Below are 72089 nucleotides of genomic sequence, written 5' to 3' on the forward strand. Positions count from 1 at the left end.
GGCTACAATAAGGTACTTAGGGTCTTAAACGTAAAAATACAATACTGAGATACATTAAAAAAAACAGGCATCGTATCAAAATTGACAGACTTAACAAATGAGAGACATTAAATAATAATAGACTTAGCCTTACAATTAAACACAAGCACAATGACAGAAATAAACGGATCAGATATAAAATAATACTAAAGCAAGCATGTTGAAAAGGTCACATAAATAAATTATTTTGAGACGTAAAAATTGCACATCATACACATCTCAGTGCTATGTTGGGTAGCTAAGGGTATATGCTCATCCTCTAATTTGGCATAATGAATCTTGCATGTATCGCAATGCCTTCCCCCAGCAGTGGATGTAAACAGGGCAGCACTGCCGGCTGCTGGCGGCCTGCAGCTCCTGCAGCGGGAGGAAATGTTTCGGAAGTACAGGCCGGAGAAGGAATCGAAGGAAAAGGGCGGAGGAGAGGCAGCTACCGGGGCATTGAGTAAATGATAAACCACCGTGACTTTTAGCGGAAGCACCATTTAGACCAAAAATAAAGTCAGTATTGCAGGCTTGTCAGGCCATTTGAATCTCTCCGGTGAACGTCATATGGCCATAAGGTAAGCCCGCTTGGTCTGCAGCACAGAAAACAACAGACGACGTACTGTAACGTTAGCTAGCTGCCAGCGTTAGCTAACCTACAGCAAGGTGTGCATAAGCTTGCTAAGCAGCTAGCATTGTCTTCATATATGTGATTGTTTATTGCAGATATGGTGACACAAAAATGCACCGGAACTATCCTCGTAGAAAGCATCTCAGTGGAGCCATGTTTGAGAGGTTGTAGGTGCTTGTGTGTAGTCAGTTTGGGCAACCGTTTCCTCTCTGGTGTTAAACAGGGCAGTGAATGATGAAAGAGCGACTGTGAGAGGAGATTGCCTGCGTGGCCAAACCTGTTTTGGCAGAGCTGTGTCAACACCAGCGAAACTGGAATTTACTATTTAGAGTCCATTAATGGCCAGTGGTGTAAAGTAACTGAGTACATTTACTCCAGTACTGTACTCAAGCACAATTTCGTGGTGCTTGTACTTTACCAGAGAATTTCCATTTTGAGCTACTTTGTACTTCTTCACCACTACAAACCAGAAGTTAAAAGTGTACTTTTACTCAATTACATGTACACCTAAAAAGGACTTTAGTTACACCTGGAGTAAATCCCCAAGCTACACTGCAGTATACAAAGTCATTACAGTTAGCTACTTCTTTACCAGCTTTGATAAACACATTAATGCATCAATAATTATAATCCAAACATAAAATATATTATTCTGATATGGGCCGATTTGCATAATAAGTACTTGAAGTATATTTTGATGCTAATACTTTTTTGTACTTTTACTTGAGTAACATTTTGATTGCAGGACTTTTACTTGTAACAGAGTATTCCTATTCACCCACAAGATCTTAGTACTTCTCCCACTTCTGTTAATGGTTCACTTGGTGTTGTTCTGTCACAGTTAAGATAGTATTAACCTGTGTTTGTTGGTGTTAATTAACCACAGCAGAGTTGGTTACCTGCCAGTTAAATGTGGCAGTTGTAGTAGTTTAACTGCCTGAAGGAAAGCTCACAATATGCAAAGCAGACATGTTTCAGCAGGTGAATCCAACATGAGGCTTTCTAACTAGATGAACATGACTTGGGTTAATTTTTGTTTTGGCAATGTTAGACCATCAAGCCAGAGGGGCTGTGCTGGGACCACCACCTGCACCACAGCACTACCTGTCCATCATCTGCTCCCTAGAAACAGGCAGGGTCTACAGAGAGACAGAGTTCCTCCTTCTTCCAAATCCAGTGTTATAGAGGGAGGGATGATATGAAGGTTTGAGTGCTGTAAATGTTGCCCCACAGCTGGTAAACAGCCCAGGTGATAACAACGCGTTCAGTTTACAGCCAAAGTACACTTTTCTGTTAATTATGCACACAGTTCAAGTTTTGCACACTCCGAGCAGACTGTGTAGTCCTGATGTAGTTACATATCCTGGACAGGCTTCAGCTGTGCTGCAGTACTGGGTTATCATCTGCCCGGAGGGGAAACAAGCAAGATCAATCGGTTCTCTCTGCACATTATTGACAGTACATTTTTTATCTCCCTCTGTTCCCTTTCCTAGCTCTCCTCTGTCTCCACTGCCTTAACTTTGTCTCGTTCTCTCCCTCCAGGTGCCCGTTTGCTCAGATTCTACAAGAGAACAGCAGCTCCTGTCCTTCAGAAGAGTCCCTCTGACGTCACAGGCTTGGCGGCGAATTGGAGTTACAGGGGACATGCATCAGGGGTGAGGAGGCTTCGCTGCGGGGGACACACACAGCGTCGGGTGAGGAGATGAAGCTCAAACAGCGCGTGGTGGTGCTGTGTGCCGTGCTCCTCCTGCTGGGCCTGGCCAAGATCTTCCTGCTGGATGGAGGCGAGGGATCTGTGGCCAGCCGACGAGACCTGAGAGCGTTTCGCAAGGTCAGAGTGCCAGTCAGCTGTTTTCCTTTTCAGCGTAGTTTAAAACATCTATTCAAAACATCAGGGCTGTCATTTAGGAGAAAAATTAAATACGATGCACATGATAGTTATAGACTAAGGCTAGTAACCATACTCAACAGTGCTTATGAGCATTTGGCAGACATATACATATCAGTATTGTAGCGACAAAACTTTTGCAATATTACATTACATTTAATTTGTCTGATGCTTTTATCCAAAGCGACTTACAGTTAGTGCAAAAACCATAAAGATTCAAACTCCGAACGACAAATAAATCAGAATCAGAAACAGGTTTATTACCAGGTAGGTTTACACATACGAGGAATTTGACTTGACGTCATGGTGCGTACATAAAAATAAAACATGAATTAAAACACAGGTAGGGAACTAGAAAAAATATAACAGTATTTACATTGCAATGGAATGAAAAAAGGAATAAAATATGAATAAAAATGGGCAGTAATAAAAAAACAAGACAACAGATATAGTGAACATATGCATATATATATATTCACTTCTACTACACATATTGTACATAAAGTGTTATTATCACCCACCCTTAACAGATGGAAGCTGGCCTCACGCTGTCTCGGGCGGCCCGCCTCACCCACACCCTCCAGTCTCCGTGGGAGATAGCGAGCCAGTGGGTGGGCCCCAGAGAGGTTTACCCCGAGGAGACCCCGGAGCTGGCTGCTGTGCTCATGGCCCTCAGCAGTGCCAGGGTAGAGCGAGCAGACGTGGGCTATAAGGGCACGCAGCTCAAAGCCCTGCTGGTGCTGGACGGGGGGCAGAAAGTGGTCTTCAAGCCCAAGAGGTCAGATTTATTGATAACAGAATAACACACTAATATTTTATGTTTAAAGAAATGTAAAAGGACCATTTGGATGTCACCTGCTCACCTTGAATTATTGATGAAAACTTGTTGTTTTGCATGCCTCCATGAGAAATAAATAATTTAAATACAGAAAGTGAAGAGGAATTGAATCAAATAGGGGTTGCATTTAAGAACAGCAAAAGGTTACATCAAAAACATACATTTACAAACTCTCAGTATAAGAAGTGGAAAATGTATAATAATATATGTGTCATAGATCCAATTGAATGATCACTATTCTCAATACATGCATTTTCACCGAAACCTTACCATAAACACACTCCTACATAAACAGTACTCACACGGACAAGTAGCAGGCCTTTGCACACTTAAGATGTGTGGAGAGATTTAAAACAGAAGTTTAGGTGAAAACGGCCACCTTTTACTAAAACTCTTCAAGAATATTCCTAGTTTTAAAATGATTTCTTCACTGTGGATGCTTGTGAAAAAAACAAGCTTTCTTCAAGAAATTCAGCACAAAACAGAGTCAGCAAGTATCAAACAAACAACCATTAAGGTAAAGTATTCCTTTCTAAGTGTGATAGAGCTTTCTTATTTGTGTCCTTTCTACCATTCCATAGATATACCAGAGACTACGTGGTGGAAGGCGAGCCATACGCAGGGTATGACCGACACAACGCAGAGGTGGCTGCTTTTCACTTGGACAGGTGTGTCAAGAATAATTATCAGTGACATCTTTGTTGATCTATCATTAGAGCTGCTGTGTAATAATGTTCCGTTACATCCGTCCTCTCTGCAGGATCCTGGGCTTCAGGAGAGCTCCTCTAGTGGTTGGGAGATACGTCAACTTGCGAACAGAGATTAAGCCGGTTGCCACGGACCAGCTGCTGAGCACCTTCCTCATGCAGGGTGAGCACCTGTCCACCTTTTCTACTCCCCTCAACTTTATAGTTGATAAGTCACTGTTTTCAGAAGTTCCAAAGTGAGGTAGGTGTGTTATTGTAGGGGTCATTTCCTTTTCTTTTGACTCATCTCTCCACTTTCCCACACAATCTGATTTCAGTTTTCTCTCTGTCCACTTCACTTTTCTCAGCAAATTAAACCAGGACTAATTGGCCTAATCCTGTTTAGTGAGGGTTTTGCATCATACAGTTGATATTGAGTATAAAACCATAACTGATCCTTTCAAAGATACATGGATAACATGTGTTTCAAGCTAATACTTCAGTAAATGCTACATTTGTTAAAGGGGAACTCCAGCAATGTTACACACAAAAAGCAGTTCAAGGTGTGAGAAGACAACCCTGATGATGTCATTTGGGTTATTTTGTATACATGTTGATGTTTTTCTATCATGTCGATGTCATGGTAACTGCTGTTGAATATCTCTGGGTGTATTTGGCTATTATCAGCAAGGTAAATCAACAGTAGCAGCACTAACACTTGAATATTGGATTTTATCTATAAAAAGTTTCTCAATTCATTGTCCAGAAAAGGTACTATGTCATGAAACCAATTTATATTTGAATATAAAATTACCTTTACCCTGATTCTATCCATATTGCTGCCTACTTAGAGCTTTCATTATCTCATTATGAGTAGTCGTATACAAGAATTAAAAAATCTCTGCATTAAAACCAGACATCAATCAATGTTTATTTATATAGCCCAATATCACAAATGTTACATTTGTCTCAGTGGTCTTCACAGTTTGTACAGAATATCAGTATGACAATACGACACCCTCTGTCCTTAGACCCTCACATCGTACAAGGAAACACTTCCGGAGAAAACCCACAGTTTAAAGGAAAAAATGGGAGAAACCTCAGGGAGAGCAACAGAGGAGGGATCTCTCTCCCAGGACGGACAGACGTGCAATAGATGCAGTGTGTAAATTGAAAAGATAATACATTTACAAGACATAGTATTTTTTTATTCCATGTATTGTTAATTCTTGTCAAAATCTGCTGCCTACAATACCCACAATGCAGCTTGACCAGTTGGTGGGTCAGGTGATATTCTAATAGAAATAAATGAGAAACAGGCCACAGAGGTCTGGTATGCTCACCTGTGTCTAACTCAACACCGGCAAACAGACATTAATGTGTTAAACACAGACCACCGGATCTCAACCAGCTCACTAGAAGAGTGTCTGCTACAGTCTCGACATATAGTCTACTGTTTTTGATGATTTCAAATGTCAGCGTTGTTGTAACTTAGTCAGCAGCTCATGTTCTGCATTGTGGGTTTTAACACAACGTATACAAAGTGTTCCCAGACTGGTTGACTAGCCACATCCACATGTTTTATATTCTCTCCTTTTACAGTTACCGTCAATAAGTGTTGACCTTCACATGACTCACCGCTGTAACAACCTTTTCGGTTGTGGTAGCAGGGGGACAGAACACCACCTACCCTCACAGGGCACAGGCAGCTACACAAATGTGTCAATATGTCCACAGCACAAGTGATTAATAAAGAGTAAGTTCACAGTTAACAAACTGCTACCGGCATCAAATCATGCGGGAAAAAAATATTGGTTTTATCCGACCAGGTTATAATTATATGACGCTAAGATGTTTAAAACACAATGCAAGATAGATTGATCTGCTCACAATGTTGAAACCCCCAATCTCTCTTTAGACTATCACACCCTTTACCACAGTTTCCATTCAATTCATTTTCTACTGTATAAACCATTGAGTGCTCATTCAAAGAAAAAATGGAACTCTGTATATAAATACTTATTTCACCACAGCTTTAGGTGAATCCTAAATCCTCCCAAAGTGGGGAAATGTATTTTGTTACTGCAAAGGAAGAGTCCTGATAAAAAGGCTACAATAACATGAGTATAAAATGTATCAAATAAGGATATAGTGCTTGAAAATGGACCTTGGAAATGTTCTTGATGTAGAACAAAACGTGAAAGGCGACTTTCCGTTAAGCTGAAGTGTTTATTTCAATAATGAAATCCTTCTTCACTTTGTTATTGACCTCTGAAAGAACCTCCTTATCTAGACATGTTGCACCTCTTTCATATTTGATCATTGAGATTGTCAAGGTTGTCGTCGGGGTCAAGTGGATTTATTTGTACCGTTTGTCTCTCTCTCTCCAGGTAATAACACATGTTTCTATGGAAAGTGTTACTACTGTCGGGAAAGCGAGCCAGCGTGTGCAGAGGGGGAGACCATGGAGGGGTCTTTAACCCTTTGGCTGCCGGACGTCTGGCCGCTGCAGAAACACAGACACCCCTGGGGACGCACGTACCGAGAGGGGAAACTGGCCAGGTACGAGTCCAAAAATGAGTTTTGGTCAGCGAAAATCCTATGACTATTTTTGTTAATGTTTATCTGGAGGAAATGGAAATGTTGTTGTGCTGCTCAGCGTGAATACGTTCTCCACAGTGGTGGTTTTTAGGGTATGGGGTGATAAAGAGACTGACCTGTACTTTCCTGATCTATTAAACAATGTCACTCCTACACTTTTATTCTGAGAAAAGCTTTGAGGGGGGTTGGGTATGTTGTCATCAATTATGTTATCATTTGATGAGTGGTTAGAGATGTCCATCATACCATGTTGTGGTTTCAGTGTGGGCTGCAGAGAGATTATGGCTGTGAACGACTTCCAACTCGTATGTGTGAACATTAATATCACTATTTTTAGCCTTGAACCTTTTAACTTTAAAAAACATTTATCTGATTCCATTGGGTTTTAATCTCTCTCTTTCCAGTGGGTAATTTCACGTCATCCATTTCGTCACACTTCCTGAAACTATTTACGTTTCTATTTACAACAACACAAGTTTGACCATGTGAATAAGAAACTAGAACTGACAACTAGTTGTTACTGCTGACAAATAGCGATTCACCACTAGGTTAAGCTAGCAGAGCAGGATTGCAACTGTAGTTGTGGATGCCAATGTGTCATTTTACAGGGAATGGATCGGCCGCTGTTTGGAATTGTGTGGTTATTGTGCTCATCTGGCATGTAGATGCTATGGGACTACACAGCATAAATGTGTCTGCGTCAGGTTGTCTCTGATATAATGTATTACTGTATTCCTTCAGGCAAGGAGACGCCGTCTTCTTCTGGTTATAAAAAATTCAAACTGGCCTTTTTCTGGACATCATTTCCATATAGGATCTCATTATCAGAATACAATTGTGAATGACAGCTAAAGGGGCTATTCTGCTTAGAGATGCTTGAATTTAGGTATCACATCGTTATATGGATATCACAGACGATTCAAACGCACTCAGTGGTCAATGAGTATTAAGCAGAAGCTGAACCTTGATTAATCAATAAATGTGGTTAGGCTTTGTGCCGACTGGTGCATTGCAATACAGTTTACTCACAATGACAAGGAATTTATTATTCTAAATATGTATACACCTTGTGAATGTCATCAGAATGAGGATGAATATCTAAATAGGCTTGCTTTCATTCATTCCTTTATTCAAAGCAATACTTCTTCTTGTGTGTATGTCATTGGGGATATGAATGCAGATATCTCAGACAGGAACTCATTATTTGCCAAGCATATGGCTCAGTTCTGTCACGATAACAATTTTATATTGTCAAGCAAGGTGCTTTTGCCTGCAGATAGTTATACCTACATTAGCGAGGCCTGGCATACTACGACATGGCTTGGTCATTGTATTTGTACAGCTGATGGGCATGCTTCACTTGAGTGTATGAGCATTCTGTATGGGACAGCAACGACTGATCATATACCTGTTGCTATGTCAATAAATGTCGAACATCTACCTGGGCTAACCAGAAATGTAAATAGTGCTCAAACAGAAAAACTAGACTGGTCAACCCTCACAAAGGAAGACATTACATCCTATTATGCTCAGACGGATACATCCTTAACTAATATTCATCTACCTAGAGATGCAATTATGTGTAGTGATGCTAATTGTAAGGATGCAAAGCATAGGGGTGATATCTGCTCCATGTACAATGATATAGTAAGTGCTCTGTATGAAGGCAGTAAGCCTTACTAAAAATGTAACAATAAGACACATAACATCAGGCCTGGCTGGAATGTAGCTGAGTATCATGCTGAAGCCTGTGAAGCCACTAAATCATGGGCTATGGCAGGCAGACCCAGACAAGGGTCTGCATTTGAGTACAAGAAGCTTACTAATGCAGATACAAGTATGCTATTCGCTTCATCTGTAAAAATGAGCAAGCTATGGGGGCCGATTCCATGGCTAAGAAGCTGCTAAGTAACAATGTTATGGATTTTTGGAAAGAAGTGAGGGTTATTAATAACGGCAAAATCTCTCTACCATGCACTGTTGACGGAACATCTGGAACAGACAATATTGCGGAGTTATGGCGACAGCATTATAGTACAGTGCTTCTCAAAGTGTGGTCAGCGGACCACTGGTGGTCCGTGAGCGCCCCCTAGTGGTCCGTGAGTATATTGGTCAAATTTCACATTTGAAATAAATTAATTTAAGTTTTCCACACTCTCGCGGGAATATGTCCACAATGGAGCGAGCTTAAGTTTCACTTTCGATTGCATGATATAGCCCAGCGCAACACCTTAATCACACATGTTGCCACTTGTTTGTACCATTTGCATGCGATTTGTAATCTGTTCTAGAAAAACGATGTGTCTTTGGATATTTTTAGAGTTAGGTGGTCCGCGAGTGTTTTTTTATTGGTTAAGTGGTCCTTGGTATGAAAAAGTTTGAGAAACACTGTTATAGTACCTTATTCAACTGTGTCCAAAGTGAACTGTATAGGGTAGATGATCTTGATAGCAATGAGTCAATGGTGATAATGCCACATGAGGTGTGCCAAGCTTTAAACAAGCTGTCTGATAATAACAAAGCAAGTGGTGTAGATCATATTTCTGCTGAACATCTTAAATATGCCAGTGTAAAGATAGCTCCTCTTCTTTCTATCTGCTTTACTGCCTTTATGAGTCATGGCTTGTTACCAGACTCAATGTTGTCTGTTCTGTTAGTGCCAGCTATTAAGGACAAAGCCGGTAAAGTGGGAAGCCTAGATAACTAGGTCCATAGCATTAGCCAGCATATTGTCAAAAGTCCTAGAAAGCATTCTGCTGGACAGATTAGATGACTTTATTAACACAGCAGATAACCAGTTTGGCTTTAAGGCTAAACATGGCACTGACTTGTGTATATACGCCTTAAAGGAAATTGTCAACAAATATAGAGGTAATAAGTAATAACTCATCAGTTCTTATGTGTTTCATTGATGCTTCTAAAGCCTTTGATCGTGTTAATCATAGGAAGTTATTTGTTAAACTGAGTCAAAGAGGGGAGCCCAAATACATTGTGAGAATTCTGGTCTACTGGTATGGCCACCAGACTATGCAAGTCAAATGGGGCAATAGGGTCTCAGCCCCATTTGGGGTTAGCAATGGTGTCCGACAAGGTGGAATTATGTCCCCAGTTCTTTTTAACCTTTATATTGATGATCTGTCCAAGCGACTGAAAGCCTTTAATACTGGATTGGTAGTACTCTAGTGAACCATATTGTATGCAGATGATCTTGTTGTGCTGAGTCCATCTAGCGCTGGTCTTCAGCAGCTTCTTGCTGTTTGTTCTGTGTATGGTGTGGATCATGACATCAAATACAACGCCAGTAAGAGTGCTGTCATGATCTTTAGAATCAAAGAGGATAAATGTCTTAAATGTCCTGATTTTAAATTGTTTGATATTAATCTTAGTGTCTGTAATAAGTTAAAATATCTTGGACACTTTATTACAGAACAAATGACAGATGATGAAGATATTTATAGGCAATGCCGCATGATGTATGCACAAGCAAACATTCTCCTATGTAAGTTTAGTGCATGTACAGATGGAGTGAAGATGTCTCTGTTCAGAGCATATTGCACACCACTCTATACTGCACATTTGTGTATACCTGGTAGGTATGTTATATATACAGTCTATGTTACTACCCCAGTTCCTAAACTGTAATGGAAATGCGCCATAAAGTGAGCCAGTCCTAACAAGGCCTAACGAGGCCTAGCCATACCGAGCGAGGCCGAGTAGTGGAAATGCGCCATAACAGGGCTGGAATAGAGGGATATGAGGGATGTCTAAAATACATGATCTGTTTGGTATTGCGAGCAAAACACATCATAGAATTGTTTTTATATATTTTTATATATCTGAGACCCATAATTTATGCCTAAAAATAGCATAATACGAAACCTTTAAAACAGACAAAATATATTGAATATGTATGTGAGTGGCAATCGCTCAGCGTTGTGCGTGTGCATGGATGTCATACCATTAATTATAAAACAAGATTTGTATGGATTTGTGTGTAATCATTCAGGTGGGAGTACGATGAGAGTTACTGCGAGGCGGTGAAGAAGATGCCTCCATACGATGCGGGGCCCAGGCTGCTGGACGTCATCGACACGGCCATCTTTGATTACCTGATCGGGAACGCTGACCGGCATCACTACGAGAGTTTCCAGGACGACGGCGGCGGCAGCATGCTCATCCTGCTCGACAATGCAAAGAGGCGAGTCATAATGTCAGAGCACGCAACTTTCATTCATGGTCAGCACGTATCATTTGCAGAGTTGCTTGATAAATTAATCCAAAAATTGAGAAAAACTTTAGTGAAAAAAAGAAAACCCTTAAAATTGAAATTGTTAACCATGAGATCTAAAACTGTATATATTATATATTTTAGGGCTGTCAAACGATTACAAATTTTAATCAGATTAATCACAGCTTAAAAATTAATTAATCATGATTAATCACCATTCGAACTATGTCCAAAATATGCCATTTATTTATGTATATTGTTGTGGGAATGGAAAGATAAATGAAAGAAGGCGGATATATCCATTTAACATACGTTTATAACATTTTTCTGCGTGTCAAAATGAAAGACAGCCCACACACCTATCAATCATCAAACCGTGGGGTCTTAATTCATTACGTGTTGATTTCTATCAACGGGGGAGTACTTCAGGAAAGTCGACCGGGTGGGGGGCTAGTGGAGTACTTCGTGACCACAGAGTGTGAACGTTGTGATCAGCTGTTTTAGCGCAGTTCTCCAGTGAAGGGGGGGAGTCTCCCTCCGCAGCCGGTTGGCGTAGTTTTGGCACAATTCCGTTGTACAGACCGACGTTAACAGCAGCGCTGTCTGTGCACACGGAGACCGACTCTGTCGTCCGGTGATCTAACCGCCTTCTGGAAAAGCTTCACAAGTACGTCGGTACGCAAATGCGCTTTGTGACACAAGTGACGGTACGCATTTCAGATTACGCACATAACCTGCGTACCAGTTATGTGTTACCTGTACTACAGCAAAAGTATTCTCCGTCGGGACTTCCTGCAACAACACCACGCCGTTATCTTGATTCTGATTGGCCAGAAGACATTATCAAAGATGTTCTATTGAGAAGACGATCACTATGTGACAAAAGTTTTCAAAACCGTTTCTGGTCTTCGGTATTTCCAGACAAGTGGCTGCTGAAATCAATCTTACAAACTGCTGTCTGTGCAATTTACTCCGCGAGTTGGCGGACTTTATTTTGCTTACTTTAACATCATTTTTCATGGTGGGGCTAAGCCATTTCTTGGTATGGGTATAGCCTACCCCAGCCATACCCTGGCGCTGCCACTGGTGGGATGTATGGGGCGGGCCATTCTGCACATGCGTTAAATATTTTAACGCAATTAATTCAAAAAATTAATTACCGCCGTTAACGGGATAATTTTGACAGCATTAATATATATATATAACTGTATTCTCATTAAATAAAGACTTTAGAGTTAGATATGCCTACAGCTTTACCTGAAATCAGTTAACTGACTAGAAAAGAATGCTCTTAATTCAATCAACATGTCTGGCCTTTTATAGAGTCTCAATTTTCTTGCGAAGAATACATTTTCTGACATGCCCATAGGCCGGGAATGTGCTTCACACTACTGATTTGAATTGCAGGCTGTTTTTAATATTATTCAGACTCTTCTTTTAAATGTTGATAAAACTAAGGTAATTTTCAAAAGACACCAGAGACCACTTTGGATATTGTTACTGTGCAAGGAAAAGTACTTGAAGTGGGTGCCTGTTATAAATACCTTGGTATCTGGCTTGATGATTGTCTCTCTTTTAAACTTCAGGTCAATAATCTGCTTAGAAAGCTGAGGGCTAGGTTTCTTTTTCAGAAACAAGTCCTGTTTCTCACGTGAGGACAGGAAAAGTCTATTCTCTGTGACCTTTTTACCTGTGCTGGACTATGGTGATCTGATTTATATGAATGCACCTGCCCATTACCTGAACAAGTTAGATGCCACCTATCACAGTGCACTGAGATTTGTGACAAACTGTAAAGTATTAACCCGTCACTGTACCCTGTATGCAAGGGCTGGTTTGCCTTCACTAACTGTACGGAGGCTCAGTCATTGGTACTTGTTCATATATAAAGCCATGTTGGGTAAACTCCCATCGTACATCTGCTCTCTGATTACACAGAGAGTTGCAGCTAGCTATTGCCTGAGATCACATGATGTGGTCTTGTTACATGTGCCAAGTGCAAGGACTGACTTGGGTACGAAAGCTTTTATGTGCGCAGCTCTTCTTGCTTGGAACAGACTTCAAAAATAATTGAAACTGAGCTATTTGGTTCCACTGCATGTTTTTAAAGCTCTGATAGGTGAAATGCTCTTTGATACTGTTGGTACTTGTAGATGTCTATAGGTATGTAAATGTAGCCCTGTAAATATGATGTATGATGTCCTTTATTGTTTTATGTTGTTTTATGTTTCATGTGTAACCTACTTGCTGCAGGTCTCCCATGAAAAAGAGATCAATGATCTCAATGGGACCTACCAGGTTAAATAAAGGTTTGAAATGAAGCAATAAATCGAGCAATAAAATGAAAACAAAAATGTACTTAGATACTAACTAAGCACTTATATACTAACAAAGGACTGGCTTATCTAAAGCTAGTTGAGTAGCACTTGAAATGGTTTGGTTCTATGAAACCTGATATATATATATATGTACTTATATGATTCTGTTTTCTTTGTATCTTCTTGGTCGAATGCACTTATTGTAAGTCGCTTTGGATAAAAGCGTCAGCTAAATGAAATGTAATGTAAAAGGATACCGGTTTATAACTGACTCATGGTTAACCGTTATTTCTCAGAATTGAGGACATCAAGACGATAATCCGTCTTTGAATTTATTTTGCTTTGGTTTCTGAAACTGTGGAAAACCTTCTATTTCACAGCTTGACATCTTTTTCAAGAAATGAATCACAGTTGGCAGGATGTTAAAATGAAAACTGACCATAATTTCTTCTATTGCTCTGAGTAATCTCAGTGGGTTCAGGAAATGTATATTTGGTGACATGTCTGTGTTTTGCCTTTACATTTTTTTTTTTTTTTTTTTAATGGTTTATTTGAACCGGGACCATACTTGCTAACCTTGAGACCTCAGAAATCGGGAGGGGGGGGAGCTGGAGCTGTTAGATTAACATTAACATGCTTATTGTAGTTGTAAGTGCACTGCCTTGCGGCCTGTAGAACCATCCTTGATGGAGCATATGTGTGTGACCTTTATTTTACAGGAAAGGAGTGAGCAGAGGTTCGAGTTGTCGATTCTTGTTCTGTTTTCTGTGACTATCTGCCTCACCCTCTTTAGACTTTCAGTTGCGCTCGCTACTAAAGAGACGCGCTACCATGGTAACCAAACAATGGTGTAGCTGTATTAAAGTCCGAGTGGAAACTGTCGTGAGTAAATCTGATTTTGTCAGAAATCGGGAGAAATGCGGGAGAAATATGACCACGGGAGGAAACCGGGAGAGGGCTATGAAATCGGGAGTCTCCCGCGAAAATCGGGAGGGTTGGCAAGTATGACCGGGACAATGCACAAAATAATGCTGTCAAATGTAAATGACCAGATTTGAGCTTTGAGCTCATTTCCATCCGTAGTCCCGTCACATACAACATTTATGAACATGACAGTTATATACATAGCAAAAATAAATACATGATATGCAGAAAGAGCAAGAGCAGCATACAAGCATTTACCACATGGCAGTACAATGTAGCAGCTACGATTATATAAAGTGCAAGAGAAGATACCCGTGTGTTAAAGTGCATTTAGCGGTGATTGCACGTCTGTTTGTTTCTCAACCATTCTTTGAGTTGACCTTTAAAACTATTGAGAGTGGGACAATCCCGTATCTCAGTTGGGAGGCTATTCCACAATGAGCTGCCTTTAATGGAGTGGATTTGTATTGATTCAGACCAGATCCAAGTTATCTTTTTAATGATCTCTATTCGGTCTGTTTTTAGCTTGTCCCAAAATCAATTTCAAAAGTTGTTGACAGGTTTATTTAAATGCTGTTTACAAACCACATATTTGTCATCTTACCTGAGGACTCCCAGCAGCCATAACAACTCTCTCTTGTGGTTGGCTCTGCTCAGTGGAGGGTGTTTAAGAGACGTTGCATTTCAGAGCGGTTTCAGAGTAGGTGTGCGGTCCTCCTCAGCGCCGACGGCCAGTCGGGTGTAGCTAATGCGTCTGAAGGTTCCTCCTTACCGCAGTGCAGACCGGCCTCTGGCTTCAGTCGACTTACTTTCTTTTTTATGTTGTTTTCTCTCCTGCAGCTTTGGGAACCCAGCTTTGGATGAGCGAAGCATCCTTGCTCCTCTCTATCAGTGCTGCATGTGAGTACTCATCAAATGATCAAACCTCTATTGTTGATTTTGTGATAATAACTATCCTTGGTTAACTTGACTTATAACACCAACACTGGACATTTCATATTTAATAGAATATTCCATTCCATGCACACTTGATGTAAATAATATCCTGCTTATATTGAGTATATTGTGTTAACAGAAAATTGGCCCATCAATAGTGTTTTTATTTTTCAGACAGTTTATAGATTTTTTTATCTTCACGGTCATCTATATATTTTTCTTTGTCTCTAATGCTGGTTTATTTCTATTTCTATTTGGAGATGTTTATATTTTAGAATTGTTTATTTCTACTCTTAATTTGTTATTATGTGCAATGCCTTGTTTTGTTTTATGCTGCTGCAACAAAAAAGTCTCCCAAATTAGGATTAATAAAGTCAATCTTATCTTTATCACTATATCTCTCTGCGTCAGGGTCCGTGTTTCGACGTGGAACAGGCTGAACCTGCTGAGGAGTGGAGCTCTGAGCTCAGCGATGCGCCAGGCGCTGGCCTTCGACCCCATCACGCCCATCCTGGCTGAGCCCCACCTCGCCGCCCTGGACAGGCGTCTGTCGGGCATCATAGCAACCGTCAAGCAGTGTATGGAGACGCAGGGCCCCGACAACACTCTGATAGAGGACCAGATTATCCTCCCACACCCCTAGACACAAGGGACAGGAGAACACAGCAGGACAGGAGCAGCCAGGAGCCTCAGAGTGAAGGAGCTGGTGGTTTCAGAGGCAGAGAGTGAAGGATCCTCAGGGCACAACAGAGCCTCTTCTCTCTGGTCCTTTCCATGTTTTTCACTTTGATTCGACTGGAGAGGCTCTCTAAAAGGAATCACTGGACTCAAAGTGGTGTCACCTTAGCTATAGAAAGTTTTTCTCAGGACTGTTGAACACCATAGGAGGGTATCCGCTGTGAGAACGCCTTCCTCTGCTACTCCTGCCTCGTGCCAAATTCTGCCTCCAAGTCCGGCTTCTTTTGCAGGAGTGAACGAAGGAGGGAGCATGAAACTCAGAGAGATGGAGACACTAAAAGGAGCAGGATGGAATCTGAAAATGAGCCACCAAAGTCTCGATGAAACAAACTGTTCAGCCGTGTTGCAGACTGTTAGAAGTTTACAGTCCAAGAAACTGAAAATTAACTTCCTGTTGAATTAACAGGAAATGTTAGAACTGAAAATGTTTTTATTGGTTTTTTTCCTCAAATTGAAACTTTGATTGGAAGGAACGGAGGATTCAACCTTCCCCCATCATTGTGTACATATTTAACTAAGTAGTGACATAGAATTATGAGACAATACATTTGGGAATTATAATATTAAATGAACTGAGGGTGGGTGTGAGTTTGCGAGCGTGTATGTGTGTATGGAAGAGCGCCATATTGTGCCGTAAATTAAAAAAAGCTACTGATATGACAGACTTGAAGAGAGGGGACATGGAGGGCTGGGTGTGGGTTCATCTTCAACATTAAACTATGATCTATTTATTATTGGTTCTCTCTGTCATCTTTTTTGCCAGTTGTTTCACACAAAGTCTGTTTCAAAATATGCATTAGGCCTCTACTATAAGGACATTAGTTTTCAGAAATGTTGTTCGGGATTCAAATATTTTTATTTCAGTAAGATTTATTCTGGGATGTGTCCTCATTTAATTGCACCCTAAATTAAGCTCAAATGTAAAGTGTCAGCTCACCTCCTTTAATAACATATTAGTCTGATTTAGCTATGATTACAAACTGCAGTGTTTCCATTACCTTATGGAAACTTATGTTTGTTATAGTGACTCATTGTCTGATTTTGACCCTCAATTTTGATCAGAAGTTGGGTTCAATTCTGTGTTTGGGAGATTCAAACCTATATAACAGCTGACAGCCTGTGCTAATGTGGTTTACACATAGACATTGATGATGTTTGAAGTGGGGAGGTGTTTTTTAGTTGTGGTTTGCACACCTGTGATGAAGTCTACAACATCCAGCTGTCTTACGTTCTGATCTTATAATGTGCACACTTTGTACAGCTGGTGTAGAAGCGAAATCAAACTAAACATTTACTCAAAATAAAGTTCCTGCTGAGGCAAAAGCTAGCAAATCTCACGCAGGGAAAAGATCCAAAGACCAGCCAAGAATGTAGTTTTTGTGAAGTTAATTCCAATGATCCAACAGTACAATGACAATGCTTTACCTATCTTTTTGCCTTTTCCTGTGGCCTCCTTGTGTCTTACCCTAGTTACAAAATAACATGTCTGGTGCGCTAATCCCACCTTCACCTGTCTCCAATGAAAACCTAATCATCTAGGGCCCAAAGCTTCCTTCAAGACAAAAGCATGAAGAATAACACTAAATAATGATACATTTACTATCAACAAAAACAGCAAGAAAATACATGTTTAACTAGTAAATAATATAAATCAATAATTGTAAGAATGCCCAAAAGGTCTGAATAGTTTAGCAAACGTTTAACCTCGTTTGGATTTTTACTTTCACCTCATGTTTGACTGTGAAAGGATGTGTGGGCTGCTGATTATTAGTCAGATAACTCTTCCTCAAACTCAATCTTTACTCTCAACCTCATCCCCTTAGAATCTGATATATCTGCCTTCCTTGAATTGATATGTGAGGTCTGGCACAGATCTCGGTGTTGTCTGCTGCTGATGGATTTCCCCATTCAAGTGAGTGCTTCTGTTACAGGTCATCTTTCACCACAGGGTTTTATCACTATCACTCGACATGTTCTTCATGTTAGCGGTGTTATCAGGGATACAAAGTTTTACCTTCAACCACAGAAGGGAAACTTAATTGTGAAACCAAGAGCCCCCCCCCCCCCTCCTTCCCACATTCAGATGTTCACTCTCAGCTGCCTCTCCAGCTTTGTTTATGTGGTCAATAAGCCGGATGATGTGGGGCACCTGTTTCGTTTAGACTAAGCAGGTGTTTAACATGAGACACATCTACCAAAACATTGATTCAAACCACAGTTTTCATCGTGTCGAAGCATGCCGGGCCATGTCAGTCAAGGTGCCTCTGCACAGGGACAGCACTGAGTACCCTTATTAATTCATTTTGTTTTGACACTCAGATCTAGTATTGTGTTTGTCTGCCATTATACCAAACTAAATCTGCTCACACATCTATAATCTGTAAATACATGTTTTGCTACTTATCTTTAATCAATGTATGCACCTCTGGGACCGGGAAGCAGTCCGCTAAGTGGGCTAAAAATAATCCCACACATTCATTTGATTTCAAAGTGCTACGGATAATATATTTCTTTTTGGAATAATGTATATAGCATCTGGGATGGACAAAGTAAGCACCAAACATTCATTGTAAACTCGACACTGAATATAATAGACAGATCAAAAAGTCCCTCCACCTGCAGTCTCAGAAGTAGAACAATCTGATGTGAAGTCAGTCTTTCTTTAAAGTAAACTAATGAGACTAATCTCTCCAAATAAGAAAGCTATACCACTACTAGGAATTTGTTTAACACGTTTAGGTAAGGCAAGGCAAGTTTATATAGCACCTCTCAGCATACGGCAATGCAAAGTGCTTTACAAAATAAAATAAAAGGCATACACAGAAAATCCCATGCACTATCTGCACTTTTTAATATACCACCAGTGCAGTAGATCCTGGACCATTTTGTGAATTGCATTTACTATGTATGACATCACTAGAAAAAAAGCCTGTTTTAACTTAACAAGACATATAAGTCAATAAAAGTAGCCTTCATTATTCCTGCACTACAGTTGTCTGCTTTAAGACTGCCTCTGTAAGTGTCCTCTGTCAGGTTCTTTTTGTTCAACTTGATCTATTACAGGGAGATGAAGGTCTTGTGTCTTTGTTTTTTAGAAACAAGTCGCTTCATCCCTACACTGATGAATATTATGGGAACATGATTGAAGTACAAATGGGAGGTTAGTGTGTCAGTATCACAGAGAGCCCGTGCTGCTAACCAATCAGCTCCCTGTGCGCTGGTTTCACCCCTGCCTCTTGATTTATGTCTGTGCCCGTGTAGCCTTAGTGTGTGTGTGTGTGTGCGCGCGCGCGCACACAGGCTCGATGCATCCCCCCACCCACACACACAAACACACACAAACGCACAGGAAAAAACTTTTAATTGTCGTCGGCCAGCGGTTTCTTTCCAGTCACTCCCTCCTCTCACTTTGCCCACTCTCGTTTAAAAGCCGCTTGAAGTCATGCGTGAACTCACAGAGCAGATCGACGCGAGGAAGAGGATGCAGGCTGACAGGGGCCGCGCGCTCCATCGGGACAAGCGCACGAGGTATCTCGCGGTGATCGTGGTGCAGAACGTGCTGGTGACCGCGTGCCTGGTGGTCACGCTCTACCTGTTCTGGGTCTTTCAGGTGAGTCAGCCGTGAGTGGACTGTAGATGATGCTGTTGGTGGTTTATTATTATAAACATATATAAGATATTCCTTCAGTTTAATGATATTACCTAAGTACGGAAGTATCTCAAAAACTTTTAAAAATTAAAGTCAGAACTCTGAGGAAAAAGTCTAAAGTCTGACTTTAATCTCAGAATTCTGACTTGTTCTAACAATTCTGAGATTAATGTCAGAACTAAATTTATTTTTTAAACTTTTGATCACATCCCAACATGTATTCTCACGTGAATTATCATATTCTTCTGTATCTAAACCCTATATGAATTTAAACCACCTATACATAAATGCTGCTGGAAGTTTAACTCTTCATTTGATAATTTTCACAAATCCAGACCATCTTCATCTATTTGTGCACATATTTTTTAAAACATGCAATTAAACCAATCTTACTGATTGTCTTAAATCCATTGCCTTTGTGCATTTAATACATGGACTTTTAATGTGAGACATGAACGTTTTTCCCCATACTTTATCACACAGTATATGGAAACTTCCACAGTGTGGCTCTCTTTAATTTATATTATGAGTAACAGCAGGTTGTGCAGGAGTCTTGTTAATACAAGTCATTGTTAAATAAGACTACATGGCCACAAGTGTGATGATATGGGTGGGGCATGAGTCTATTATAATGGTAGGAAACAACTATGATCACAACGAATGTCCTGAATTTCGGCAGAGTGAAAAGTAGAACACAGGCTTACTTTTGTACATTTTAAAATTACATATTGATAACAGCGCTGAAAATGTATTGTAAATTAAGTAGTTTCTTCTTCTTGTGTTTGTCCTTTATTGAGAGCAGTCATTCTACTTTCACTAAGGTAGATTTTGTATAGAACTTACTTGATTTTTATCCGAAAGCTCTTTTCTCTGTCAAAGGCAAGGCAAGGCAAGTTTATTTATATAGAACCTTTCAACACAAGGCAATTCAAGGTGCTTTACAAAAATCAAAGACATTCAGTCAAAGACCTTCCTACAACAGAAACACGGTTGTTTGTCTAGGGAGCATCACTATTTTGGAGATAGACTGGTGCAGTAAAGTAGGCTGAGACAGGATGCCACATTGGTCATTTTGCCATGATCATATGAAACTAAAACTGTCTTCATAAATGCTACCTACACTAGTCGGTTTCACTTTGAATCTTAAGACTAAAGTCAAATTGTAATCCATAATAGAGGTGCTTCTGATTAAACAGAGCAACAGAAATGTCACTATTTAAAAGTCAAAAGGAACAGGAGTTTCTCCAGATATGACCTGGATGACTGATCATCTGTATGAACATATATGCAGTGTAACTGTATCATGACTGTGCCATTTGTTCTACATTTAGTCACTGGTGTCTATTGCAGCTTTCACTACAGTTATTAATCATCCGAGACTTTCCCTAGTTTCTGTCAGCCTTCTGTTTTTCACATCACCTAACCACCGAATCAAACCATCAGTATTTTGTGTTTTCCAGAATCAAGAGGCTTCTGAAGATAATGTACACATACAATTTAACCCAATAACAGGTGAGAAATATAACGTTTTCCTCTGACATTTATCTTTTTATTCAACACTCATATTGGAAAATGTGTACTTTTCATTTTCTCAAAAAGCTAAACTAGACTTAACCTTTTTCTCCTTTTCTATCATCCCCTTCTCTATCTCACACCCCTCAGTCATTTCAGGAAATAGGACAGCGCAGTTTGGTAAAGTTAAAAGCAGCAACACGATGAGCCTCGCTGATGGGAAGAATGATGCGATCTACATCAAATGCACTGGACCCTATGTTTTGTATATGAAAGTGTGTTACAAGAGCATGGATGGAACGGACACCGGGGGGGTCATGGAGCTGCAGGTGTTGGGGAAAGCTGTCAGCTCTTTCTCCCTGCATACTTCAGATAAGGACTGCAGGGGGCTCCACAGTACAGCCTACCTCAACGAAAAGGATGAAGCCAGTCTGCACTTGTACCCCAAGGAGGGGTTCAGGTTTGAGAGAATGACTGTGGGACTGAGCTATCTGCTGGGGAGCCGGTGTGAATACTGAAGAGCACAGATGAACAACAAAGACATAAAGATTGAAAATGAACCGGGACAATGAAGGGAGCTCTGCACATGTTTATCTGCTGCTGTGAGAACGGACACACTCAGCAGGACTCACACTGAGGGCATCCCTTTAGCTGTGTGAACTCCTCCAGCGATGCAGTTTGATTGTCAGCAAGAAATAAACAAACAAGTTGGGATTTGTTATTCTCATATAAAACTCAACTTAGCAAATAGCTACCACTTTTTTTTGTCCAACATTGGGCCACTGATCTTGAATCATTTGTATTTATTTATTTATTTCTATATAAATATAGATTATTATCACATAATAGTGAGATCAATTGTGTCAATATACTCAGGTAACTTACTATAATGTAAGATATGGTATAACATATGTTTTAACAGGTGGAACCATTCATTGTATGTCTGATGAAGGACTTATACTGTATGCTCATCATTTATCAAAATACTTGCTTATACTTCTGATAACTGATTCAAGTGTTTTTTTAAGGAAGCTCCTTGAAGTTTGCTTTTAAAAGGCACTAAGCCACATGTACAGAAGCACCTTTTTATGTGTTGAGTGATATGTTAAAGTGTTTTGTACAGAGAAAAATGTTTAAAAAAAAGCAATTTTGCAGTTGCCATAGTTTTAATAGCGTATATACAGTATATTTATTGTTAAAATATGTATTGTTTGTAATTTATTTGCAATTTGTGCATTTATTCTCATGTGAAGCCCCAATCTCATAAAGTTGTGGGGCTCCAAACAGTTTTTACTTCTCCTGGATTTCCCCACTAGACAGTCCCACTGATATTTGTTTATTTGGATGGAGAAGGGCTGGTGCTCCTCGGTAGTTAAACACATGTCAAGCAGGTTTTAAAAGCTGTAATAACCTCAGGGTAAAGACCAAAGAGGAGGCGTGAAGAGGGAACTATCTCTCTTTTGATTGTATCTGCAGAGGGCTCTCTGTGATGTTTAAAATGTTCCGTATACTGTATTAGTGATGCTATGTTATTTTAAATAAAAAAGCCATATTGTAATAATGATGTATGATATTTTTGAAGTACGCTTTAACATTGCACTGTAGTCTTCAAACCATAATGTAGATCATCTGTTCAATCACATTTTGAATATCAGTGATGGTTCAATTGGTTACGGTCTGTATTGGTATGAAAGTGAGTGGATGATTTGATATGAGAATGCTACTGCACAGTATAATAATCCAGTGGATAAACTATGTAGCTACCTCATTAGGCTTTGGCACTGATAACCTGTTGGATTGAAACTTTAATAAAATGGAGTTTCCCCTTGGCAATAATCTCTCTTTGTAATCACCTCCCTGTTGGCTCACTCTCTGTCAGCAGTTTCATCATCATTACCCGGCGTGTGTACATTTTACAGTGAAAGTGAATTGAAGGAGTCCTCTGGCGCCACACGATTTTCATCATCTGGGTTTGAAGATCTGAATCAGACAGTTGGCTTTTTTTTAGGCTGGCTCCTGTCGTTTCTAATAATAGAACAACAGCAATATTTCCATTGAAAGCCTGTTTGGGCTCAGCAAGCTTCACAACATCGGTGGAAAATACCTTCAAGAGTACACGCTGTGACAGTTGTGATGGTATTAGCAAGAAGGATGGGTTAGGAGGAAATGTGTATCTTTAGCACCAACAACTTGTAGGTACATGTTTGCACAAACAAGTCTTTACTAAAAAATAAAACCAGTTAAGTATCCATGAAATGCATTGGAGTTGTGATTATCAGGCCTTATTACACAACTTTGTATCTATCTATCTATCAAAAATCAGTATCTATTTGTTCAATTTGAAGAAAATCTAACTCCAAATATCCAATTGCAAGTGAGAGAGAGTATTTGCAAGCTTAACTGCAGAAGATCAACATATCTTATCATCTCAACAAAGGCATTAAAGGATGCAGGCCTATATTAGTATGACACAGCATGTCTGGGTTTACACACTTTCAGCCACAAGATCCACATCATTAACTCTCACTCAGTCCAAGTATTACAACAAGCTCAAAGGTCAGCTCCAACAGGCACGTGGGAACAAGCGTGCATGCGATGGAAATATAATGGAAGGGAACTTTGACCCGCAGAGAGGCACGAAGAAATGATAGTATAGTATCATTGACATATGTGATAATCGTAATATTAAAACACCATGCTACATCTGATTTACAAACCACAATAGGTGACAATATTCACGACAATTGTAACTGTCAGTTTTTATTTTCATCCATAACTTTAGCTTGCATCCATTAGCTCTGGTGGTGGAAAGCGCTGTGTCACTGACTATTGTCGAATTTTAAGATTTCATATTTGTATTTTGTGCCTCTCTACTGGGACATGTTTACATGCTTTAATGTTCCAAAAGTGCTTTACTTTTCTCATACTGCCTGTGCTGCTGCACCTCCTTTCACCCTCTGTCTAAAACCAGAACCCAGTCAGCTCTGTTGAGATTGGTGAGACAGATGAGACTTGATTTGTAGAGTCTTTGCTTCTCTCTGTACCTTTATGGTGATACTGCTCTTGTAAAAATGTTGCTTGCTACTCTTAATAGTTGTTTATTACAATGTTACCTCAGAAAGTGCAAAGGGCAGGACATGAAAGTTAAAAATAAATGGTGGATGCTACCTTGTTTAAAAAAAAAAAAACACCAACAATAAGGCTATTTTGAGGCAACTGAGACTATTTCTTTGTTTTTGTGTTTTTTTTTTGCTTTTACTATTATTATTTTCCTCCCTATCCAAGGAAGAGACTAAATTGAATGGGCACATGAGGGCCACATTTTGGGTCGGCTTGCTACTCTCCATAATATGGACCTATGTATCAGCTTAAGGTACTCTATCACTAAGAGGAAGAGACTTTCCCTCCACACTCCAACACTCCAAGGCCCAATATGAGGCCTTACATCTGGAAGTCAACGATACTTATGATTTTGGATATTATTTTGTTATACATTTTTCGGTTATAGTTTTGGATTTTATTAATGTTATATATACAACAGGGGATGTAAGAAATTATTTAAATGCAGGATTTCATGGATTTAAAATAAAGGCAATAGTCACCATGCAAAGTAAAGGGTCAATTAAAACGGTCAATTAAAGTAATTACTCTATTTTGATGTTTTTATAATTATTCTATTTGGGCTCGTACATTCAATTCCCACAAACCTAAAAAAAAAAACAATCATTTGGAATTCTTACTGTTGCAGCAAAAAAAGCAATAACTAGAAAATGGCTCAAAGCGGACATCCCTTCCCTTGACAACTGGTACGACAAAATCCATGAAATGTATGTTATGGAAATAATTACTTTCTCAATGAGGCTTCAGGAAAACACATTTGAGGAAATATGGAAAAAGTGGAGAATTGACATATCCCAAAGACGACCATCTCTTGTTTGACTGTGTTTATACACCGATTGAATGTATATAGCTGTGTATGTATGTGCACAATGCACATGTATGTGTGTATGTATATGTGTGTATATATGTATGTTGATACGTATGCATATATAGTTGTATGTATATGTGTGTGAATGTCTGTGTAGATATATATGTATATATATGTATATTTGTGTATATGTGTATGTATGTATGTCGGTGTGCCTGTATATGGGTATATGTATAGCCTACTATGTATATGTATAATATACATATATATATATGTACGTGAGTGTGTTTAAGTAGATGCATGAGTACATGTGTAGATATTTGACATTTCAAACAACCCGTGTACTTTTTCGTTTTTATTTCATTTGTTTGGTATTTCATTTGTCATTTTCGGGTCTCTAAAAATATATGATTTGCAAAACTGTACTCTTAATATAATGTGACCCCAAATAAATAAGTGGTCAAGACAGGTGGTTGGTTGTGGTTTTGTCCTGGTGAGAAGTATTGCAATACCAAGTGATAGTCCCAATCCTGAAAACATTTAAATAAGCTTAATTTATTTAATAATTGTTGCAGGCCTTTTGTAGTAAGTTGCTCAAAATGAAAATTACCCCCACAGATGTAGTCTTGCAAAAATAAAAATCAATGCAAACTGATTTATTCCCATGACTTGTTTTTAACTTTTGTAAGATGATTAAAAAGTCTGAAGAACAGGTTTCTTTCAGTTATTTAAACAGGGTTGGATGGTGCTTTAGGGAATTTTGTGGTGGCATTGATGGCTCGCCCCAATCTTTTCCTGACTTGGAAATCACCTTTTCGTTCAGACATTCATGGTTCCCAGAGGATGAATCCTACTTTGATAAAACGATGATTCTCTATTTCTTCAAGTGGCATGGCTGTGGACTCAGTGTTTTTGTGTGCAGCCGCCAACCATCCCGAGGCAGCATGACCCACCTGAAGCAGCTACATGAGGACAGTAATGCTTATACTCAGAGTGAGAATGAGGAATGTGAAAAGTGTCCAACACATCAACAGTGTCCCTCATCTCTTCAACTGTCTTTTATACCTTCTTAAAAGCTTGAACGTTGAACCGTTTACAATAAAAGTGAAGATCCATGCGGAGATGTCTCCTGAACTCATGAAGGCTCCTCACAGATCTGTTATTGTGGTCAAAGTGGGAACTCAGTGAGAATTCAGGGTAAATCCCTGTGTTTTTCATGAATAACTCAACTGTGGTTTCAGGTTTACAGCAGTTTCACGACAACAGGTTTCTCTACAGGTAGCAAAATGATGAAATACGAACATACCAACCTTTAGTGGGCGACATCTCTGTTCTGATATCTTCATTACGTATTCGTGCTGGTGATTGTCGTTAACTATACCCTGGTTATTTTAATGGGTAATGGTTTTTAAAGCTATTTTAAAAATAGTAATCTTTCTTTACATTATCTCAGAATGACTCAGTACTGCAATAATATTCTTCGCGAAATTAGAAAGTCATTTTCAGTGTCTATTTGCTTTAGTTTCTTGTAACAAATTACTTATCAATCGCAGTCACCTGGTTATAACCTTTGTACATTTTTTAGCAGATGAAGAAAATTGTAATGAAATAATTGCCCAGGAAATATGTACTGTATTGATATAGCGCTTCATTCAGTCTTTACGAGTCCTCACACTTCTGCAAGTCATCATTCACCCACACTGAACAAATTAAACATTGACTTTAATTAAGTGCATTATGTCAACAGGTTCCACATAATTGTATTAGGTTAGTTAAAAGCAATAGTATTAAGTTGAACCTATTCTTTTTTTATTGAAACATAATATTATTGCTTTCAACTAACCTAATACAATTATGTGAAATCTGTTGACATAATACATTTAAAGTCAGCGTTTCAGTTTTATCAGTGAACAGAGCAATGTGCTATTTGCTCAAGGACTAAGATCCCACGCCGTTAAGTTGCCAAAGGACATATCGACATGTTGACTGAAAGGGCTGGGATCAGTCACCCTTCCGATAAGAAGTCGACCGCAGTCCCTCACATCCACAGTCGCCTAATACTAATAATAATAATATTTAAGAAGCTTTTTATTTCTTGTGCACAAATATTAGATGTGTTTCAATGCACAATTTTGTTGCATTTTATTGGAAATACTATAGGTCTTAATAGACAGTTTTAGGACAGAACCAACCGTGGGGTTTTGGGTATATGTTTTTCAGAAAATGCACTGAGGCCTTAAGCAGTAGCAATTGGTTTGTTAAACCAAGCATTGTTCCACGTCTGAAATGTTCTACCCTCAATATTAAAGCACAAAACATAAGGTGAAGGAGGGGTGTGGTTAAATCAGCTTATTTTTTTATTTATTGCCTATGCCCCAGGCTACAACAACAAGTTTGGTGCTGAAAGTTGAGCACATCGCCAGCCTTGTCTTTTAATCGTTTCCTGTCGTTCAAAAAACAGTTAGCAAGTTTCCTAACATGTATGCCACGCCCTGATATATTTTCCATGGTGAAGATGTTACTATAATTGAGGCCAGCTTCTTGAAGAAACCTACATTCTACTTTTAAAACCTGTAGGACTAATTATTTAACTTTATTTTAATGTCCTAAAAAGGGATCAACAGCATTAATTTTAGGCTGATTTTCTTCAACTCTCCCTTAAATAGACTGAGAAACTACATACCAATCCTCACTCTGTAGATGATTAAACTGAAAACCCTAACCAACGATAATAAATATCCTAGATCAGACTGTGCAAAGAGGCAGACAGATAAGCAGTTTTACATTGCTGTGAGTTTTTTCCAGGTCAAGTGTAGAACGTGTCGTCACGCCTGTACTCCATAGGACCGAAGCCAAGACGCCGGATATACCGAAACGACAATGATGCAAGAGTTGTCCGTGTGTGGGAGGGACAATAACAGTGATGTAACAACAGCCAGTTTCTCTCAAGGAAAAGTTTCCAACTTAATAGGTAAACGAGTAGGCTGACACACAGAGAAGGAACTAGGAGATTGTTTAAAATGCCTCTCGGTTTTGCCACCCCTGCATTTTAGTGAAACATGTTGCACAAAAGAAAGAAAGAAGGGAATGTTGCACCATATGCATCATGTGCTAGCCAAGTCTTGTGAAAATATACAATACAGCCGTATACCTATATGCTGTCATGTTTATAGTAGGCTACTGCTGTTTAATGCACCTGAAAAGACATTTTCTTTATGTGACAAAGCTGCAATTGATAATATAACAAACACAGAGAGATACCTTGGCAGTGGCTTCAGTTGTTCATTCATGCTCGATCATTTCTCTGTTTTAACGGAAACTAAAGTATTTATTCGACGAAATATGCGATCTTGCTCCATGATCAGAAAGTGTGCCTGCCTGTGCAAGTAGAGCTGACAGGTCGAGGCGATCGCACTCGGACGCGTGTGAAAATGGATGTAGGCGTATAAGGGGGGATAATGAATGATTGAGTAATGAATCCTGTGGAGTGTGTATGAATGGAGGAGCGAAGCCAAAAACAAACAACGATAGTTTAGACTAGTGTTAATGAAAATACGGCAAATCCGTTTTAAATAGGAACAAACCGTCTTTAAACAAAACCTGCTTTTGCGCTTTATAGTCCAGCTCCACAGGATATAGATTAGATGTTTTTCAGTTAAGCTCTGGTAAATCATTAAATAAAGCTACATAAAAGGCCATATAATATCCCTGTGTCATTTTTAAACCAGTATTGCTGTGTGGGTGTGTGAGGGATTCCCTCTTGTATTCCTGTAAGCTTTTTCTTGAACAGGGGCGGAGTTAAGCTCGGGATTCCCACTTTCTCTTCTTGTGAGTGGGAAGATAGGGCCTATATTAATGAGCAAAGAAGCAATCTCCTCAACTAGTATCACAGTCTTTCTGCATGATGGGGAGAGACCAAACAGGACAGGAGGAAGCACTGGTGGAGGTCAGGGTGACAATTGAGCATTTGGAAGCTGAACATCAAACCAGAGGTTCACTTGCTGACCGCCGAAGCTGCTTCAAATGTGCCTTTGTTCTGGCATCGGTGATGGGATTGGTCACTTTGGTTCTGGTGGGGGGCTTCTTCCTGCATTTCTTCCTGTCACACAGCCAGGTGAGAAATACCTCATAGCATTTATTAAAAGTTCTTTATGCAAGGATGATATTTCCTGTACTGTCTCTATGTATGCATGTCTGTTGATCATTCATCTGTCTTTCTACAGGAAACCCAAACATGTGGGGATACAACAACAATACACGTTAACCCTGAACTAAGGAGTAAGCATCACTTATATAAGTAAATTGCTTTTAATATTATTATTCAGAGTTTTATTCCTCAGTGTTCTGATGGAAAATACTTCCCTTTCCTCCATAGATGGACAGGGAAGATATGACTTCTTTGAGGTTAAAAAACCTGCAACCTACCTAATCTACGTATGGCTGAGGTTCTCAGATGTCACCGAAGATGACGTCACTCTCATGCACAAGCTGGACAACGATGAAATAACCCTGCAAAAGAAGAAAATCATCGAGGGAGAGGTCTTCTTTTTAGAAAGGGCCAAACTGACCGATGGCAGTTTAAGCATTAACATCAGGTCTAACTACACTAACAGCTCGTTCCTTGTCTATAAACTGTTAACATAGTGTGGATGAGCGCTGACTGAGAAACTACTCTGTTGTAGCAGAAAGGCCATGTTAATGATAGCTGAATCGAAGCAGAAGCTGATAAGGTGAAGCCTCTCTCTGATTGACTTCTGTCGCCTGGAAGGAGGACCAACCCGGTACATGTTTCATTTCCAAATCACCGTTTGTCATATTAAAGCTTGTAAAATTGACACAGATGGAAGGAGTTAACCCACAGGTACAAATCACTATAAACGACAATTTGCTTACTGAAAATAATGCTGGCTTTGTATTAAATGTGATTTTGTTGTGAGTTTACTGGCAGCTAGATTTTAACACACTTTCATTCTGAGTATAGGCATGCCATATTGGTATTAGTCCAGAATGGTATGGTATCCAAAAGCAGCAGTAACAGTAATGCCCTCTGGAATCAATTTGTGGTTTTCTTATGCATGTTCTTATAATAAAGTTGACTTTACTATAAGCTTGTTATGCCTTTGGTTCTCTGTTTTTTTTCCTCTCAAATGTTGTATGATTTTATTTGGAATTTAAAAGAAAAGTTGACATACCTTCAAGTTTGTTTTTACTACAATACCTGCAACTCCTATCTAGATTTAAAGAGTAATTGATTGGTGCTATGGTTTCTGCTGTCCAAACTGGATGCTAAATGCTTCTGTCCTCAAGTTAAAAAAACTCTATGTTCCTTATCTGAAATATATCTTATGGTGTAAAACGTCTATAAATAAAACAAAAAAAACTTGAGAGCTGTAACCAAGACAACTGTAACAACATGAGTAGAGAGCCACCAAGGTTTTTCAAGTCCCTCTCTTACTCCATTTTGCCAACCCAAACTTCCAGGTACATGACGGGACACCTTGCTTGTTTTTGTTGTTTGCGCTCCTCTGGCAGGTGGAGGGCAGTGATCCCTTCCCTTCTTCCCTCAATCTTTGAGACTAATGTAAGTAGAAGACATGGCACTGTAAATGTTCGAACATTTAAAATATTATACCACTTAAAAATAAGAAATATTACTTTTGTTACTAAGAGTTCATACTTATTATACCTGTGTCACCTTTCACACTATCGCTGTGATCATGAGCTATGGGCTTTGTAGATACAGGTCCCGGGGTGAATCGTGGTGCAGGGGCCCTTCTCTTTTTGACCACAGGGCGATGCACGAAGATGGTGGGTATAGCCTCTGCTCTCAGCCTAGTCTTGCCCTTTTTTGTCTTGACAAACTGGTCTGCATCAAAATGTGCCTGCGGAGTGACTTGAGGTTACTTCACACACAGAACAACTCAGTTTTGTCTGCCCACATACATATTCCATAGTGGTTGAATACACAGTATTAGGAAACACTTTATACTTACTGGACATGTTATACTCATTACATACTGTATATACAATATGACCAAGAATGTGAGACAACTTTATAGAAATTCATATCACATATGTTACTGATGCCATTTGTCATACTTTGTTAAACTCACAAATAATAAAGTTCCATAACTTCAGTTGGGAACAAAGACCACACCTTATCTCCCCAAGGCAATTTCCCATCCAATAGGTGCGCTATATAGGTGTGTATAACCCTTTCTCCTGTCTGTTTATCCCTCTTTCAGCACAAGAACCAGAGGGGGATTCAATGGAGCCTGAATACCTGCACTGAGACCCTCACCCTGCACCCTGAGTCTCAACTCTCAGTGTTTTTCAAGCCTTTCCCTGTTTTTTGTATTAAACAAAACATTAAGCTTTCCCAATGGTGTGGTTTTCGTTTTGTGAAAAAGTGCAAATGCAGTGTTTGTATATAAATCACATATTTTTTTGCTGTTGGTCGTGAAATTGCTCCTGCTTCCTCCGCTCTGTGTCAGTGGGGAAGCTGTACATTCGTACTCCTTTCTCTGAGCGATTGGAGCATCCCCAGGCAGCACAGCAAACCATGGTGGCGACTAGGAGGCAGCACAGCAAACCAGGACAACAAGGAGGAAAAGGCACAGACAAACTGCATGATATGCTATTCAATGTTTATTGAATTCCATGTATTTGCAATGGATGTTCCTAAAACAACACATTTAACATCATCATCATCATCATGCTGCTGCTGCTAGTCCTTTGATAGTCACCTGTCGGTCTCCTGTCCTTTCTGAAAGCCATAAAGAAGACATTAGTCATTTAGATAACTTGTGTCCTCAATTACCATGGTTACTGAAACTACCATGACTTTAAGAAAATGGTAGACATGAATCTAATCTGAATTTTAAAGCATTACTTTAGATCCCCTCCCTCTAAATATATCAATAAACATTAGAAAGTGATGCTCCTGACTACCATACAAGTTTAAGAAGATAATATTGGTTTTAAAGAATTCAAAGCTATAAATAAACAGCAACAGGCTCTTTAACCAAGGCACTGTTAGCCTAACATGTAAACTAGTTGTTCACACTAATCCTAATATTATCACTTAATATTAGCAAATTCTATTTTATTTTTTAAAACATATTGATGTAAATACATACACATATCGATTTGTTGTATAAATATTGCAAATCAAAACCTTTATTCACTAATAATTACCAAAAATCGTAGTTCTATCTCCTGTTATCAATGCATTCACATTGCCCGCCATGAACTTCCGGGGAACGATCCTCGTCTACATGAACCACGTGACGATAACCGTTTTTGGACTTCCGTTGTCATAACTCTTCTATTATATGGCTCTGGGTGGGGGGCTTCTTCCTGACAAACAGCCAGGTGAGAAATACCTCATAGCATTTATTAAAAGTTCTTTATGCAAGGATGATATCTCCTGTACCGTCTATTTATGCATGTCTGTTGATCATTCATCTGTCTCTCTACAGGAAACCCAAACATGTCGGGATACAACAAAAATAAACGTTAACCCTGAACTAAGAAGTAAGCATAACTTAAGTAAATAGCTCTTAATATTATAATTCAGAGTTTTATTCCTCAGTGTTCTGATTGAAAATACTTCCCTTTCCTCCATAGATGGACAAGGAAGACGTGCATGCCAACCTTTCCAAATCCAAAAGAGGTAGGTTTGCGCACGGCAAATGTGCACGCCCAAATGAGGTAATCAGAAGAAATGGAACCCCAGTAATTACATGTATAAACCATGTATTTAATTGCATCATTTTATGCAATTTTCAGAAAAAGTGGTAGTTTGGTAAACAGTGACATCAACGACATGTCTGGTCTGTAAAATGCACGAAAAGTAAATGAATGGGAGATAAATATCCCAAAGTCTCCACATTTTATTATATTTTTAATGTGCTTCTGGTCCTCTTTCAGTTGAGACAGTGTAGATCAGGGGTGCCCAACCTTTTTTGAACCGAGAGCTGCTTTTAAAATTGCCAGTCTGCCGAGATCTACCAGTCCAAATAGAGAGGCGTAGCCATTAATGACAGCCAGGTAAATACACACTTCTACTTGTATAAAACTGACCTTTGTACGATTAATACTCCATCAAATACTGCAGATCCTTTATCTTACCTCTTTCTAATCTACACACATACAAGTATTTAACTGAAGTTACACAGCAGTGTTGTTGATACAGGGTTGGTGTTTATTCACACGTTACTACAGTGGGTAATGTTTTCAAGAAACATTGAACAGTGCTGCCACATATGACACAGGAACAAAAGAAAAGACTGAACCCTTTCTGCCATTATATACAAATAGTGTTGCTACAAAAGTATAAATTAGGCTTACTAATAAGACAACTCAGATCTGAAGCTACACAGGAATCTGCTGCCAAAGTGCAATAAAAAAGACAAAATTAATAGAATCAAACCCTTTTTTTGTTGCATTTTAGTAGAGTATAAAAAGAAATGCCTTTAAAATAGGATGCAAGCAACACTAGTTTCTTAACCTGAACTGATAATAGACTATAATCAATTTAAACAGAACAGATCTGAATGTTTGCATTCTTATACCATTTTGTACAATAATTATAATGAATAAGTTCAAACAAACTAAAACTTACAGCTGATTAATAACGGTATCTAACTTGAGTTTTTATTATTTCCAAAAGCTGTTGAAATGCTACCGTTATTTTTACTGTCCCCAAAAAGCGCGTCGGCAGCCTCCAGGAAAGCTTCTTTCACAACTTCGCCGTCTTTGAAAGACTTCATGTGTTTCGCAAGAACGTGACTGACACGATAAGATGCAATGGTAGCAGTCTTGCTCTTGTTGTTGGGCCTGGTGAAAATGGACTGCTGTGCATTTAGCTGTCCTTTCAGGCCCCTCCCCTTTTGGGAGCGTAGGGCAGAATTAGGAGGGAATTCCGTCTCGTAGCCTTTGTGCACTGTTTTGAAATGTCGCTCCTAAATTACCCTTCTTCGATAAAGCCACGCTCGCATTGCAGATGAGACAGATGGACTTTGAATTGGAATAGATACAAAAATAATCATCCTCCCGCTCGGAGTGAAAATTATATATTTTGGACTTTTTTTTTTGACACGGACACAGTGCTGGAATTGGGCCGGTACTCACCGGTACGCAGTACCGGCACTTCTGGTTCTGACCCATGGAGTACCAGCACTTCTTGCTCAGTACCGGTGTTGTGTCACATTATGCCTCCCCGTCATGAAATGCCCCCCTTGTCACGGGAACGCGCATTTCTAAATGACACGTTTACACCTCTAAATGACACGTTAACACCATAGGTTTACACCTTAAAACGATGTTTAAAACGAAAAGTAAACGTTCAGGGTTTTTATTAATGGTAATTTTCAGACTGTGAGTTGTTTAGTGGTAGCTCATAGTCTTGATTCTTCTGGTTTAACTTTTCGCTCCGTATTTGAGGTGTCGAAATTCGTTCGTCACTTCCTTTTCAGTTTGTTTTTTTAAATGTTTTTTTTATCATTATTGTTACGTCCTGTCTGTATAAACGTGCTTTAAAATGTATTGTTTAATTTTACATAGTTGTCATCTAATAATCAAAATATGTTTACAAATGTTACATAGTCTTTGTCAGCATATATGCTATGCGTACAAAATAAAAGTGTGACATTCATGAAACTTGCTCCATTTATTGGTATCAGTCCTAGAACCATACCCTGAAAAATGCTTGAGGGTGGGATTCATAGAAACCTCTTTTGGTGGGGGGGGCATTATATGACAGGCCTGGCCATCACAATATGCCCCCCCTTGCTATCTTACAAAATAAAAGTGTCACATTCATGAAACTTGCTCCATTTATTGGTACCAGTCCTAGAACCATACCCTGAAAAATGCTTGAGGGTGGGATTCATAGAAACCTCTTTTTTTGGGGGGGGGGGCATTTTATGACAGGCCTAGCCATCACAATATTCCCCCCCCTTGCTATCTTACAAAATAAAAGTGTCACATTCATGAAACTTGCTCCATTTATTGGTACCAGTCCTAGAACCATACCCTGAAAAATGCTTGAGGGTGGGATTCATAAAAACCTCTTTTGGTGGGGGGGGGGGGGGCATTTTATGACAGGCCTGGCCATCACAATATGCCCCCCCTTGCTATCTTACAAAATAAAAGTGTCACATTCATGAAACTTGCTCCATTTATTGGTACCAGTCCTAGAACCATACCCTGAAAAATGCTTGAGGGTGGGATTCATAGAAACCTCTTTTGGTGGGGGGGGCATTATATGACAGGCCTGGCCATCACAATATGCCCCCCCTTGCTATCTTACAAAATAAAAGTGTCACATTCATGAAACTTGCTCCATTTATTGGTACCAGTCCTAGAACCATACCCAGAAAAATCAACCAGCGCAATGACGGTCAAGCAGCTGTTATTGACAGCTACGCTATGACCGCCATCTGGAAACACACATTTGGAAGAATCCGGGTATGTACATGATTGGAATAACTTTGCTTTTGTAAATGTTGCAAATGTGCATTTTTCAACAGGAATGTAATACTTGTGCAACTACTCTCAGGTTGATCCAATGGCACACAGTCATCGTGGGAATTGTGAACGAGAACCATCATTGGATGTTGGTGGTGAGAATAGGAGCATATTTTAAGCTCCAATCTGTATCTATAGTGCTGTATACACCATATATAATTAGTGATTTGCAAGATAACCGGGCCACACATACATGCTGTCACTTATTATTGATCAAATCTAAACAATACCCTACATCGTACCTGCGTAATGTATGGTTCCTGCCTAATGCATGTTGTGTTTCCATGTGAATAATAAAAGGTAATGTACCCCCATGAGAAGAAAACCCTCTTCTTGGATCCACTTGGAGAAGGGAAAGGCAAAACGAAGGTGTGCCTGCAGTCTACAAGGTACATTTGATACAGTGTACTAGTTCCGGTGTTTTATGAGTATTTTGACAATGATGTGCTGCATCTTGACACATGTACTATATACATACTGTAGAGCCTTTATGAGGATGAAAGGCTGCAAGGTGTCAAGATGGACATGCAGCACCCTCCCCCATAATCGCCAACAAGACAGCACATCCTGTGGTGTCCTGGCCTTAAAAGTGAGTGTGAAATGCATTTAGCCAAACATTACTCTCAAACTCAAATTCAGTAGCAATTAGACTGAATATCTTGACTTGCTTTTATACATCTTGATCAAAGATGTATTGAATTGTGTCAAACTACACATATACAACATGTCATTCTTTAAATCTGTTGGGTAATTTGTCTGTATTCCATTTGAGGGTAAAATCATAGACCATGCAGTCCATATACTAATCAAGGTTCTCTTCAGTTTGCAGAGAAGATTTTACTGGGGGAGTCAATTGAGTTTGAAAGCTCACAGAAGGCAGTGCACGAGCTGAGGCTGGACATTGCTACTTCTCTCCTCAGAGAATCTGGTTTGTTACCTTTTCTCAACATTGTCAATGACTTCATGTAGTTACTTTTATTAATTGTATCTCATAAGTATGCATCAATAACCTAGTATATTAATAATGTGCCATGCAAATTGTTGTATTGTATCACTGCTTGGACCATTGGTACTGTTGACCAGGGACATTATCAGGGTTTTAAAAGCAACACAGTGGCTTAAGTATAGATTAGGGTAAATAGTCACTACATACAGTATATTGTGTATCTCAACTCCAAACAGATAACATATGAAGCATCGCAGGCAGGCATCTTCAACTGCAATTTCATATAGGCTACACACGTCACACTCTAACACACCCTTTCAATTCTGCGGTTTATTTAAGATGTGAGATTTCCCCATCTTCCTCCTTTCAATGTGCTCATTGGTGTGTATTACTTTTAACTGATATCCTCAGTTAATTTTTACCTTGAATTTATTATAATCTAAGCTGTAAAGCTAATGTGATGAACAACAAAAGAACCATGAGAACCAAACTTAAATTGATGCGTACAGTGCGAAAGAAGTTTTTGGATGTTTTGTAATGACATTGTGCAGGTTCCCATTCTAAAGAGGGTAAGGAGAGAGTGAAAGAAGGAGCAGATGGCTCCTCTGTGCTCAGATTTAATCATTTAGAAAATCTATGTGTTTGTGTGTGTTTTGCCTTTTCTTCACACAAAATAATAAAAGACCACAACAAATGTGTCCTTATATAATTGACCTTTTAGTCAAAAATTGGAATGGGTCACCTTGACCCCAAATCTGTAATGTGGTTTATCTGAAGATATTGATTACGTTTTGTCTCAACAGATGATCTAAGCAGGCTTTGCTTTTACTGCGGGATGGAGGAGCAGGATGAAGAACATTGGGTAATTTCCTATTGCACATTACAAATAAAGAAAATTAGCAGAAATATGTTTCCAGACTTTATCAACATAACATTTGCGTTGGTAATTGCTACTATATTTGGCATCTTCAGCATTAACTGATAAAGGATTAATGTTTTGCTTGTTTTTCCATACATTTTTGTTGAAAATGTATTTCTTTCTCATAACACAACATTTATGTTTTTGAAAGATTTCGATTATTGAAGGAATGGTTAGAATGTTAGTGGGAAATACATTAGAGATATTCTATTATCATAACAAAATCCCATAATGCATACCTTACATAACAAGTATTTATTGTTTTCTCAGATTTGCTGTGACATTTGTCAGCAGTGGTACCACCACCAATGTGTACAAAGGCCGCCAGTTGATCAACCGTACTTGTGCCCTGGATGCACATAATGCCCCGAAGGAACCATCATTAACTGTCCACTGTCATTTCAACCAATGCAACTATTGTTTGGCCTGTCATAAAATGCACCCCACCCCAAAAGAGGTTTCTATGAATCCCACCGTCAAGCATTTTTCAGGGTATGGTTCTAGGACTGGTACCAATAAATGGAGCAAGTTTCATGAATGTGACACTTTTATGTTGTAAGATAGCAAGGGGGGGCATATTGTGATGGCCAGGCCTGTCATAAAATTCCCCCCCACCAAAAGAGGTTTCTATGAATCCCACCCTCAAGCATTTTTCAGGGTATGGTTCTAGGACTGGTACCAATAAATGGAGCAAGTTTCATGAATGTGACACTTTTATGTTGTAAGATAGCAAGGGGGGGGCATATTGTGATGGCCAGGCCTGTCATATAATGCCCCCCCCCACCAAAAGAGGTTTCTATGAATCCCACCCTCAAGCATTTTTCAGGGTATGGTTCTAGGACTGGTACCAATAAATGGAGCAAGTTTCATGAATGTCACACTTTTATTTTGTACGCATAGCATATATGCTGACAAAGACTATGTAACATTTGTAAACATATTTTGATTATTAGATGACAACTATGTAAAATTAAACAATACATTTTAAAGCACGTTTATACAGACAGGACGTAACAATAATGATAAAAAAAAACATTTAAAAAAACAAACTGAAAAGGAAGTGACGAACGAATTTCGACACCTCAAATACGGAGCGAAAAGTTAAACCAGAAGAATCAAGACTATGAGCTACCACTAAACAACTCACAGTCTGAAAATTACCATTAATAAAAACCCTGAACGTTTACTTTTCGTTTTAAACATCGTTTTAAGGTGTAAACCTATGGTGTTAACGTGTCATTTAGAGGTGAAACGTGTCATTTAGAAATGCGCGTTCCCGTGACAAGGGGGGCATTTCATGACGGGGAGGCATAATGTGACACAACACCGGCATGCTGGCGGTACTCCGGTACTCATGCACCGTGCCAGTACTCAACACTCTCCCGCCGTTCTTATTATACATCCATATATATATATACAGCCGCCCGGTACTCAGTAGATGCGTCATGAGGTGCCGAACGGACATTCTCATCGCTATAACCGCTGGAGTTTCACAGCGGCTGTCAGCTGTTTACTCCTGTCATTCAAACAGAACGTGCTGGAGAGGGGGCGGGGCTTATCTTCTCCATGTAAATACTGTGGTGGAAACGACTATGTCAAAATTAACCTATTTGACCGTGATTTAATAGTAATACACGTTTCAAAATAATAATAATAATGCCGAAGTAACAACATACTGAAAACTGTTAGTAAAACCATGTTTTAATGCTTTACAATTTACATACCTAGATGCACGTGTGTTGTGTTTATGCAGTGCAACTCCCACCCAGTGGGTGGCTATGTAGAGTGATAGAACAGAGCAGGCACGCCCCCTAGAGAAGGAAAGCAAGTCACGTCACAAATTAGCATTTCTAAAATGTTAGCGTGGATTAATAAAAGTGCAAAAAGACAGCGGTTGTCGCCGGAAGAAACTTCAAATACAGAGAATGCTGTGCCTGTGTTGGAAATTGTGTCTGATGGGGAGCTTTCTTTGGTTGATCCTCCTGCTCCAAGTTCTAGTGCATTAGCATTAGCACTAGCTCCGCCGCCTCCTCCAGAGCCTCTAAAGTTAGCTGCTGCTGGCTCAACTGCCACCACCAACACCGGGCAAAGCGATGCACCTGACTGCTGGACAACGGACCAGGTACAATATTTTTGCAAGACCAATGCATGGCTCCTTCTTAAAGATAAGAAGCTAGGATGTCGGATATGCAGAGATGTCAAATCTTTGGGAATACACACTGGACAAGGACTGAAACTGTCAACTGAATGGGGTGAGTGTGCAGTGTCTCATTTCGGTGTTGACAAGGGCAAACAACAAGCTAGCCTGAGAAAAAAAATCAAAGAACATAAAGAATCACAAGCCCATGTAAAAGCTGCTGACATCCTTACATCTGCTTCACGTGAAACTATTCAACATCAAGTGCAGTCTATGCATACATCTGAATTAGACACCACTATCAGAGTTTTTCGAACGGCATATACAATTGGCAAACATAGCCGGCCATTCACAGACATGCCAATTGATTTGAATGTACAGAAACGGAATGGGCTGAACGTGGGCAGGGTTTTGCACTCCAATAAAACCTGTGGCGAAATCATCGACCACATAGCTCATGAGCTGAAGAAAAAAATGGCAAAAGACATTACAGAAAACCAAAGAAAACTCTGTGTTTTGGTCGATGAATATACCACTATTAGTGGTAAAACGGTGCTTGTTGTGTGTCTACGCTCAGCATTAGCTGATGCTGAGCCCGAAACGTTTTTTTGGGAGCTGATCGAGTTGGATGGAACAACGGCTGATGACATCACAAAGGCGTTAATGGAGTGTCTTGGAAGAGATTTTAACGAGGACTTTTTAGGTCAGTGTTTCGTTTCTTTTGCATGTGATGGGGCTTCAGTCATGCTAGGGAAGAGAACAGGCGTTGCTACCCAGTTGTGTAGTAAATTCCAAAGCCTGTTTGTGTGGCACTGCTCCAATCATCGTCTAGAGCTGGCAGTTGGGGATGTGGTCAAGGAGGTCTCAGGGCTCAATCATTTCCAGATCTTTTTTGACAAACTCTATTCCTTGTTCCATGCCTCCCCCAAAAATCAGAGGCAGTTAGCGCAGTGTGCGCAAGCAGTCGGACAGCGTCTCCTGGTGATAGGGCGTGTTTTGTCCATCCGCTGGGTGGCTTCAAGTGAAAGGAGCGTCAGAGCAGTCTGGGAAAACTACCGAGTGCTTCATGATCACTTCACAAATGCTGCAAACGACACGAGCAGGGATTCCAGAGACAGAGCAAAGTACAAGGGCCTGGATGATGTGCTCACATCTGCAACGTTTGTCAGCAATCTGGGACTGATGTACGATGCGCTCACAGAGCTCAGCGACCTCTCTCGGCAACTCCAAAAAAGAGAGATGACACTGCCTACAGCAGATAGGCTCTTAACTCGAGAAATACGAGTTTTTGAATCCATGGTCACCATGCCTGGCCCACACATGACTACAGTTCATACAGCTCTAGCTGAGAAGTCCTTCAAGGGTGTTGCCCTGCGTGAGAATGGCAGGCTTGTACAGATTCATGCAGGTCAGTTTTTCCGCAGTATGGTAGAGAATCTGAGACACAGAATGACTTCCACAACCTCCTCTCATGTCAGCACAAGAGAAATCCCATTACATGGCCGGGAGGCCCGGGACAATCAGCTAATCCAGGACATGAAAGTTATCCATCCTGGAAGTTGGCCTGAAGAGGAGTTAGACGTACAGTATGGGGACGTAGAGGTGCTACGTTTGTGCGAAGTGCTGAAAGTGGACAGAAGAGAGACTGTTCAGGGCTTTCGCGAATACAAGGAAACCAGGGCATCCCGTACACCTGCTGCCATGGAGCCTCTACTGAAAGCAGTCCGAACCATCGCTGTCTCCACTAGTGAGTGTGAGCGGGCATTCAGCTGCATGAACGATATCCTTACTGCAAAAAGGAATGCTCTCTCTGTCAGCCGACTGTCCAGCCTGGTTTTCATTAAATGTAATGGACCATCACTAGGACAGTTCAATCCGGAACAGTATGTGAGGTCCTGGCTGGCAAAGGGAAGGAGAAGTGCTGATGAAAGAGCCTGTCCAGCTCCAGCCCCTGATACTGATGTCCCCAAGGCCTTCTGGAGCCTTTTCTAACAATGTGAAGTATATTGCAAAGCAGCTCACCCAGTGAGAAGACTTTTGGCATAATGTGCCGATTTGTACAGATCCTGGAGATAGAAGGACTTCAGACCAACCAGGGAGTTATCTGATCAGCTTGGTGTTCAATGTAACTCTTTACCATGGCTCAGACTTTGTTACTTGCAGTTACAGTTTCTCATTTTAGATTGTGCACATTTTGCATTTGTTTTTACATGTTCTTTGTTCATGCTCTTTATCATTTTTCTGAGTTGGAAAGTTAGATTGCATCATAGTTTACTTTATACATATTTGTATTCTTCAGTGGTGAAGTATATTGCAAAGCAGCTCAGCCATGTGAGAAGACTTTTGGCACTTTTTCGTTTTTCGTTTTCTGAGTTGGAAAGTTAGATTGCATTCAAAATGTACAGAAATACTTAATTTTGTTAAAGCTTTTTATAAAAAATGCTTCTGACCAGAGCTTTGTTTCCTTGTCATTAATGTTGAACACCACCAGAGGGGCTCTCACCTGAAAGGTCTTTGCTTCATGTGTCTTCAGCAGAAGATCTAGACTTTGATTGCTATATTTTCAGTTAATATTGACCTTACTGAGCTTTAGCCATATCCGCTGCCTATCATAAAAAATGTTAAGTACAGTGAACCTTTCTAAAATATACAGTAGTAAAGAGACAAACCCACCAGCATTATAGTAGCCAAATTCTTGTTTGTGGGCTGTATATATAAAATTGACTTGAAAAAGTTGCTGATTTTAGAGTACTGGCACCTTTTTCATTCCAATTCAAGCACTGCACGGACAACATCAGCGCCCACTGCCCACCAGCCACGCCCCGACACATGGGGTCACGCCGGCCAATCACAACGCTTTGATGCGTTCAAGTGCATTATTCTGGTACAGGAAGTTTATGTTATAGGACATTCATTTCTATTTTTAGACACATCTCGCGATCGACTGGGAATCTCCCCGCGATCGACCGATCGGGCACCCCTGGTAGATGAAGGATGTGTCAGGATGTAGAACTCTTGTGTGAACATTGGATAAAGCCAGGTTCATATTCTTATTTCATGTTGTTGACATATTAGAGTCAAAGGTTTGCACAGAGCGAAATATCTTTGTTTTGCGCCATGAATCAGAAAATACTGCATTAAAAAAGTCATTTCCTGCATTTTTCTACTGATAAAGTTTGATGTAAATAATGTACAGTCTTTCAGATTGCTGTAGTTCACTAAACAGAGACATTAACGACATGTTTGGTGTTGAAAATGTCAGAAAAAGTGAAAGAATGGGAGATAAATATCCCCAAATCTCAAAATTGTATTATATTTTGTGTGTGTTGGTGGTCCTCTTTCAGATGAGACACTGTAGGATGCTTCCGGAAAAACACTGGATGTCTTTCAGTCGCCAACATGTGTTTTCGAGACACTGATATTAACGGGGAAATCCTGCAGGACTCAAATGCCTCGTCTCTGTTCCCTCACTCATTTGGGAGTGATTACTAGGGGTGGGCGATACCACAAAATCTGGATTCGATCCGATACCAAGTATTTCAGGGCCAGTATCGCCGATACCGATACCGATACTTTTTTTTAATGAAAAGCGTCTTATGTACTTTCATATAGGGGAGAGCTGCATGACATGATTTTTGAGCTGACTAAATCTGAATTCATTTTCATGAATAAAGACAGGACAGTTTTTATAGACAAATACACGTTTTACTTTTGCTAATTTAAAATGCAAACATGAAAAATAACAATACAAAGTGGCCAAAGTAGCGAACTGTCTTCTTGCACACATCACAGTTCGCTAAGTTTTAATTGCCAGTTGTGAAATTGCTCCACACAACGCTGCTCTTTCTCTCAGCCATCATGCGCGTGTGTGTGTTGCACTCGCGAGTCGCTGGCTGCTGCTGACTGCCCTGCTGGCTGCTGTCAGTCAGCTTGATAATCGGCGTTCAGGCAGGGAGCCTCGAGGAGAAGAGGACAGCAGTGGAGAGAGAAGAAAAGAGCATACTTGTGTTCGTCTGCACATCGTTTTTTGAAGAAATTGACGAGTAGAGGAGACGAGAAAAAAAGTATAACAGTATCGATCCTATTGGCTCTAGTATCGATATTTTGAAACGTAACGTAATATCGGAAGTATCGATATTTTGGGATCGATCCGCCCACCCCTAGTGATTACCCATCAGACCCGGGGATGCAGAGGAAAGGCAGCGTTACCCCCGGTCTGCACGTTGTTTATCGTTCAGAAACACAGAGGACTGTTTGTATGATGCGATCACAGACACGCTGCAAACAGTGTCCGCCAAAAGTCAAGTCCAGTGTCTATGTAGTAGTGTCATTCTTATTTGTTATAGTTTGGGAAGATTGAAAATCGGTAGGGAAAGCCAGCTAAATCGGTAGGCGGTAGAAACATGTCAAAAGCGGTAGACTACCGCCCAAATCGGTAGGGTTGGCAGGTATGGGAAGATAGAACTTCGTTGTGATTCAAAAATGTACAACCTACCCAATCTACGTGTGGCTGAAGTTTTCAGATGTCACAGAGGAAGAGGTCACTCTCATGCACAAGCTGGACAACGATGACAGAACCCTGCAAAATAAGGAAATCAGCGAGGGAGAGGTCTTCTTTTTAGAAAGGGCCATACTGACTGCTGGCAGTTTAAGCATTAACATCAGGTCTAACTACTACTCTAACAGCTTGTTCCTTGTCTATAAACTCTGACCAGGCTGAAATCAGACTTTCCGCATGTGAGTGACACAAACTGCTGTCAGGGCTCCATATTTTCATGTGGCATTACCCTGTATATAGTGTCTCAATGCTCTAGATCAGGGGTAGGCAAGTAAGTTTGGCCTTGGGCCAATTTTTTGCTGAGCCACAAGATGGCGGGCCAGAACATAATCAAAGTCTAATTCAAGGAATTGATTTTGGTAAGAGGGTAAGAGCCCCTGTTCCCCGGTTCAGAAAGAACGCTGATATCGCTGATAACCGTCCCCATCAACACTCTGATGCGCAGTCAGATCCGCTGATTGGTTCAATAGGCGCCCAATCCAGAGCCTCTGGCTAGACCCGCCCAAAGGGAGTATCGTCCTCTCTAGCCCAATTTCAGTACCAAAGCCAGGGCTACTATCTGTATTTTAACAGACTTATCTTTTAAATTGAGGTGTAGTTATTGTTCTCTTCAAAGTTTATTTTTCTCTGACATTTTAGGGAGGATGGTCCTCCCTTTCCTCAATGGACGAGCCTCCACTGAGTAAAGTAGAGTTATTAACTAGGTAGCAGTGTTATTTAACATATTCTGATAAATATTGTCAAGTTCTCTGGGTTGTTGGCATTTATTTGAGTGTTTGCCCACATTTGAGAGGCTTGAGGGGCAACAGAGAATCCTTTTTCCTTTTCTTTATTTCAACTTTTCAAGGACACATTAGGATTCTTTCAGGTTGAAAACCTTTAAAAAATATCAAAGGACAAAATAAATCAATTACAGCATGTTTTGCTTTGCAATTTAATATATTATAACCTAAATTAATCAGTAACCAAGTATTTTACTCAAACTCAATGTATTTAATAGTTAAATAAGTACTTTAATTGACCTGGTTCCCCCCAACCACACATTTGCCATATGTGACCCGCTCTATCGAAATCAGTCGGAAGTCGCAACGGCTCATTTCAAAATAAACGTGGATTTGCGTAAAAAAAGTTTTTCGGGATTCGGGTGTTTTGTTTGATTTTAAATAAACAAAGTATTGGCTTTCAGAATATGAAACTTTTATTTCTAAAATCACACGATAAATACATGTTTGAAGCTTGTAAAGGGAAGATGACAGCTCTCCCTTGCCACTCTGCTCTTCCACAGCGCCGCTTCCCCTCCCTCCGCTGACATTATGAATGTAAGCGGATATGTCGGGACATAATTTATTTTACCGGACAAATTTGAAATTTACCGGTCATGTTTCAATAATAATAAGAATTGTGTAGCAAAGTTTCCGTTAGCAGGTAATCACCGGACTATGACTGGATATGCTGATGTTTAAAACTCAGTTAATGGGAGTAATTTGTATATTGCTTCAGTTTATAATCGTTACAGATTAACCGCCGAATCAGATTCATTTTTCAATAAATGATTCCACAAACAACAAACAACATAATTATTACATTCAAACAAACTACTTGTAGTAGATGAAGTACATTATTCAAAAGTTTACATTAACTTTGGATAATAACACGGGAGAAACGGTTCCTCTCTTTTCCCCTCTCCCTCTCTCTCTCTCCTGACAGCCCGTCAGTTTCTCATGCAGCGCACTAAACAGTGGGCAGGGCTTCAGGTGATTATGCAGCAGGCAGCAGCTGATCTGATCTCTCTCTCGGGTCCGGTTATACTTCACTCGTGTTTATGTCCATATCGATCAGATCCAGCTCTCCTGATCGGCCTTTATAGAGAGCACCGATCAAACTATTAAGAGTGAATATCGGCTGATAATGACCGGCGGCCGATCGATCGGAGCATCCCTAATTTTGACCAGCAGGTTTTGAATTTACCGGTTTTTAATGAATTTTACCAGATAAAAACCGGTAATTGCCGGCTAACGGAAACCCTGATGTGCGACTCTCTGGTCCTATGTTGTAAAAAAAAAAAAGAAATTCAAAATAATATTTTATTTTTGATTCTCAAAATTACGGGCCAAATATTATTGCTGGCGGGCCAACAATGGCCCGCGGGCAACCTGTTGCCGACCCATGCTCTAGATCAGGGGTCGGCAACAGGCGGAACGCGGTCCGGATCTGGACCCAGACGCCGACCTATACGGACCCGGAGCTATAATCAATACATTAATAGGGGATTTTTCGGTGCCTCCCGCTTTTTTAACGCTGATTTGGGTGACTTGTGTAATTCGTGGAGAACCGAAGAGTTTTCGTTTTGGGGGTGGGGGGAGTCCGTCCGTCCGTCAGTCCGACTGACGGACAACATCTCACTTCAAAAAAGAAGAAGAAATCTAGACCGCAAAACAAGCGAGTACCTGTTTTTCCTGTTTGGCCAAGGACAGGTTCCTTGAACACAACACGTGGTATATGTCTCGTCTGAAAGGAGTGCTCAGAGAGCACCGGAACGCCGCTCCAGCCCTTCAAATATTGCAGTACCCATAAGGAGCCGTACACATGCCGCAGTGTTTGCGTGGCTGTGTCTTTAGTTGTAAGCACAGTGGCGATCTGTTGTTATTAGCATCTGGTTAGCTAGCTATGCTAACGAATTTAAAGAGCTTTTCTACAACCAGGTGCAGGTGGAAGAGAGCTCTCTCCTGAGAGGCTCAAATAACCTTAGCTTAGGTTAAGGCACACCTTGATATGATCATTATAGTTATTAATGAGACTAAATGAAAAACAGGTATAAAATACTATATGACAGTAACAAAAAAGTTGTTAAAAACAACAAGAATATAGTTTAAAAGGGGAATGATTTGTAAAATATCCAAAAAGAAAAATATGCTTACAGTTCTGTTTCATATGGGTGTTGAGAGATGTATCCATAGATCTCTTAATGTTGCTCTCAAAGTGTACCAGATTGATGCTTTTAACTTCAATATTTAAAAAATAATCTTCCCTGGGGAGCATGCCCCCGGACCCCCCTAGAGGAGGTTAGGTCCCCCCTATAGGAGGTTAGGTTCCCCCCCACTTAAATCATGTTCACATGGATAGGATACTAAATACATATGCACACATCTTGTGTCCATATCTTTCTGTTTTGGTGATCATGCCACACCGTGCACGTGCATGCGCGAGTCATGGTGAGATATCTGGATTGGTTGCTTTTTCTGTGCACAGCATGAAAGAAAGGCGAAATGAATGGGCTGTGATTTTAGTTTTTTTAAGCAGAGGTTGAGTTCAATCATTTGTCCGACCCTCGGAGGATGTTGTAAATATTGAAAGGAAAAAGGTTCCCCACTCCTGCTGTAAATAATAATAAAAACCCTTGATGTATAACTTAACATCTCTGTCTCCTATTGATCTCTGAGTATATTATAAAGAATAGCCAGTTAATTGAAGCATTATAGCACAGGCCTTTGTCAGATGGTATATTACTCTGTTTTTTCTCTGCTTCGAATAGTTCTCTCTTTTTTCACCATACCTGTGTTTGCATCACTGAAACCAATGAGCACCTGCATGTGTATATGAGAACGGCCCTGACACCATTTCAGCCCAGATTTAAACTCCTGACAGGACAAGCTCCAGCTCTATTCTCACACTGAATTTTAAAAAAGTGAGAGAGGGACTGCAATATAAGAGGGAAAGAAAGAGAAACTTTAAAACTGTTCAATTGTTATGATGTGTAAAGACTGATATTGTTCTATAATCGGCTGAAACTGTTAAGTCATGATGTGAAACGGTTAACAAAGAAAAAGGGAAACTCAAGCTGCTGCTACACTTTATTTTATTTATGTAAATTAAGCACTTTTAAGATGCACATATTTTCAAAAGCTATTTTATTTATTTTCTCTATTTTATTTGTAAATGCAGCCCGAGAGGAACATTACACATATCCACAGTATTTAAGTAATGTTAATTGACAATAAATATTGTTGTTTTTGAATTGTACTTTCTTTATTTGATTGGCAGTCAGTTGTTGATTACATGCAGACGTTGATAAAGCTGCAGCTACTTCAATATATATCACACTAATTCATGAAGCAAGTTAGACATTGTGATGTTCCGGACCTTTGCATGGGGAGATTTTCTCTAACTGGACCTCGTTGAATTTTAGTTGAAGACCCCTGCTCTAGATGTTATGCAATTTCTCCAGATCCACGTGTGCACTTATCAGGAGTTAGTTTCATGAAAAGTGAAGTTGTTTCACGGCTGTGTTTGCTGTGGAGAGAGTGGGTGTGTTTGCTCTGATTTCTCAAGACTCACAAGGTGGGATGTGATTTTCTTCCGGAGGTGAGCTGCAAACAAAAGGTGCGGCCACAGGTGTTAACATATAGTGTGGATGAGCGCTGACTGAGAAACTACTCTGTTGTAGCAGAAAGGCCATGTTAATGAAAGCTGAATCGAAGCAGAAGCTGATAAGGTGAAGCTGATCATTGAATTTGAAATATATAACTATGTTGAGAAGAAATTCAACATGGAAAGATGTCTCATAACGGTAATGTTAACTCATAATGTGCTGTACTGTTTTCGCATCCATTCAAGTGTTAATCACACTCTGACAAGATAAAGTTCCTTGTTAGTCATTTTCATCTCTCTGATTGACTTCTGTCGCCTGGAAGGAGGACCAAACCGGTACATGTTTCATTTCCAAATCACCGTTTGTCATATTAAAGCTTGTAAAATTGACACAGATGGAAGGAGTTAACCCACAGGTACAAATCACTATAAACGACAATTTGCTTACTGAAAATAATGCTGGCTTTGTATTAAATGTGATTTTGTTGTGAGTTTACTGGCAGCTAGATTTTAACACACTTTCATTCTGAGTATAGGCATGCCATATTGGTATTAGTCCAGAATGGTATGGTATCCAAAAGCAGCAGTAACAGTAATGCCCTCTGGAATCAATTTGTGGTTTTCTTATGCATGTTCTTATAATAAAGTTGACTTTACTATAAGCTTGTTATGCCTTTGGTTCTCTGTTTTTTTTCCTCTCAAATGTTGTATGATTTTATTTGGAATTTAAAAGAAAAGTTGACATACCTTCAAGTTTGTTTTTACTACAATAGCTGCAACTCCTATCTAGATTTAAAGAGTAATTGATTGGTGCTATGGTTTCTGCTGTCCAAACTGGATGCTAAATGCTTCTGTCCTCAAGTTAAAAAAACTCTATGTTCCTTATCTGAAATATATCTTATGGTGTAAAACGTCTATAAATAAGCCAGACAGCCATTTAAAAAGGCTGATAACAAATATAATACGATTGCAATAGCAATTTAGCTGAGAAGCTGACTTACTCGATATTACGATATTAAGCAGTTCCCTTCGGCATCATGACGCCCACATATCTATTATCTTGGTTATTGTGAGCTGTAAATCTCTCTTGCCTAAAGAGGAAGTAAGAGTTATCATCATGATGCAATGTTTGAAGTCTACACTGCCTACCTCAAGCATCCGCCCAGCACACAAGAGTAGCACTGCTTCTATCAAAAACCAAACACAAATCCCAATGTTTATTTTACCCTCAAGGGATTTATAATCACTTGCACAGGTTCAGACTGGAAGTAAAAAATGTACATCAGGAAATAGATCGTAATAGGTTCATGAATAAAGATGATTTAATATAATTGTAGGAGCCAATTAACACTGTGGGTATAAAGGTAGGAACCTATGTTTGTGGTTAGAGGTTCCGCCGGAAGGCCATACCGTTTTTGACCACACACAGAGAACCCGGGAGAACCACACACGGAGAACACACACACGGAGAACACACACACGGGGTGTTTCTCAATCGCGAGTAAAGCTGCTGCAGAGCCTCTATTTCAAGCATATACGTCATTGAGTGCCGCCGAAGTACTGTTCCAATGTCCAGCATACCTGGAATTCTACCGAGCCCGGCGTACTTCGTTTTGGAGAAATGTTGAGTCTGCACATGTGTAGACTCCGCAGTCTTAAAATCCCCACAATGCTTTGCGCATGGACCAATTTCCCCAAATCTGTGGCGGAAATTGTAAGGCGGAGCCTCTCATATGACGCACACCTGCACACTTGCTCGCCTGTTCCACTCTTTGTTTTCCGAATGCCAGGAAGTATTCTTGCCTCGCTTCTGAAGCAAGACGCTCGGAAGACATGTCCTACCAAGCAAGCGTACTTGCGTAATTGAGAAACACCCACGGGGGGTGTTTCTCAATCGCGAGTAAAGCTGCTGCAGAGCCACTATTTCAAGCATACTACGTCCTCAAGTGCCGCCGAAGTACTGTTCCAATCTCCAGCATAGCCTACTTGGAATACCGAGTCCGCCGTACTTCGTTAGGAGAAATTTCGAGGCTGCACACGTGGGTTTGCTGTCCTGGCTCCAAGATGGTGGAATGAGCTCCCCATTGACATCAGGACGGCAGATAGCTTGCACATCTTCCGGCGCAAACTGAAAACTCATCTCTTTCGACTCCACTTCGAGCGTTAGAACTATTAACAAAGCACTTTTATACTAATAAAGGGCTGGCTTACCTAAAGCCAGTTGAGTAGCACTTGAAATGTTTGGCTCTATGAAACCTGATGTACTTATATGATTCTGTTTTCTTCAAGGTTGTGTCTTCCTGGTCGAATGTACTTATTGTAAGTCGCTTTGGATAAAAGCGTCAGCTAAATGCAATGTAATGTAATGCACATGTGTAGACTCCGCGGTCTTAAAATCCCCACAATGCTTTGCGCACGGACCAATTTCCCCAAATCTGTGGCGGAAAATGTAAGACCGGGCCTCTCATATGACGCACACCTGCACACTTGCTCGCCTGTTCCACTCTTTTTTCCCCGAATGCCAGGAAGTATTCTTGCTTCTGAAGCAAGACGCTCGGAAGACATGTGCTACCAAGCAAGCATACTCGAGATTGCGAAACACCCACGGACCACACACGGAGAACACACACACAAACACGGGATTACAAACATTTGTATGGTGAATGATAGAAAGAAGCAAGTTAAATGGAAACCAGTGAAAAGGAAATAAATGGACTGTATCGAACTGGAAACTTTGTTTCGGACTTTTATTCAGCAGCAAACTGTGTGCGTCAATTACACCAACATGGCGGATCCTCGGAGGCTTAAAGCGTTGGCTTAGCCTCTACAGTTAGTCAAAAACTAGCCTTTTTTGGAGTTATTCAAGAGGACATTTTTCGTTGCGTTTATGGAACGCTGAGAGCGGCTGCTCATCTTCTACCTGACGCCAGGGGGAGGACAACAACACGCCGGTTGCTCACCTTCTACCGGACGCCGAGAGGAGGACAACAACATGCCGGCTGCTCAGCTGTTATCAGCCACCTGACGCCTAGAAGAGGACGGCTACAACTTGTTTGCTCATCTGCTGCACAGGAAGGCGACAGGAGCAACGCGGTGAATGGTGCCTGTGTTCCGGATTAACTGGTTCCCCGATCAACTGGTTTACAGAGGTGGGGGGCGTGGCCTTCGACTGAAATACACATTTCGATCGCTTCTTCTGTCGTTTACATAAATCTTTTGGTAGCCTATATTTGGTTCGGTAGGAAGACTTTGATGCACATTCAGTGTGAGGTTGTGGTTACGATGGAGATATCCGGACGCGAACAGCGGGGACTACAAAAAGAAAAACTAGTTGACAGGGGATGTCTGTTCAAAACGTTGCAAGCTACAATAAATCATTTAAACCAGCTATTGTTGCCAGACTTATTACTGAATATCGTTCTTAATGTGATACCAAGTCCATCTGAGACATGTGTACACCTTCAGACAGCCTCCAAGTGAAGCACACGTTGTTTACTCAGAGTTTGAAAGCAGCGTGGAGAAGTCTTCAGCTGTGAACTGTAAACTGTGATCCTCTCAGGTAAACATCCGCCCAGGGAAAAATGGGACCCGCCCAGGTTAAACTGTTACGACTTCTGTGGCTATCTACCAGCGATCATGTTTAATATGAAAGACTACACACACATGTATCCCTTATGTAAACAGTATTCTGCAGCACTCATCCAGATAAGATGTGACTGTTAACTCGTTTTGCAAAGATAGCAGCAGAAATGTCATTGCTGCATGTGCTGGTACTTAGACTTTAAAATGATGATGGGTCATTAATGTTGGTCTCGGCAAACAATATTAGGAATCCTCAATTCAAACATAATATTCAGTGTGCATCGATATGAAAATAACAAAAAAGTTCATGCTGGACTCAAACCCGAGTCCCAACAGCAAAAATCACTCGGGCCATGCGCATTACTGGTGCGCCACGGATCTACACAAACTATTACACCACCACACTTTAATCTCTTGGATGAACCTTGTTAAAAAGTTCCAGAAAGATGCAACCCGACCATCATTTATAATGTGAGCGAATGTATCTACAATTATAAACACATTATAGTAGGCATTTGGATAAAAGCGTCAATGGAAATGTCATGTAGGCTAATGTAATTGACGTGAGTGTTTGCACTTATTTAATTTATCTCCATAAGGTGCCATGTTGAGTTGTGGCGCACTCATAACGCGCAGGACTTGCGTGATTTTTGCTGTTGGGACTCGGGTTTGAGTGTTCAGTGTTCAATAGCGCATTTAGTGTGATGGAGAGAGAGGGACCGGTACCAGCGGGGACCGTGATGTTAGCATCTGGTTAGCTAGCTGCACTAACGGACATAAGAAGCTGTTTCCACAACAGGCTGGAGGAGAGTCCTCCCCTGTCAGACTGAGGGGAGGACTCTTGAGTGTTTAGAACGGTTTTGTCACAAATTATTCAAAAGATTATTTCCGAGGCACACCTTCATATGATCATTATAGTTATACAAACAAGAGAATCAATGAAAAACAGGTATGAAATACTATATGGCAGTAAAAGAAGAATAGTTTAAAAGGGGAGTGATTTGTAAAATATCCATAAAGAAAAAGAAAATCTGTTTACAGTTCTGTTTCTTATGGGTGCTTGTTACGATCTCAGGCACTTAGGATGTTGGACCCAATTGCAGACAGGGAGACAGAGGTAAAGTATTGGTAAGATACTTTATTTTTCCAAAAAAAACACGATGAACAAAAAAAGGTCACTTACTAATCTCAGGATGAGATGACAAAAAATGAGACCAAAAGGAAAATCGCTCACGTAGTGAGGAACAAAACTATTCTTGAGCACAAAAGAGCATAGACCTGACCATGGCAAGAGACAAGACGAACTGACACTGAGAGACAGGGGAATTTAAACACAGGGTAACTAGACACAGGTGGGAACAATCAGGGGCGGGGCTGACACTGATGAGCACAGGAGACACACAAGGAGTGACAGGTGAAAACAATCAGGAAATTAGACACACCAGGGAAACTAACGACAGACATGAAAACACAGGGAAAAGAGACCAGACAATATACAGGAGGAAAACATGACAAGGAGAACGGAAAAACACCCACACCTAGACATAGAAACGTGACATAACATAATAATCCTGACAGAACCCCCCCTCAAGGGACGGATACTAGACGTACCTAAACAAAACAAATTCAAAATGTCCAGCAGGGTGGGTGGAGGGGGTCCGGAGGACGGGCCTTGACTAACAGCCCAGGGCACGGCAGAGGACCAGGAATGGGTCTCGGGCGGATGGCCCGGGGGTAAGGCAGAGACCATGGATGGGGTCTCGGGCGGACGGCCCGGGGGCAAGGCAGAGTTCAAAAAGGGGAACTCGGGCGGACGGCCCAGGGGCAAGGCAGAGTTCGAGGAGGGGGTCTCGGGCGGACGGCCCGGGGGCAAGGCAGAGTTCGAGGAGGGGCGAAGACCACAGCTCTCAGGGGACCGGGCAGGAGCCGGTGTTGACCGGACAGGAACCGGAGCCGGTGGGACAGGTGTCGGCAAGATCCCCCACGGAAGAGGACAAGGAGTTGGCAGGACCCCCGGCGAGACAGGTGATGTCGAGGCCTCCAACGAAACAGGACATGGGGTTGGCAGGGCCCCCGGCAGAAGAGTAGTCGGCGGGACCCCCAACGGGACAGGACACAGGGCTGGCAGAACCCCCGGCAGAAGAGTAGTCGGCGGGGCCTCCAACGGCACAGGACACGGGGTTGGCAGGACCCCGGGCAGAAGAGTAGTCGGCGGGGCCTCCAACGGCACAGGACACAGGGTTGGCAGGACCCCCGGCAGAAGAGTAGTCGGCGGGGCCTCCAACGGGACAGGACACAGGGTTGGCAGGACCCCCGGCAGGAGAGTAGTCGGCGGGGCCTCCAACGGCACAGGACATAGAGTTTGCAGGACCCCCAGCGGAACCTCCAACGACACTTGAGTGGGAACTCGAGAGAGGGCTGGAGAGGGAACTCGAGAGGAGAGTTGAGAGGGGACTTGAGAGGGGACTCGAGAGGGAACTCGAGAGGTGACTTGAGAGGGGACTCGAGAGAGGGCTTGAGAGGGGACTTGAGAGGAATCTCGAGAGGGAACTTGATCGGAGACTCGAGAGGTGACTCGAGAGGGAACTCGAGAGGTGACTCGAGAGAGGGCTTGAGGGAACTTGAGAGGAGACTCGAGAGGAGACTTGAGTCGGTCGGTACGCCGACAGGACACGGGGAGCTGGCGTCGGCTGGAGAGCCAGCAGGAGACGAGGTGCTGGAGTCGGCCAGTACGCCGACAAGACTCGGGGAGCTGGCGTCGGCTGGGGAGCCAGCAGGAGACGAGGTGCTGGAGTCGGCCGGTATGCCGACAGGACTCGGGGAGCTGGCGTCGGCCGATGAGTCAACAGGTGACGAGGAGCTGGAGTCGGGACCATGACTGCTGGGGCCGGTACTTGAGCCGGAACCATGGCTGGAACTGGGGCCGGAACCATGGCTGCTGGGCCCGGTACTTGAGCCGGAATCATGGCTGTATGGGCCAGCTCTGGTGCAGGGACCATGGCTGCATGGGCCGGTTCTGGAGCCGGAAACATGGCTGTAAGATCCAGTTCTGGAGCCGGAAACATGGCTGTAAGGTCCGGAGCTGAAGCCTGGATCATGGCTGTGTGCGCCGGTTTTGGAGCCGGAAATATGGCTGTAAGGTCCGGTTCTGGAGCAGGGACCATGGCTGCTGGGGCCGGCACTGGAGCCGGAACCATGATTGCTGGGCAAGGAACCGGAACACGGATCCATGGCTGTGTGGGATGGTACTGGAGCACGGTACCATGGCTATGTGGGATGGTACTGGAGCACGGAACCATGGCTGCTGGGTCCGGCACTGGAGCCAGAACCATGGCTGTTGGGGGCGGAGCGCAAGCCTGGACCCTGGCTGTGTAAGCCAGGTAATGGAGTATGGACGCAAAGCTGCGTGGGCCGGTACTGGAGCATGGAGCCATGGCTGCTGGGGCCTGTACTGGGGCTGGAACCATGTCTGCTGGGGCCTGGGCTGCTAGTCTGGCCTTGCGACGACTCCTCTTAGCAGCCGCTTGAATACTCCGTGGACCTCCATAAGCCAGACGAGTTCCAGCATACGACTCCTGAACAGGAGCAGGACCTGGGGCAGAAGCATGGGTTAACTTCAGACGGATCCCACCGAGGCATATGGTGCCAGGTTGGGAATTGGGGGACAGGGAGCTAGCATGCCTGGGGCTAGCAGACCGGGATCATGGCTGTTGGAGCATGGGCTGGAATCCTGGCCCTGCGTCTCCTAGAGGCTCTTTGGAGACTCCGTGGACCTCCAACAGGACCGTAGTCGGATCCGAGGAAAGGGTTAGATGCGTCGGACCAGTCCTCAGGACAACTTGTGAAAAGCTGTAACCACTCCGGCAACAAACTCCTCAACCAAGGCATTTCGGCCACCTCCATTCGTGCCCTCTCGAGAATAGCCTCTTTGTCCTTTCTAGAGGAAGTTCCTTTCCACTCGGCATGATAACATTGAAGGGAAAAGTCTAGATCGAACAGATCTAACTCAAAATCTTCCATATCCGCTGGGTCCATATTATGGTCAGTTCGTTCTGTTACGATCTCAGGCACTTAGGATGTTGGACCCAATTGCAGACAGGGAGACAGAGGTAAAGTATTGGTAAGATACTTTATTTTTCCAAAAAAAACACAATAAACAAAAAAAGGTCACTAACTAATCTCAGGATGAGATGACAAAAAATGAGACCAAAAGGAAAATCGCTCACGTAGTGAGGAACAAAAATATTCTTGAGCACAAAAGAGCATAGACCTGACCATGGCAAGAGACAAGACGAACTGACACTGAACACTGGGAGACAGGGGAATTTAAACACAGGGTAACTAGACACAGGTGGGAACAATCAGGGGCGGGGCTGACAATGATGAGCACAGGAGACACACAAGGAGTGACAGGTGAAAACAATCAGGAAATTAGACACACCAGGGAAACTAACGACAGACATAAAAACACAGGGAAAAGAGACCAGACAATATACAGGGAGGAAAACATGACAAGGAGAGAACGGAAAAACACCCACACCTAGACATAGAAACGTGACATAACATAATAATCCTGACAGTGCTGAGAGAGGTATCCATAGATCTCTTCATGTTGCTCTCAAAGTGCACCAGATTGATGCTTTCAACTTCAATATTTAAAAAAAAATCTTCCCGGGGGAGCATCCCCCCGGACCTAGAGGAGGTGAGGACCCCCCTAGAGGAGGTGAGGTCCGCCCTCCACTCATAACAAATAGCACTTTACCCCTGCCTATATGCCGTGAGCTGATTATGGAGCCTTCATTGTAACAGTAATTCAGATGCAATTAGCCTATATAAAAGGCCTCAAATTGGAAGCACTGTCTGGGCCGTCTTTTTCAGTCAATTCTGCAATAGGTAGATCTCGCCTTTCACCTAGGCCGAGGTCGGTGATCTTGGGCTTAAAAAGGTTGGTGACCACTGCTCTACAATAATAATGCGTTTTCATCATAGTCATACAATTGTTCATATTATGTGTATTATTTTCTTAAAAAGGTCTGCAGCCAGTATTATTCTTATTAGCTGTGAACACTGCCAATGACAATATGCAAGTTGGTATTGTTGATTAATCAATCAATATTTCCTTGTATTTCATATTCTTTTGTATGTATATTATTTGTATTAACACACACCGGAGCTATTAAAACAACCTATTACATGACAGTGATAAATTAAAACTTCAATAGAAACGTTACCTCCCAGACTGCCCTGCCCTATAAACCAACACATATTGTGTCGGTTACATATTTCCTTAGATGAAACTATTCAGACTTGGAAAAAATGAAAAGAGAGAATGGGAAAAACATGTTGCACTGGATTTATAAACACACCTGAGATTTCAGAGGCATTTGAACTGGCAGGTGTTTTCCTGAAATTATATGTAGTATTGTTTCCTGTTGTCTGTACTTTCTGTACCAGCAGAAATACAGGTTAACTTCCTATATAAACAATGTTTTTGTATCACTGTAGAACTTTCACTAGTACATTACATGTAGGCTATACTACACTGCAGCTGTCAGAAGTTAGCCTACCATTTATACTTTATACTAATGAGGTGATGAGTAGGAAGCAGCCCAGAATAGGTTAATGTGTTGGGCAGAAACGTAACAACAAGGATTAGAAAGATGTCGGTAATAATATAATATTAAACGAAAAACATTTGCAGCAGTGATTTCAAAATTCAAAACACAAAGAGATTGAAATTAAAAGCCAGCAATTTAACACAGACTAACAAAGAAATACAATCACTAGAAGAGAAGTGATTTAAAAGATCTATAAGATTAAGATATATAAAAATAAAGCAAGAGGTCAGATAATTAAATTATGTCTGCCAGTGGCTGCCGGAATACGCTTTAACACACTTGTACTGGCCTACCATGCTGTAAAGGAATCTGGTTCGTAGCTAACAATGCTATTTACACCCGGGTGTCCATAGCTAACAATGTTCTCTACACCCAGGCTACACATTAGATACTGTTTTGGATGTAAAGGTATTTATGGAAATGTTTCTTTGATAACTTAATTCCCTTGTGCTGCTGCGTCAAATTGTAAAAAGGCACTTCTTATCTTAAGCACTGTAGCTATTTACACCCGGGTGTTGTACTGAATGCATCTCTTCTTGCTCTTTCTACAATGGCCTGGTAAGGTTACCTGAACATCAGAGACAAGAAACACCTGTGCTATATTGTGAACATGGCTGTAAGGTCATAAATGTCCCACAGACCCCCCTGATGAAAGGGGGTTAATTAATCTGCCACAACAGTCAGAAATAAGTTATGAGACGTGATGAATTTTAGTATGTTTATTTACATAATACCACAACAGTAAACAGTGACTAAAAAATCAATTATGTAATTGTGCCCCAATCAGTCAATTTAATATGTCCCCCCAGCTGGACGCTGGCAGGATCTTCGTCTTTTGGCAGGGCTTCAGCATTCTGAAAGAAAACATTACACATTTATTTACAATATACAGTAGAAATTCATTTTACAAATGATTTCATACCCCACCCTTGTGTGGCTTTAAGTTGAACCCACAAGCAAACAAATAGACTCAATAAAAAGGCACATATAGAATCTGTGATTTTAAAAACAGTACTTTCCATCAGCACAAAAAGGCCGCAGCTTCAGCCATCCTGCTGTTTGCCAAGCGGGACTTTTTGTAGGGTCCATCCATCCAGACACTCCCCTGTTGAAACACCTCTCTCCTTCATGAAGTTTCTAATTAATAAATGAATATTAATTCATTAATCAAAAGACTAACATTAGTGAAAACATGTCATTGGCTTTACTGATTATACACTATCAATAGGAGTAATAGGAGTATAATAACTGCCGCTCTTTTGCAGGACTGGGCAGGGAGTCCATGATGTAGACCTGTCACAATTCCACTTTTGCAGCAACAAGGAACCATTGTACATGTCTGCACTGGAAGGAAAATGCAATTTTTCTCCCCAAATCGCATGGAGAACTACAAAGAACATTTTGGTGTTCGGCCAGCTTGGAGTTCCTTGTTTGAACAAAGCACAGACCTTAGAAAGATACCGTTCAGTCTCATGCTCTAAGAATGCATATGCAACATGTTCAACTGTACCATGTCCATTTTCCACTGCAAAAAATTCAAGGACAGGCTTGTTATGTATGTCTACAAATACAATGTCAGGGTTCCTCTCAAATGCACGACACATTTTCGGGGACGGAATTCTTCAAAGTCTTTTCACCCGGGTGCAAATAGACACTCCGAAAAAATAAATAAAACACACTAAAGAGTTTTACTTATGCACCAGCACTTACAGTGATATTGCTTGTTTGAAGTATATACAGTATCTCAGTTCGTTCTTGTTGTCATTAAATCGAATATTTATGGTTTATTGCACTTATTGTAGGTCGCTTTGGATAAATGTGTCAGCTAAATGCTTTGTAATATTGATTTCCATATTTCTTAGAGAAAGAAAGGTTCTGGCCTCTTGAAATGTCTCTGAGATGATAAGAGCAGGATCCGGTTACTACTCAGAAAACAATCCACTTGAAATAACCACAAACCCGGACACTAGTTTTTTTCATGTGGAAATATCGTGTCACACAGTATAGCTGACCTTTAAAATCTGCCACTCCAGCAACCCTAAAATGAATCAGTACAACACTTTTAGCTTAGGATTCATGCAAACCTTATTCCTTACCATGAAACTAGGTTGGTAACGTGGCGCAATGTCCAGTAGTCATACAGTATTTCAGGAAACAGAGATACATTTTATTTTTTGTGGTCACCAAAGAAGATTTAAGTAATATCAAATGTGGAACAGAAAGTGAATTAATTATTAATAAGAAAAACTATTTTAAATGTAGATTTTCAGATATTTAGCTCAACATTGCACAAAACAGCACATATTCATATACTCATAATACATTTATTTATTATAATTGTATTAATATGCTGCACAATTTAGCTGAAGGGCTTTGGCATCATTTTGGCTTCTATTCACATTAAAATAATATATGACCTTTTAGGGACAGCTACTGTATTTAGGCTTTTATTTAACCAGCAATGTGACCTCCAGGGGTTTGTTTTATATGAATGTGTTACTGTTAGGATTCGGGAAAAGGTAGGACCCAAATGCAGTTAAAAAGGGAAGCTCGTCTCAAAACAAAAGCGAGCTTTATTAAAACAAAGCTGTTGGCATCAAAAAACAAGACAAAAACCGTGAATCAAAAACAGGTAGCATGAAGTGACTAACATGGAGAGTGAGAAAATACAACAAACCGACATGGAGCACAGGGGAAGACAAGACTAAATACACAGAAGGGTAATCACAGGACAAGACACAGCTGGGCAGGGGAGGCAGAAACACAAAGGCAACAGATGAACACAATCAGACACATGAGGGAAAACACAGGAAGGAAGACAAGACACAGGGGTTGCGGTCGGATAGTTTAAAAATCAGCTCCTAAGTTCTAACCCTATCTCCTATTCCTTGACCTCTGAGTGAAACGTCACGGGGTTAAGGGATAGTGGATAGGAGAATTCAAAAGGACTTAGGAGAAGAGACTGCGGTACTTAGAGAATCCGAATGCACTTTCACTATCCGACGTGTTTATGATGCGCCAGCAGACGTCATTTTGTGCGTCTGCTGCTGTGGGGAAACTATGGAAACTACAGTTTTCTATACAGCGGACTACAACATGGATGTTTAATAAGAACCACGGACTCATCTGACTCTGCACCGTGCTCTGATGCTGTTGCTTTGCTTTATGAACGTGGACAACAGAGAAACATATTCTTCAAGACCAAAGTTGGAATTGAAATAAAAAATTAAAGTGAAACTTATGCTCGTCACCCTCTCCCTCCGGTCCACATTAATGATCCCAAATCTAGAGAATTCGAACGGCACTTATCATGGCTGCCACTGAGGGACTTCCGGGTCATTTCACTCCGTTAGGAAGGTTCCTAAGCTAAATGGACTATTCGACTTCAGCCAGGGAGACCAGAACTTCAACATACAATCATGACAAGACAGACAACTAAGATGTGACAGAAAACTAGGATTGTGACAGTTACAACATGAGTAATGTTAAAAATACATGTTATTACATATCTAACCACCATGTAAACCCCATCCTCTGACTAATGTTTGCAGGCAAAGTTAAAAGTGTGCTTGTGTTTATTAGACACAGGCATGACTCCAGTTTCCCACCGGGCTAGCCAAATCATGAATTAAAAAAAAAACTTTTCCCAGGGGCAGAAATGAAGAGGATGCAGACTTGGAACATTTACTTCCACTTTCCAGGAGAGGAAGTCTGTCTCACGTAGTATTTTTCCATTAGACACACAAAGACTTAAAAAAAAACCTATGCTGTAGATAATTGAATTTAAATGTGTTTGTACTTAATTTCTTATAGTTAAATGTGTGTGTACTCTTGTTCTGTTAAGATTAAGATCAACTTTTTTTTATCACCGAGGGGAAATCCAGGTTTTGTTCCAGCTTTGGATCAATGACCTATTTTGATGTATTCGTATGAGGAAGAAAAGTCAAGACTTTAATTTTCTGAGAATAAGAACTCAAAAAAACTGCAGGTGAAGAAGAAAAATATACAGATATGTAACAGAACTCACAAATATGTAGAAGCAAGATTAGCTTGTTTCAAATACCCGGCTATATGTGATATTATAGCTTTTTAGTACATTCCAAAAACTCTGCAGGTGAGGCCGAATGTTGGCTGGCTGTGAAGGTGACGTTTTTGCTGTTCAGGTTTTGCATTACTTTAATTGCTTCCTGTTTTAAGTGTAAGTCTTAATAACGTTTAATAAGAGCGGATATAAATGATTCACAAGAGCACAGGCCAGTACTTGTGAAATGTTATAACAGTGAATGGAACTTGGCTGGCTGGGCTGCTTTAGATAATAACGCACTTCCTGACAGACCCAAAGTGTGGTTCAGAGGACACCTCAAGTGACATTTATTTTTTGCCGTTGATCATTCGCACATTTATAACCACTTCTTGAGAATCAGATCAATCAGTACATGATCGCAAACATGAGCATATGGGTAGGAGTAAGGAGTGTATTTGTCTCTTCTTGTGCATTTGGGAAAGTCTGTGGTGTGATGCTGTACGTCACAGAACCTTTTTATTTTCCACCTAGACCACAGTCCATCATGCTGCCCATTTGATCAGTTATATATAGCCTATCTGTAAATGTATGTTTATATATTAAACCTGGTCTATAAATCTTCTTCTTCTGTGTGTGTGTGTGTGTGTGTGTGTGTGTGTGTGTGTGTGTGTGTGTGTGTGTGTGTGTGTGTGTGTGTGTGTGTGTGTGTGTGTGTGTGTGTGTGTGTGTGTGTGTGTGTGTGTGTGTGTGTGTGTGTGTGTGTGTGTGTGTGTGTGTGTGTGTTGAAAATGTAAAGCTCGCCTATAGTCCCACCACCATCATCCATTTCTTTAACTTTTGATCTTCTGTGGGAGGTTATAATATATCTACCAATATCACCGGTCTGTCTTTCCGCTGTGACACATAAACATCCCCTCGAGACAGCCGATCTCACACCACACAGGTCAGCTGACTTCCTGTGTAGCTGCCGGGTGTCGAGGGCAGGTGAACAAATCGTCCATTCATTGTCTCTCTGTTCCCCCACACATCACAACAACAGAACAGGTTAAGACGAATCTATGTTACCTAACAATCCTGAGAGATTGTTCCGGTTGGAAACACTTTTGGCACCTGCTTGGGATCTACGCTTCACTATTGCTGTCAAAAGAGCAGGTCTAATTATTGACAATTATAAATGATCATTAATAAAATGTTTAATTAGTCAAATCATAAATACGAGCTGACATTATGTGGCACTATAGGTTAATAGGTGCATTAGCTCATTACATTATAAATGGCTTTCAGAAGGAATTAATCATTATCAAAATAATAATAATTATAGTCATTCATTATATCAAATATAGTGTAACTACACTGAACAAAAATATAAATGCAACACTTTTGTGTTTTTGCTCCCATTTTTCATGAGATGAAAGAGATCCCAAAGATCTAAAACATTTTCTATATACACAAAATAACCATTTCTCTCAAATATTGTTCACAAATCTGAAAAAATCTGTGATAGTGAGCACTTCTCCTTTGCCGAGATAATCCATCCCACCTCACAGGTGTGGCATATCAAGATGCTGATTAGACAGCATGATTATTGCACAGGTGTGCCTTAGGCTGGCCACAATAAAAGGCCACTCTGAAACGTGCAGTTTTGCTTTATTGGGGGGGTCCGAAAACCAGTCAGTATCTGGTGTGACCACCATTTGCCTCACGCAGTGCAACACATCTCCTTCGCATAGAGTTGATCAGGTTGTTGATTGTGGCCTGTGGAATGTTGGTCCACTCCTCTTCAATGGCTGTGCCAAGTTGCTGGATATTGGCAGGAACTGGAACACGCTGTCGTATACGCCGATCCAGAGCATCCCAAACATGCTCAATGGGTGAACATGCTGGATGTGGAGGTCCTGGGCTGGTGTGGTTACACGTGGTCTGCGGTTGTGAGGCCGGTTGGATGTACTGCCAAATTCTCAGAAACGCCTTTGGAGACGGCTTATGGTAGAGAAATGAACATTCAATTCACGCGCAACAGCTCTGGTGGACATTCCTGCTGTCAGCATGCCAATTGCACGCTCCCTCAAAACTTGCGACATCTGTGGCATTGTGCTGTGTTGTAAAACTGAACATTTCAGAGTGGCCAGCCTAAGGCACACCTGTGCAATAATCATGCTGTCTAATCAGCATCTTGATATGCCACACCTGTGAGGTGGGATGGATTATCTCGGCAAAGGAGAAGTGCTCACTATCACAGATTTTTTCAGATTTGTGAACAATATTTGAGAGAAATGGTTATTTTGTGTATATAGAAAATGTTTTAGATCTTTGAGTTCATCTCATGAAAAATGGGAGCAAAAACAAAAGTGTTGCATTTATATATTTTTGTTCAGTGTAGTATGATTATAGGTTTCCATATGTGATTATTTCCCTATACCTAAAGTCTACAGTTTCTCACGGAAATCAGTATGTGTTGGTAATGAAAATATTAATACCATAATTGATCTGTGAACCAGCAAAAACACAGTGGCAAAACAAGATGTCAAGAAACATAGCCAAAGGGTTTGCCAGTGGCCTGTTTCCATACCAAAACTACACAAACACTGTATTTTGTGATATCCCTTTAAAATCATTTATCAGCCACTCAAAACGGTTTTCAATTTGTATGTCATCAGGTCCATCCATCCATCCATCTTCTCCCGCTTATCCGTGGTCGGGTCGCAGGGGTAGCAGTTCCAGCAGAGAGCCCCAAACGTTCCTTTCCCTGGCCACATCAACCAGCTCTGACTGGGGGATCCCAAGGCACTCCCAGGCCAGCGAAGAGATATAATCCCTCCACCTGGTCCTAGGTCTACCCCTTGGTCTCTTCCCAGCTGGACGTGCCTGGAACACCTCCCTAGGGAGGCGCTCAGGTGGCATCCTTACTAGGTGCCCGAACCACCTCAACTGGCTCCTTTCGACACGACGGAGGAGCGGCTCAACTCCGAGTCCCTCCCGGATGACTGAACTTCTCACCTTATCCCTAAGGGAGACACCAGCCACCCTGCAGAGAAAACCCATCTCGGCCGCTTGTATCCGCGATCTCGTTCTTTCGGTCATGACCGGTCATCAGGTCACCAGGTCACCGCAGGAAAACCATACAGATGGCCTTACTTCCACTTGGTAAACGCGCCGCAGATTTGGACACACACCCGCAGGACGAAAACAACTGTGCAGGAACTCTCCCCCGCAGTCAAGTGCAAACAAGCCTGGACACAGTCAGTTACACCTGAGCAATTTTTTCCAAAGTCAAATAAAGGGCAACTTCAGTAGCAGCCCCCATCAGCCAACGTACAAAAACAGGATTTTGAATTACTTGTGGAAAGTCCAACACTATTGCAACACTTAAACTGAATCATTCCTCATCCCTAAACTAGTGAAAAGGTATTTCCATGGGGAACAAATGATGGCTTAGTCACTTAAAAACCCTGAGGCCAACAGTTTACCTTGTAAGATTGTCCCACTCTTGACCTAACAATCAACATCGGCCCTTCTGTTGTTTCCCCGACTCAGACTGCAAGGAATCTGGGTGTGACCCTAGAAACAACCTGTCCTTCACTGCAAACATCGCTGCGACAACCCGCTGCTGCAGATACACTCTTTACAACATCAGGAGGATACGTCCCCAGCTGACCCAGAAAGCGACGCAACTTCTGGTCCAGGCTCTCGTCATCTCACGCCTAGACTACTGCAACTCCCTCCTGGCTGGTCTACCTGCATGTGCCATCCGACCTCTGCAGCTCATCCAGAATGCAGCGGCTCGTCTGGTCTTCAACCTTCCAAAATGTTACCACACCACGCCGCTCCTCCGCTCCCTCCACTGGCTTCCAGTAACTGCTAGAATCCACTTCAAGACACTGGTACTTGCGTACCATGCTGTGAATGGATCTGGCCCTTCCTACATCCAGGACATGGTTAAACCGTACACCCCAGCATGTGCAGTGCACTCCGCTCTGCATCAGCCAAACGGCTCGCTGCACCCGCACTGCGAGGGGGAACCAAGTTCCCATCAGCAAAAACACGTCGGTTTGCTATCCTGGCTCCAAAATGTTGGAATGAGCTGGATAGAAGCGTCAGCTAAATGCAATGTAATGTTGGTTTTTATATGCATTTGGGACAACATCTGAAAGCACTTTAAGTTATAGATCCTTTATTGGAATAGGTTTGCTTTCGTATGTCCATCTCATTTGGGGTGGTTACTCGTTCTGCAGTTGAAAACCTGCAGGATGTTGGCATATGATCTGATTCGTCTCTACTAGGAACCTTTCACCACCACCCTTTTCTCACAGACTTTCATACAATCTGACTATTGCAACCAGTGGATTTGTCCCCTGCTTGTTTTCTGCATGCACCAAGGCACAGCCGTTTGGTCCATGTTTATAATGACTCTTTTCTTGCTGGGATTTAAAAAAAATTCATTAATCAATTTATTGTTGTGTACTGCATCCATGTGATTCTTGTAGGGTTGATAATTCAGCATCTCAAGTTTAGGAAGTGTGGGAAAAATACTGTTTCTAAAGTCCAGAGAGATTCTTGTTTTACAGAGAATGGAACGATAAGGATTGGGGGAGTCCCAGAGGTGCTGCCGGGGCTTATTCACCTCCCACCTTGTCTGTAAAAATCAGTTTCATATCAAATATAGGAGATTTAATCTAAGGCTTTTTGATGTTGACAGTCATAAAAAGTGCCTTAGTTTGGTTGAGTTTGAAACACATTCTATTTTGTTCGTCTGAACCCTAAACTCAAACTTTACAATAACTAGTGATACAGAGTTTGATACAGGGCAACACACCTCAATTTAAAATCATTATTTAGTTGATTTACCTTCAAATAAATAGCAGTATGTGAAATTTCGGAAGGAAAACATGCTTCCTGTCAGATTAAATATATGGGTTAGAGAAACGGTTTTCCGCTGGCCGCATCACTGAAAAGGGAACTATACCCTTAAATAAGCACATTTGCAGCAGGTGAAGCAAAAATGTTCCCTAAAAAACTAAACCTACATGTATGAGTACACTACATCAACATCTGGAGATGTCATGATAAAGGCCCCTGACAGCTTGGTTTTAGGTATTCCCCAATAATTGTAAATACTCTGTTTCTGTTTCAACACTTGGGAGCCCACACCACTGATAAACTGCTAAAAATAATACCATATTCCTGATAAACTCTGATTTGTCAAGTTGCCAATGACGTGCTTAGTATAACGCTACACAACAAAAACAAACAGCATTTGTTGCATGGTCTGGTTTTTATAGAAAGAATAGCACAGCATAATCTTTTAATGCTGAAATGCTGCATGAACCGCCCTTAATTATAGAAAAAAACTAGACATCACATGTTACTTTCGCTGTGACCTTGCTTTGCAATGATCTTAACCAAATAACTCATATATATCACTGTTTATTTATTTCAAGATATGCAACCTACATTTCTGGTAAACTCATACTTTCCATTTCAATCACACAGAGAGGAGTTGGGCACATTTCTTGGACAACACACCCACACTTTTTGTTCTGTGCTCCCAAAACAGTAAGTGTGATGGCTGTGGGGAGAGGAGAGCCGCGTGGAAAAGGTTTCTGCTGCGGGCTTAGTCATTATGAAACATATGTGCATCAGAGAGGACACTGTCAGAGGGACACTAAAGGAGAGAGAAGACCTACTTAAAAATCTGCACTATGGAAAATCAACAAGTGTGCTGTGTGCATGTGGCAGAGGTGAAACTGCCGAGAGGATGCTATTGGCAGAGATCGAAATTAAGAGACGGATAAGAAAGGGAGAGGGGAGAAAGAAAGTCAGACAGAGAAACAGAACGAGAGATTTCCCAATATAAGGACAGGGGAGTCCCCCAGGCTCCAGTACTGCGGGGCTTTATCTCACCTCCAGCAGGCTTTATCTCACACCATGAGGGGGCTTCTGTTAAACTTGTTTATCGTTGCTTTTCCTAGGTTTACATAGCTTCAAGATGGCATGGGAAATCCCCCCTGCATCTCTCCCCAGTATCTGTGAACTCTATTAAGCTTCATAGTCATGCTAAAGACATTTTCTGAGCAATTTATATAGATTGAATGCCTACTTCTCAATTCCAGGAACCCTTCTGCTGACTAAAATAACAATTATTGGTGGACCCCCTACAGTTGTTGTTGGTAAACTGTCAGAATAACGGTACAGTCCCAACAACAATTGGATATGGGAGAAAGTTGTGGTCTCAGTTACAATGAGTGTTATCTTAATAATGAATAAATAAAGGAATCAGATCACATTACATGAAACAATAAAGGTTTCACTGACCCCTGTGTGCAATTTTGGTAAATGCACAAAAAGGATATGAATAATAAACTGAAGTAAAAGTAGTCATACCAAAGTGTACAAATACTGTACAATCCTGCATTTATAATGTAAACAAGTGTTTACATCAAAACATGTTTAAACCTTTTAAACGTATACTAGTTTTGTTTTAAGAATCTACAGCAATGCATTTAACTTCCTAATATTGTACTTTATACTGCAGAATGTCAAGAGTCATTGGTCGCTGGTTATATGTGACTAGAGACTATTCTCTGTTGGATTTTAGCAATGTGGGATAATTTTAGTCCATTATAAAGAGTATAATAAAACTCACCGGAGACAGCAGAGAGCTCTTCAATAAAGTAAACTATATTGAGACTAATAAACAGAGGTGGGAGAAGTACTTACATAATGTGTACTTGAGTAAAAGTAGAAGTATAGTGTAGTAATACTCTGTTACAAGTAAAAGTCCTGAATTCAAAATTGTACTCAAGTAAGCATCTAAATATACTTAAAGTACCAAAAGTAAAATTGTGCAGATTGATCCATGTCAGAATAATATACAATATATGTTTTGATTATAATTATTCATGAATTCAAGTGTTATAAAAGCTGGTAAAGGTGTAGCTGGTTTTAATTACTTTGTATACTGCAGGGTAGCTTGCGAATTAACTCCAGATGTGACTAAATTCAGATTTAACAGTTGATTATATTTCACACAAGGTAACTAAAGGTGATACATAAATATAGTGGAGTAAAAGTACACGATTAACCTCTGAATTGTAGTGGAGTAGAAGTACAAACTATCATAAAATGGAATTACTCAAGTCAAGTACAAGTATCTCACAATTGTACTTAAGTACAGTAATTGAGTAAATCTACTTAATTACTCTACAACTCTACAGATAAAGTATTTTGGATGAAGCACATGTTTGTTTTAACAGCCACACTTGTCATGTTGAGCACTAAGAAAGCATGTGTATAACACTTTCGTATAGTTTTCATGCGTAGGTTTATTTTTGTCTTATTTGTATATTATTCATCTGTTTGCAACTCATATACATCAATATTGACAAACAGTGACATGTACTATTCCAATTACTGTAGACTATTCTGCACTGTTTCTATTATATTCTATTATTTTATATTTACCTGTACTGTTTTATCTGTTTTGTTGTGTTGCACTGTTGGATGAGCCTGTGACCTAATATTTTCATTGTCATAAATACATTGTAGCTATGCACACATGACAATAAAAGCCTTGAAACTTGAAAATATTGGTGTAGTCATGTTTGGGGAGGATTCCCAATCTCCGCCACAAGGGGGCATCGCCTCTCCAGTGAGACTGCATGGTGTGGCCTGAGTGCAGCCAGCTCGTCATTATAAGAGAAGGCCGATTGTGATATGTGCCCAAACCGGCCCAAACGCACTGAAACATGCACCTAATGTATGTGTATACTCGCATAAACCGAACTCCCACACTCACACACAGCAGGCATACCTGGGTACAGACCGGTACAGACAGAACGAGGGTCTCGGTGAGAGTTTAGACAGTATTGTCGTGACTTCAGGAAACAAACAAGGGCTGAGGTCGGGCTTGGTTGCACTTGTCTGACGCGCTATCAAAATAAAGAATTGCTGGGATTAAAATGCGCTGAAAAATAAGTGTTTTAATGAAGAGATTACATGATCAATTTATTACAACTTGCATGTAGCAATTCATGGAAATAAACTCATTCTCGAGCAGGTGTGTCATCATCTGCAGTTGCTACTTTAAATGTTCCTGTGTTTTTAAATAATATTGGAATGTTACTTTAAATTAACACTTGCATTTGCAAAAGTGTGTTATTGGACATCACATCTAGTAAGTGTGTGTCCAAACCATTACTATATTTGGGTGATGTACCGTTTTGTTTGCTCAAAATTAGGATGTTAGAGAGATAAACGCTCACCGAGATGAGATGTAAATGGCCGTTAAGTCATTTAAGGGTATTTGCTGTTTGACAGAGTTGTTGCGCATTCTTCCATTTTCTTTGTTTTACGGCAAGAACGATGTAATCCCTCCAAGTGCCAACCAGGATTTCCTGTTTACCTGTGACTGACACCTGAAACATCTGACCAGTGTTAACTCATAGACTGGCACATACCGCTCTCTTGGGGTAAAATACTGTAAGTGTATAGGATATAGTTACATACATGAGAAAACATAGAATTAAAGGGAAATGGAAACACTTTTCAAACTGCTTTCCATGCGACAATATTCCCATTAGGAAATGTATTTATCTAGTCTATTTCCAATGTAAACGATCGAGATACGCGAATTTATTTTTTTAAATACGTGCGTAATGACCATGGGCGCTTCCATTGCTCCGGGACTTTCCCAGTGACGTCACTGAGTGGCTACGGCTTCCTGGGCCAAAGCTCAATAACAAACAACATGGCGGGCAATGCACCAGTAGTTTACATTAAAAGAAAACGGTCCTCGTCAGGAGTTTATTGTATTGCCCCAGGCTGCACAAATGGATTTTATACGAAGAAGGAAGAAGTACATTTCCATAGGCTGCCACTAACGGATGAGAAGCTGCTCAAAGCATGGGTTATTTCCATGAAACGGTCCGATCCGCCGCTGAATCAGTACGCACGTGTGTGCAGCGAACACTTTAAAAATGACGATTATGTCCACAAAATTAGGTTTGATGAGTCTGGATGCTTGGTTCAATACAAAACATCGGATTTGAAGCCAGGATCTGTTCCCACAATATTCGATTTCTCAACGTATGCAGTCGGGAACACCGACAGTCCCAGCACGTCGGCCGCGCAAGACGATGACAGTGTCAACAAACGTGAAGTTCGAGCCACCAAACGAGTTGCTTCAGCTGCAGAGAGAGAGGTAAATATTGCAGCACTACCAGATTACTAGCTCACACATGTATTTACTGACACAGTGTGACCAGTGCTGGAATTGGGCCGGTACTCACCGGTACGCAGTACCGGCACTTCTGGTTCTGACCCATGGAGTACCGGCACTTCTTGCTCAGTACCGGCATGCTGGCGGTACTCCGGTACTCATGCACCGTGCCAGTACTCAACACTCTCCCGCCGTTGTAGATGGTCAGTAGATGCGTCATGAGGTGCCGAACGGACATTCTCATCGCTCTAACCGCTGGAGTTTCACAGCGGCTGTCAGCTGTTTACTCCTGTCATTCAAACAGAACGTGCTGGAGAGGGGGCGGGGCTTATCTTCTCCATGTAAATACTGTGGTGGAAACGACTATGTCAAAATTAACCTATTTGACCGTGATTTAATAGTAATACACGTTTCAAAATAATAATAATAATAATGCCGAAGTAACAACATACTCAAAACTGTTAGTAAAACCATGTTTGAATGCTTTACAATTTACATACCTAGATGCACGTGTGTTGTGTTTATGCAGTGCAACTCCCACCCAGTGGGTGGCTATGTAGAGTGATATAACAGAGCAGGCACGCCCCCGAGAGAAGGAAAGCAAGTCACGTCACAAATTAGCATTTCTAAAATGTTAGCGTGGATTAATAAAAGTGCAAAAAAACAGCGGTTGTTGCCGGAAGAAACTTCAAATACAGAGAATGCTGTGCCTGTGTTGGAAATTGTGTCTGATGGGGAGCTTTCTTTGGTTGATCCTCCTGCTCCAAGTTCTAGTGCATTAGCATTAGCACTAGCTCCGCCGCCTCCTCCAGAGCCTCTAACGTTAGCTGCTGCTGGCGCAACTGCCACCACCAACACCGGGCAAAGCGATGCACCTGACTGCTGGACAACGGACCAGGTGCAATATTTTTGCAAGACCAATGCATGGCTCCTTCTTAAAGATAAGAAGCTAGGATGTCGGATATGCAGAGATGTCAAATCTTTGGGAATACACACTGGACACGGACTGAAACTGTCAACTGAATGGGGTGAGTGTGCAGTGTCTCATTTCGGTGTTGACAAGGGCAAACAACAAGCTAGCCTGAGAAAAAAAATCAAAGAACATAAAGAATCACAAGCCCATGTAAAAGCTGCTGACATCCTTACATCTGCTTCACGTGAAACTATTCAACATCAAGTGCAGTCTATGCATAAATCTGAATTAGACACCACTATCAGAGTTTTTCGAACGGCATATAAAATTGGCAAACATAGCCGGCCATTCACAGACATGCCAATTGATTTGA

The 72089-nt window shown here is 41.0% G+C and overlaps 2 protein-coding genes across 3 annotated transcripts; both read left to right on the top strand.

Annotated features, from left to right (window-relative positions):
* The first annotated feature begins 419 nt into the window (after positions 1 to 419).
* fam20b (FAM20B glycosaminoglycan xylosylkinase) lies at positions 420 to 16546 on the top strand. Its single transcript, XM_034229856.1, has 9 exons — positions 420 to 602; positions 2198 to 2486; positions 3074 to 3321; positions 3963 to 4049; positions 4142 to 4251; positions 6458 to 6629; positions 10675 to 10866; positions 14979 to 15038; positions 15486 to 16546. The coding sequence occupies exons 2-9, from the start codon at positions 2358 to 2360 to the stop codon at positions 15715 to 15717; spliced, it is 1230 nt and encodes a 409-aa protein (XP_034085747.1). The 5' UTR covers positions 420 to 602; positions 2198 to 2357; the 3' UTR covers positions 15718 to 16546.
* An 18669-nt stretch (positions 16547 to 35215) lies between these two features.
* On the top strand, positions 35216 to 37851 carry LOC117555178 (PHD finger protein Alfin1-like). Of its 2 annotated transcripts, XM_034229964.1 has the most exons (7): positions 35220 to 35374; positions 35466 to 35529; positions 35735 to 35823; positions 35918 to 36023; positions 36257 to 36362; positions 37184 to 37242; positions 37570 to 37851. In XM_034229964.1, exons 2-7 carry the CDS (start codon positions 35521 to 35523, stop codon positions 37660 to 37662), a joined length of 462 nt encoding a protein of 153 aa, XP_034085855.1. In that variant the 5' UTR covers positions 35220 to 35374; positions 35466 to 35520; the 3' UTR covers positions 37663 to 37851. The 2 variants fall into 2 exon arrangements, with proteins under 2 accessions (XP_034085854.1, XP_034085855.1); XM_034229963.1 differs by having other exon boundaries at positions 35216 to 35529.
* Positions 37852 to 72089: the final 34238 nt, after the last annotated feature.

The sequence above is a fragment of the Gymnodraco acuticeps genome, unplaced genomic scaffold (assembly GCF_902827175.1).
Source record: "Gymnodraco acuticeps unplaced genomic scaffold, fGymAcu1.1, whole genome shotgun sequence".
NCBI classification, from domain to species: Eukaryota; Metazoa; Chordata; class Actinopteri; order Perciformes; family Bathydraconidae; genus Gymnodraco; species Gymnodraco acuticeps.

Bases quoted from the DNA above. Each gene is read 5' to 3' on its own strand.
- fam20b (XM_034229856.1), top strand. From the start codon at position 2,358: ATGAAGCTCAAACAGCGCGTGGTGGTGCTGTGTGCCGTGCTCCTCCTG. The intron at 4,050-4,141 runs GTGTGTCAAGAA...TCCTCTCTGCAG, and splicing joins GCTGCTTTTCACTTGGACAG to GATCCTGGGCTTCAGGAGAG. The intron at 4,252-6,457 runs GTGAGCACCTGT...CTCTCTCTCCAG, and splicing joins GAGCACCTTCCTCATGCAGG to GTAATAACACATGTTTCTAT.
- LOC117555178 (XM_034229963.1), top strand. From the start codon at position 35,410: ATGTTGCAAATGTGCATTTTTCAACAGGAATGTAATACTTGTGCAACT. The intron at 35,824-35,917 runs GTACATTTGATA...TACATACTGTAG, and splicing joins GTGTGCCTGCAGTCTACAAG to AGCCTTTATGAGGATGAAAG. The intron at 37,243-37,569 runs GTAATTTCCTAT...TTGTTTTCTCAG, and splicing joins AGCAGGATGAAGAACATTGG to ATTTGCTGTGACATTTGTCA.